The sequence below is a fragment of the Magnolia sinica genome, chromosome 2 (assembly GCF_029962835.1).
Source record: "Magnolia sinica isolate HGM2019 chromosome 2, MsV1, whole genome shotgun sequence".
Lineage (NCBI taxonomy): Eukaryota > Viridiplantae > Streptophyta > Magnoliopsida > Magnoliales > Magnoliaceae > Magnolia > Magnolia sinica.
This window is the reverse complement of record NC_080574.1, coordinates 24,682,048-24,743,479: the sequence shown is the minus strand read 5'-3', so window position 1 is coordinate 24,743,479 and position 61,432 is coordinate 24,682,048. Positions and strand designations below refer to the sequence as shown.

At 38.0% G+C, this 61,432-nt stretch overlaps 2 protein-coding genes and 1 long non-coding RNA gene across 14 annotated transcripts; all 3 read left to right on the top strand.

The window, feature by feature from the left end:
- Positions 1-1,278: 1,278 nt before the first annotated feature.
- On the top strand, positions 1,279-6,363 carry LOC131227674 (endoglucanase 9-like). Of its 5 annotated transcripts, XM_058223496.1 has the most exons (6): positions 1,279-1,446; positions 2,816-3,109; positions 3,881-4,034; positions 4,195-4,236; positions 4,417-4,649; positions 5,700-6,363. In XM_058223496.1, exons 1-6 carry the CDS (start codon positions 1,294-1,296, stop codon positions 6,027-6,029), a joined length of 1,206 nt encoding a protein of 401 aa, XP_058079479.1. In that variant the 5' UTR covers positions 1,279-1,293; the 3' UTR covers positions 6,030-6,363. The 5 variants fall into 5 exon arrangements, with proteins under 5 accessions (XP_058079479.1, XP_058079455.1, XP_058079463.1 ...); XM_058223472.1 differs by lacking the exon at positions 4,195-4,236 and having other exon boundaries at positions 3,881-4,052; positions 4,396-4,649; XM_058223480.1 differs by lacking the exon at positions 4,195-4,236 and having other exon boundaries at positions 3,881-4,055; positions 4,399-4,649.
- Positions 6,364-19,997: 13,634 nt separating this feature from the next.
- On the top strand, positions 19,998-51,073 carry LOC131236701 (zinc finger CCCH domain-containing protein 19-like). Of its 8 annotated transcripts, none has more exons than XM_058234063.1 (17): positions 20,000-20,733; positions 26,343-26,422; positions 30,283-30,470; positions 33,087-33,969; positions 34,057-34,178; positions 35,851-35,910; positions 38,180-38,230; positions 39,231-39,302; positions 46,621-46,771; positions 47,097-47,144; positions 47,235-47,288; positions 47,621-47,668; positions 47,758-47,808; positions 48,660-48,785; positions 49,153-49,200; positions 49,297-49,344; positions 50,476-51,073. In XM_058234063.1, the coding sequence occupies exons 1-17, from the start codon at positions 20,630-20,632 to the stop codon at positions 50,721-50,723; spliced, it is 2,382 nt and encodes a 793-aa protein (XP_058090046.1). In that variant the 5' UTR covers positions 20,000-20,629; the 3' UTR covers positions 50,724-51,073. The 8 variants fall into 8 exon arrangements, with proteins under 8 accessions (XP_058090050.1, XP_058090048.1, XP_058090046.1 ...); XM_058234062.1 differs by having other exon boundaries at positions 47,097-47,159; XM_058234067.1 differs by lacking the exon at positions 48,660-48,785 and having other exon boundaries at positions 19,998-20,733; positions 47,097-47,159.
- Positions 21,223-23,416, top strand: LOC131236703 (uncharacterized). The gene is made up of 2 exons (XR_009166843.1): positions 21,223-21,615; positions 22,407-23,416. It is a non-coding gene; the product is annotated as an uncharacterized LOC131236703 (long non-coding RNA).
- Positions 51,074-61,432: the final 10,359 nt, after the last annotated feature.

The window sequence follows — 61,432 nt, the reverse complement described above, 5'->3', positions numbered from 1 at the left end:
TCTTGCGAGTACCTATACACATATACCCACGCGAGTACACTCACTCCGCACCCGCACCCGCACCCGCACGGATACGGACTCGACACGGCATGACACAACTTGGCTCAGCGCGCGCGCGAGTGGTCAATGGCATAGATTAGAGCTATTGGCATAGCCTCTCCACAGGACCAAATTCACATGTCCCCTGAATGAGGCTCAAGCCTAAAGTAAAAAGCCTATCTTATATACAAGAAAATTTACTTTGTTAAATCCAATGTGGTACAAAACCCACAATCCAAAAACACTAAAATTTTCAAATGTGGAGGGAAATTGAAAATTTGAAAAATTAAATTTTAATAATTATTTTGAAATAAAATACAACAGGAAGTGCCGAACCCGAATTAACTCGGACGAGTCTTAAAACCATGGATCTGAATCATATACTGCACCTATTTTAGGCGCGGAAAACATGCAAGTACATGTGCATTCTATTGGGGAAGTGCGGAAGCATACAGATATAAATCAAGCAAAGTATTCCAATCGCACTATCAAGCCCAGTCACAAAGACTTTGACTTTAAAATGGAAAAACCCTTACAGGAAAAAATCACTGCAAAAAACGACATATATCACTATGAAAGTAGATATTACAAGAGAGAGAGAATACCCAATTTGAACAAGCATCAAATCTCTTATTATAAGCTCTTGAAATCTCTAAAAATGAATTAAAAAGCTCTAAGATACTCCACTCTCTCAATTACACTCCTATATATAGCCTTAGGAAGAATCACGATCAAAATTAGAAATAAATCCCGTGGATATATAAACCTGCATAATTCTACGCAATCCGTTCAATGGCATTGACAGACAAACAATAGCATCAAACCCACTTTGATGGCATCAAACTAAAACCAAAATATTTCAGCGACTAAACATTTAAATTCTGAATTTTTCCAATGTCATTGAAACTAACTTTGATGGCATCGATCAACCTTCTATAGCATCAAGTAGGATGCTAAAGTGTCTAGCAACCAGCATGAGAATATCCAAATATAATTGATGGCATCGAAGTCTACTCGATGTCATTGAGCCTATCATCAGAAGATTCGGTTGATTTATAGAGATTTAAGGCAACAATTAACACATGCATGCATGATCTTGCATATCTACAACATCTACATGTGTATGGATGCACGTGCAGGAACTACACGTCAATCCTCCATCATCACATCGATCGTTGTTGTCATGGCATTTCGCAGGTAGATCTAACCGGCGGATACTACGACGCTGGCGACAACATTAAGTTCGGCCTACCCATGGCTTTCACCATCACCATGCTTTCTTGGAGTGCACTGGAGTTCCCCGGACGCATGCCTGATGAGCTGGATCGTGTTCGTGAAGCGGTGCGGTGGGGCACTGACTACCTCCTCAAAGCCTCTACCTCCCTCCCGGATGCGCTCTACGTGCAGGTGTGTGTGCCAGATTATTAGCTTTTTTTCTCAACTAATCTTATTCATGTATTTTAGGCCCAGTCAGGGATTATGAATGAATCCATCAGCGGGTCCCATCGGCCTATGAAACAAGTCATTTTGGACCGTTTATATATAATTCATGGGGTATTATAATTGGGTTCCCCAGCTGAATGGATCCAGGTATCTTTCTTGACCCAACAGCTTTATTAGTGGACCCCACTTTATGTGATCCTGGCCATTCAACCAAGTGAGCCATGTGGTCAGTTATTGGTGGGACATGCAAGAGATTTCTCCATCTTGAGAGTAGGCCAATTTTATAAATCTAGGACTGTGAATGGAACGGGTTAGTCCTGGCCGAAGTCTGTCCTCAAATTAAAACCTAGGCTTGAGTTTGGTCCATGCCTATGATGGCCCAAAACAAGCAGGCCCGAGTCTGGCCTGAGATAATTATGGATATGGCCCCGCCAAGCCTGGCCACCCATATACCTGTGCCGGTGCTGTGTGGGGTCCATAGATATGTTCGTGACAAATCTACTCCGTCTGTCTGTTTTGAAATTTCACAATATGACAGTTATCTAAAATTCAGGCAGATCCAAAACTCAGGTGGGCCACACCAAATGAAACAGTGGGAACGGAAACGTCCACCATTGAAACCTTCTTGGAGCTGGAGCTGACCATGATGTTTATATGCCATCCAAACCGATCATAGGGTTATTACCACTCAGATAAACTATAAACAAAAATATCAGCCGGATATGAAACTTCTGTCACTGCAGGCATTCAATCCCTACTATTTCATGTGTATGGGCTATATGAGTCCTGGATCTTCCCGAGTATTAGACTCCTGTCCTATTGTGGTCTTGACAGAAATATCTCTATGCCCAGATCACAGGCAATCTGCTTCTTGACGAACAGCCTAGATATGAAAAGTAAGCCCGCTCATACACTAGTGAGCCTTACCATCTCGTCTGTTTCCTCATATGTAGGAGAAACGGACTGTATCCAACAATGTTCTCACGCACTCCATTCAGTGGCAATGAAAAAGCATCAGAACTATAAGATCAACATTAAGAAGCACCAGTAAAATTGACATTTTATGTAGAAAATGTTTACCTTTCCACGTTAGGTTCCCAGCATGATGGACATATAAAACTCTTTTTCATTAGCTTTGGATGGAGTACATATTAATAATTCGAATCCTCTTCTTGCTATAAACAGGTTTTTTCTGTTTTCCTATACTGTTATAGGCCCACATCATCGCTGACGTTGTCATCACTGTTGCATTGAATGCAGTCTACCATGATGTAGCCCAACTATATTGCAATAAACAGATTTTTACCATTTGAGGAAATCTATTTGAGTGTAGGTTGGTGACTCAATAGTAGACCACAAGTGTTGGCAGCGTCCAGAGGACATGGATACACCACGGACAGCCTACAAGGTCACCCCTTCAAACCCTGGCTCGGAGGTAGCAGCTGAGACGGCCGCTGCCTTTGCAGCTGCCTCCCTCGTTTTCAAGAAGATTGATCGCGACTACTCCAAGACTCTCTTGAGAACAGCCAAGATGGCTTTTACATTCGCCAATGAAAATCGAGGAAATTACAATGACTCCCTCCCATCCGTCGTCTGTCCATTTTACTGTTCACATTCCGGTTACCACGTAAGTTGTCATTTCTTCAAATTCAATATATTTTCTTCTCTTACTTCAACTTAGTATCTCGTCTACTATGAGTGTGCTCAAACACAAAACACGTGCACAATTTTACGGACTTTTTCATCATAAATACTGCCAAATCTCCATCTTGAGGGCCGCATAAGCTAAAATTTGTGTTTTCCTTTCAACCATGTCTACGTGATCTTATGAACAGGTTGATAACAAATAAACATTATTGTAGGCTCTAAGAAGGTTTCAACGATGGAAATCATTATTCTCACTGTTTCTTACGATTCGGTAATCTTAACCTTTGGATTTACTTCAATTTTGGGCTCAACCTCTAAAATAATTACACTGCAAAAATGGACGGATGGCATGTATAAACCGCATACATTCTAGGTGGGTTCCAACAGAGTTTTCTCAGTACTCTAAAAGCAAATCCAATCCGATTTCATAAATGAAATTCTAACATTTTGTTGAAAAATAAAAAAGAAGATAAAAAACTATAAATAATTTATAGGCATAAATTAGCATTCAAACACAACTAACAAATAATTTTCCTATAAATCATTTACAAGCATCCAAACAATTCTTTATATTGCTTTGAAAGTAATGTATCATTTTCTTTAGTAATGGAATTTTCTTTTAACTTCATGAAACTATTATTTAAAATTTCCCAAAATTGTAAGTTAATGATCTTGGGTGCCCTACAATAATTAAATTGCATAATATTACCATTACAAATATGAATAATTATTTTTTAAATGAAATTTTTAGGATGAACTTCTTTGGGGATCTGCATGGCTTTATAAGGCCACACGTAATTCTTCCTATCTCGACTTTGCCCGGTCCGTTCTCATTGACGATGATTGCGATACGTTCAGCTGGGATAACAAGCTTCCTGGTGCTAGAGTGCTCCTTTCTCGGGTAAGCATCCAAACTTCTGATATTTGAGCATTTCATTGCGTTTAAAAAAAAATGGTACATGTGGGGCCCACTTAACAATAGCCGTTCACAAGATTCATATTAGAAGTTGTGGAGGAAGAATATAATACCAGCTGCCAATCTAATGCAACCCTCCTTTTATCTAGGCTTGGGATTGGTGGTGAGAGTGCAAAACTTCCACTGGTGGAGTTCTGTTGGTGGCAAATACCCATCAAATGATCTAACCATCCAGCAATCTGACCTTATTTGTTCAAAGAACCATGCATTTTTTAATGTTGCACCACCCATGACGTATGTTTATGCATGTATACCATTTTCACAGGTCAGTCATGGCGACGGAGACAGCGATGCTATCTCTAGATTCCGAGAGGGAGCGGAGAGGTTTGCATGCAGTATCTTACCAGAATCGCCGACTGTGTCAGTGAAGTATACACCGGGTGGGCTCATGTACAAGATGAAAGGTAGCAATCTGCAGTACGTGACGTCCTCAACGTTTCTGTTATCAACCTATGCAAGATACTTGAAGTTTTCTGATAGAACCTTCAAGTGTGGTAGTTTGGTTGTTACTCCCATCCTTTTGAGGAAACAAGCTAAAAAACAGGTATTGCTCTCCCTAACCAATGTGACAAAATCATTAATTAGACCACTTAGGTGATCTATCTAGACCATTTGATTTTTTTTTTTTTTTAGTGGACCACATCGTAGATGAACCAGATCCTTGAAGTTATGCTTAATAAAAGTTTTAACTGATTGATTAGATTGATAGAAAAAAAGTTAATAATAATGGTGCTAAAATAACACATGGGTAGAATGGTTAGGAGGTGGTCCATTAGTTGCTTGGTCCACATTGATTGACACATTTTTCAATTGCATCAGTTATTAGTGACCCTAATATTTACTAAGTGGTATTGGATGCAAATTAAATCCAATCTCATCCCTTAAATGTCCAATGGTGGACCAATCTAGATGCATGTATCTACTTTGTCCATGATATCCTCTTTAACCACCTAAATACTAACACTAGAAGATTAGTAATCAAGGATTCAAGAACCTGGTTATTCAGACAGGCTCGGTTGTGATTTGGCCAAGTTGGGCTGACTAGTAAGAGAATCAGTTCTCATGGAAACTTGGTAAGAACTTTTGACATGTGATGTAGGCATAAAATCTGAACAATCAACTAAATGAGTCACCTTATGAAACCCTAGGGTTATTTTTTCAGCCTAATTAAACAAATCTGATAAACTATAGCAAAGTGAGATGCAAATCAAGGGCTTAGGGATTTCCAACTTACCATGGCCCACTAAATTTTTGTCTCTAGCCAAAAAGTTAGTAAAGGGGATTTCATGAGGTGACTCATGCATCTAATAGGCGGTCTAGATTTTATGCCCACATCATGTGTCAAAAGTTCTCATGAAGTTCCCATGAGAGCATTTTCATATATAATATTACTACTAATATTAACTAGGCCGGGACCAAGGATTTGTCTGGGTTTAAGATGATGCACTTTTGTAACCAAGTCCAAATTGGCAGACCCGAACCCGACCGTTTTCTAAGTGCATCTCCGATATTGGACCCGGACCGTTAAAATCTTGTGTACCAGCGGGTCCAGCTACCCATTGACAGCCCTGACTTTTCTGTTTGTATTCTTCAGGTGGATTATATTTTGGGAGAAAATCCAAAGCGAATGTCATACATGGTGGGCTTTGGAGACCGATTTCCCCGACATATCCACCATAGAGCTTCTTCCCTCCCTAGTATCCAGCAGACTTCAGCACCCATCGGTTGCAATGAGGGTTTCACCTCCTTGAACAGCCCCGACCCGAACCCGAACATATTGACTGGAGCGATCGTTGGTGGGCCAGATCTATCAGATGAGTTCGAAGACAACCGCCATAACTTTGCCCAATCAGAGCCCGCAACTTACATCAATGCCGCATTGATAGGCCCACTCTCTTACTTAGCTGTTAAATTCCCTTCGTAGATTTATTTGCTATCGTAAAGAGCTGAATGTTTGATTGTATCAGAGAAGCGTTGGATTGATATTTTGAATTGGTAGATGGGCTGGCGTTTTTTTTCATTTTCGGACCATTGTGATGAAAATTTTGTAGGTTGATAATGGTCTGGGATAGTCTGAAGATGCACACACGTGAGAAAACAATCCATTCAGGTGGGCCGAAATTTGCATGTAAAGACTATTCTCACGGTGTTATCTACTATGTGGGCTCCACATGAATGAGGAATGAAGAAATGAGAATTGATCAATGGGCACCCATGATCATTAGGAACGAGAATTAAGGTCCACTGATCAGGTGGGCCATCTGTGTTTATTGAGTATAGACAATTGGTCAATCTTTTTTTCACCCTCAACCTGACTCGGTACTTATGACTGGGTTGGACTCGGTCCAGATTAATCCAGGGTAGACCTGAACTTGGATTGGGTCAAGCATGCTAGACTCGGTACTGAGTCAGTCAAGTTCAGGTCAAGCATATTTTAAAACGGATTAAGTCGATCGGGTTAGCCATAACTCGGTCCGACTCAACTTGGACACCTGAGGCTACAACCTTACTTCCTCTTACGTTTAAAAAGAAAAGAGAGAAAAATAAAATAAAAATGTGCAAATGATACAGTAGGTCATGACCCACCGTAATAGAGTAGATATCCAATAGCAAGATGACAGGTCATGAACTTTGTATTATTTCCCTTGTGATCTTTTTCCATGAACCAAGCAATCTATATGATGGACGACCACGCATTGAAAGATTTCAATCCTTTGATTATTCAAAAGGACTAAAGGGTTGAAATGTTTCAATCCAAGAACTTCTGTTTTTTGGGTGTCCCCATCAAGGCGAAACCCATCTTATGAACGGTTTGGATCAATGAAAAGTGCTCATGCAAATGGAAGGTACCCTACTGAGATGTATCTTACCAAATCTCCTTACAAATCAGCATTCGCTAGTTTTGGGACCTATGGTTCGGTGTTTCAAGCCGTTGATACCCTGTGAGTTCATATGGTCGGTGGATGGCTCAGAAATCTCCCCCACTGACAATGTTTATATTCCTTACCCATGTGTATCATGCATGTTTTATTTTTTATTTTCAGATCTTAAGCATTTAATTTTAGGCCACCATATTTAAGAGTAAAAATCTAATGCTACTCTTACAACTTGCATGATTTACTGTGTTAATAATTTAAGTCATGAAAAATTGCAATGATTGATTTATAAAATACATTTCTTTCTTTATTATTGAAATAATAAATAAGTTCACATCAAAGGAAAACTTCTTATTCTTTTTATTGTTTGGCATTGAATCCATTGTATAAAATCAGACCCTAAGAGATTATTTAGCTATTAGGAATTTATTGTTGTGCACATGTAAGAAGGAATTTTATTTGGGTCCCAAAAACGGATGGTAAATGATATCGTAGTAGAATTTTATTTTCAAAATCTACCTTATTTTTTAGGAAATGGATATCCGTCTGATGATTTTATTTTAAAAAAAATTATAAGAAGTCATTTTCCTCTTTCGTTTTACATATCCGGACGCGCTCACACTCAAAATCTTAGGAATAGTTTTCCCAATACTACCCAAATAAAATAGATAAAATTATCTTTATTAGGAATCTATTGCTGTGCACATGTAAGAAGGAATTAGAATAAATTGACAATAATTGGAACCCTAAACTTGTTTGGATGGAAACAGATCTTCATCAAAACGGGAAATAGAAAAAAAAATGCATTAACAACCAATTTAAGTTTTGAATTTGAATTAAAAAATAATATTTAAAAAGTAAAATTATTATTTTTAAATACTTCAACATCTATTTCCCACGACAAAAAAAAAAAAAAGAAGAAAAAAAGAAGGTCACAATCACTTTTACGATTTTAGGGAGCCAAACAATTCCTAAAGGCTTGCTTGGTAGGAGTAAAGCACGATCCTAAATGGCCTGGAATGACAAGTGACTTATTCCTTGTTTGTTTATGCTATCCTTGTACAAATTTCAAAATATGAGAATGCCTATTCACAAGGGATTGACAATGAATGCACAGGTGCCCATACACATGTTCGAATATCTCACTTGTGCTACACATTTCACTATTAATCTTCTGGCGCCACACATATGCCATGTAGCAAGTTACTAATGTACAATCCATTCGTATTAAAGAGAGTTGTAGAAGGGGTTGTTTGGCACCATGGATTTGAGGGGATTTTAAATCCCTTGATTGTTTGGCATCATAAAGTAAATAGGGTTTTAAGGGGTTTCAAATCCTCTCAAAGAGGGTTTGAAATTTTCAGTGAATGCTTGAATTACATCTAAAATCCTTTCAAGAGTTGCATGTGTAATATGTGTGTCACTAGACTATTAAATTATTGGACACATGGCCCACTAATGATATCCCAAAACAAGTAGATTATCAATTTCATTACTATAATTACTTTAATATAATAATCAATGTCAACCAAACATTGTCTATTTAAATCAATGGTTAAAAATCATTGATTAGTCACTAGGACATGATCTTGTCCTTGTGGCCAACCGAGACTAGAATTTCATCATTTTCGGGCAAAGTAAATATTTCAGCGGGCTTATTACAACCATTATGTCAAAACATTACATACATTCACTAATTAAAAAGATTAAAGTTAATTTAGTAATTAAATTCAAATCCTATAAATATACCATAAATATACCGTGCATAGCTACTTTTGGATTAAAGTTGATTCCCAATCTAGAGCGCCAAACACAATAGGAGGATTTCGAATCTAAGGGGCTCTGAATCCACGCTCCTAAATGGGCCCTAAGAGTAAAAAATAGGCCATCCCTAATAAAAACACATGTAGGAATATTTTCATCACAAACAACCTAGGTCAAATATTTTACATTCATGAGTATCTATGTTCAAACATCTGGAAAGCTTGAAATGTGCCACATATGTTTGTGTTTGTGTGTGCCATGTGTTGCAAAATTTTGATTTTTAAAAATATATTTTAATAAAATAAAAAATAATATATAATATATAAAAAGTGTTTGAAAAAAATACCTTTTTGTGGGTTTTGGGAATAGTCCCACATTGGAAAAAGAGAAGAACTTTTTGTGGTTTAAATGAAAACAGTGGAGTATTATAATAATTGCTTACCTAGTCCAAGGTCTATGGACCTACGCATTGGAACACCCGCACGCACGTACCTGCGCTCGGGCACGGGCTCGAGCTCGGTCTCGGTCTCGAGTACGGGCTCGGTGCGAGGGCGTAGTCATATGAGGCAGTGTGGCTGTAGAAGCGCTAATGGCGCACTTTACACGTTCGTATCGTGTCGCAGAGGGTCACTCTTTCGCGACCTTGAGCGAACCAGAGCGAGACGTATACAAGTCGCGGTGCGACTAAGTGGCTAAGGTGGATGGCTAGATGAAGGGGAAACTAGAGGACTGAATGAGAGTCCTCCAGTATATATAGAGAGCTGAAAAAAGAGTTATTGCAGCAGATCTGTAACAGCTGTGTCATTAGTGCAGGGTCCAGCTGTAACTGCTGCATGATTAGCCCAACAGCTAGAAAACGGCTAGCTATTGTCTCACAACAGTCAGCATACAACAGCTTGATGACCCATGCACAACAATCAGAAAACGACCATAAACGGCTAGTTTTCTCCAACAGCTAGAAAACGGTCATGAGATTTATTTCGCTGGACCATAACTCCCAGCCACCATAGCCTATAAAAGGAGGGTCTGGATGGGTTTCCAAACCATTACTCAACCCACTCCAGCAGACCCATACGAATTGAGACAACCCACTAATCCTCTCCTATACTCCAATTATTCTAGTAAGGTAGCAAGGATTGAACCTTTGCTTGAAGAACAGACCAACGGTGTGGTCTAAAACGGTTCAACTGAACCAATGACTGAAGAATTGACTAGTGCAGTGGTCTAATTTAAATATTCTTCTTCTCTCTTTTCTTCTGGGATTTTCTTTTGTATTTCTGCTAGATTGTGTAACAGAGTTCCATTTAGTGGGCCTTCGTGTTTGCTGAACGCAGACCCAGACCAAGCTCGTCGTATCCTAGAAGCGGTTTGCCTGTAACCTATTAGCATACTCAATTTACTTGAGTATGGGCAAATAAAGCTTTAAGGACAGCGTTTCAAACGTGCTTCAGCCTGTCCATATTTTAAGCTAATTTTTCATTTTTCGGTTTCCACATTATACAGAAATTATATTAATCTGTATAATTTCCAACAATCTTAAAGCGTTTTTTGATGGAAGCCGATAGTGTTTCATACATCAAGTTGATGAATTAAGACTTGATACGTCTTGATCAGTTCAATGGAACCAATTTTACAAGGTGGCAAAACAAGCTAAAAGTTCTTCTGACGGCGCTAAAGATCTACTACATATTATATCCAAATCTGCAAGCATTACCTGAAGCATCCGACATAGACACACCTGAACAGGTGGCTACCCGCATCAAACGAGTTGAAGACGAACTCTTGTGTCGAGGACACATTCTGAACGCGCTCTCCGACCGCCTGTATGATCTATACCAACAGACGTCATCAACAAAGGAGATTTGAGCTGCTCTAGAGTTCAAATACAAGGCTGAAGAAGAAGGTACCAATAAGTTTCTCATCGCCAGGTATTTTGACTTCAACATGGTAGATAATAAACTGCTGCTGCCCCAAATCCAAGAACTACAGCTAATGGTAAACAAAATCAAAGCTATCAAAATTGATCTTCCTGAATCATTCTAAGTTAGGGCTATAATCGCCAAATTGTCACCGATGTGGAAAGACTATAGAAAGAAGTTACTGCATAAAACTGAGGACTACACACTGAAAAAAATCCAAAAACATTTCAGAATTGAGGAAGAATCCCGTAACCGCGACAGAAAGAATGATAACGGGAATGCCTCGTCCTAGGAACATGCAGTAGAGAAAACTAATAACAAGAATCCCGAGAAGGACGATTCCCTGAAACCCAATAAAGGAAAATTCAAGAAAAATGCCCAAAAGAAGAACGGAAAGTTCAAAGGTCCATGCCATGTTTGTGGAAAAACCAGGTACTATGCTCGAGTATAAAGATATCGCAAATCTAAAAAAGAGGCAAGTGCAGTAGAAGAAGGCGATATTGTAGCTATGATCACTGAGGTGAATACCATCTAAGACAAAGTTCCAAGTTGGTGGTTTGATACTGCTGCTACAATACATATGTGCTACGACAAATCAATATGCAAAACTTATGAGGAATTGACCGATGGTCAAGAAGTTCAAATGGGTAATGAAGTCTGATCGAAGGTCGTCGGCAAAAGAACTGTCGAACTGATATTCACCTCTGTGAAGAAAGTAATTTTAACTAATGTACTGCATGTCCTAGACATGAGGCGGAACTTAGTTTTTGGGATCTTCTAGGAAAACCAGGTATAAAGGTGGTGTACGAGTCAGGTAAACTGTTCTATCCAAGAATGAGAATTTTGTCAGAAAGGGATATGCTTGTAACAGGATGGTTAAGTTTTCTCTGAATGAAAGTAGCACTTCTGCGTATATGGTTAAATCCGTTGGACTGTGGCATGATAGACTAACCCATATAGGGTATAGTACCTTGAAGTTCATGGCTAAGAATGGCTTAATCTCATACACAGATAATGAAACCGATAAATGTGAAGTGTACATACGATCCAAAATGACGAAAACCTTTTCCAAGTGTTGAAAGATCGTCTCAAATATTGGATCTTGTGCACAGTGACATCTGTGAGTTAAATGACATTCTTACTCGTGGAGATAAACGGTACTTCATAACATTTATATATGATTGTTCTAGATATGTGTATGTTTATCTGTTAAATAGCAAAGATGAAGCATTGAACATGTTTAAAATATATAAAGCAGAAGTAAAGAATCAACTAAATAAGAAGATAAAAAATCTTCGTAGCGATAGAGGAGGAGAATACTTCTTCAATAAATTCGATAACTTCTATGAAGAACATGAACTGATACATCAATGTACAATGCCATACACACCTCAACAAAACGGAATAGCTGAAAGAAAAAATAGAACATTAGTAGATATGGTCAACTCAATGCTGATAAGAGTAAAATCGTCACTAAGTCTATGGGGTGAGGCACTGTTTGGAGCGTATCATATACTAAACAAAATTCCATCTATAAAATATAAAATATCTCCATACGAAACATGGAGAGTTAGAAAACCTAACCTACGATATTTAAAAGTGTGGGGGTGTCTTGCATACAGTAGAATTTCTGATCTAAAAAGAACTAAGTTAGGACCAATAACTATTAAATGCGTCGTCGTAGGGTATGCACAAAATAGTAAATCTTATAAACTTTTAGATAAAGAGTCTAGTACAATAATATAATCAAGAGACGTTGAGTTCTTTAAGAACTCACTATCTTTGGAGTCAAAGGATAATGAAATCCAAACTCCTAATAGAGAACCAGATAACGGAAGTTCCTATTGAACCCCGTATGAGTCTAAGGACAATAATAGATAAGAGTCTAGGAGATGACTACATAGATTCACAACATGTCATTTTCCATCTTGTAGAAGGAGATAGAGAAAATGTTATAAGAAAAATACCTAAAATGATGACTATAGAAGATGATCCTAAAACATATAAAGATGTTGTATCCTTCAGAGGCTCAGCTTTTTGGAAAGAAGCTATAAACGATGAAATGGAATCCATATTATCAAATCAAACATAAGAACTAGTAAACTTACCTCCAGGTTCTAAACCCATAGGTTGTAAGTGGGTATTTAGGAAGAAATATCACACTGATGGGACTATCCAAACCTTTAAAGCTCGACTGATAGCTAAGGATTTTAGACAAAAATAATGGATAGATTACTTTGACACATACTCTCCTATAACTAAGATAACATCCATTAGGATATTATTTGTGCTAACGTCCATACATCATCTTCACATCCACCAAATGGATGCAAAGATCGCATTCTTGAATGATGACTTTAATAGGAAGATATACATGGAACAACCTAAAGGTTTTGTTCTATCAGGAAATGAAAACAAAGTATGTAGATTAGTCAAATCTTTTTATAGATTAAAACAAGCACCAAAACAATGACATAAGAAGTTTGATTCTAAAATACTATCTCATAGTTATGCATAATGTAGCTGACAAATGCATATATTCTAAAGTAGATGGTAGTTATATCGTTATTATTTGTCTGTATGTTGATGACATGTTAATAATAAGTAATAAAATGAAAGGTGTAACTGAAACAAAGAGGTTTCTATCTTCTATATTCAAAATGAAGGATCTTGGACAAGTTGATACCATCCTAAGTATCAAAGTTCAAAAATATTGTGGTGGTTATGCTTTGCGTCAATCTCACTATATTGAGAAGATACTACACAAGTTTAACCATTTAAATATAAAAAAAGCAAAGACCTCATTTGATCTAAGTATCAAGTTAAAAGAGAATAACGGAAGAACAGTTGCACAATTAGAATATGCGAGTGCTATAAGGAGTCTTATGTATGCTATGCAATGCACTAGACTTGATATCGCATATGCTGTGAGTAAACTTAACAAGTTTACTAGTAACCCCAGTACTGAACACTGGAATGCAATCAGTAGAGTCCTTGGTTACTTTAAAGCAACTAAAGACTTAAGACTATTTTATTCGGAGTTTCCTGCCGTATTGGAAGGATATACCGATGCGAGCTGGATATCGAGTGCAAGGGACAACAAGTCTACTAAATGGTTGATATTCATCCTAGGAGGTGCAGTTGTATCTTGGGGATCCAAGAAATAGATTTACATAACGCACTCGACTACAGAGTCTGAATTCATAGCCCTGGCCGCAATAGACAAAGAGGCTGAGTGGCCAATGGATCTTCTATTAGAAATTTCTTTGTGTAAAGCCTATATCGACCGTGTCACTATATTGTGATAGTAAAGCTACATTAGCTAGAGCCTATAACGGCACATATAATGGTAAGTCTAGACATATCAGTCTTCGACATGATTATATCAGACAATTGATTCGATATGAAATCATTCCTATTTCCTATGTGAAATCAAACAATAACTTTACAGATCCTTTCACTAAACCTCTACCGAGAGAGGTAGTAAAGGCTACATCTAGAGGGATGGGGTTGAAACTCTTCAACTAAAGTTTCACCAGTGATGGTAACCCAACCTAAAGTTAGAAAATTTCTAATTTTGGGTTCAATGAGTAAGAATAAGTCACTGATATGTAGAAAGTTTTCAGCATTAAATTATAAAACCTCAACCATAATAGATAAGTGCTGAACGTTACGAAAGAGGGTTGAGTCTTAGAACTCTTAATAAAATCCAGTCTATAGGACAAGTGTCTTATAGTAATGGAGACACTGGAAGGATTTCACCTATATGAACGTAGAAATGGTGTCGTCTCTCATGAGAGTTAAGAGTTTTCTCTTGGGATCGTTCACGAATTAGGATAAGCACATGATCATTAATTGTACTGAGCAATATTGTGGGAATTCTAACAAACACATAGTAAATATGTGTGTGGTTTCTCCAACTCTGTTATTTAGGAATAACTGGTTCAACGCTACGACTATCAGTCATTTCGATAGAGTTTTGAGATACTTACACTAATGGAAGATTAAAATCGAAAGATATCATTCTTTATGCATATAAGCTGATTATTCTGGCAGAAATGTTTAATCGAGAAAAAATATTTTTAAAATCAAGTGGGGGATTGTTGCAAAATATTAATTTTTAAAAATATATTTTAATAAAATAAAAAATAATATATAATAATAAAAATTGTTTGAAAAAAATACTTTTTTATGGGTTTTGGGAATAGTTCCACATTGAAAAAAGAGAAGAGTTTTTTGTAGTTTAAACGAAAACAATGGAGTATTATAATAATTGCTTACCTAGTCCAAGGACTATGGACCTTGCGTGTTTCAGTGGGTAGCACTGGAACACTCACGTGCGCTCACTTGCGCTCGGGCTCGTTCTTGGTCTCGGTCTCGGGCACGGGCTCGGGCTCGGTGCGAGGGCGTGGGCATGTGAGGCAGTGTGACTGTAGAGGTGCTAGTGGTGCACTTCGCACGTCCGTATTGTGTCGTAGAGGGTCACTTTTTCGTGACCTTGAGCGAACTGGAGCGAGACATGTGCGAGTCGCGGTGCGACTAAGTGGCTAAGGCGGATGGCTGGATGAAGGGGAGACTAGAGGACTGAATGAGAGTCCTCCAGTATATATAAAGAGTTGGAAAAAGATCTATTGCAGTAGATTTGTAACAGTTGTGCCATTAGTGAAGGGTCCAGCTGTAACTTCTGCATGGTTAGCCCAATAGCTAGAAAACGGCTAGTTGTTGTCTCACAACAGTTAGCATGCAGCAGCTGAATGGCTCATGTACAACAGTCAGAAAATGACTATAAAACGGCTAGTTTTCTCCAACAGCTAGAAAACAGCCATGAGATTTATTTCCTTGGACCATAATTTTCAGCCACCATAGCCTATAAAAAGAGGACCTAGATGAGTTTCCAAACCATTACTTAACCCATTCCAGTAGACCCATAAGAATTGAGACAGCCCACCATTCCTCTCCTATACTCCAGTTATTCCAGAAGATAGAAAGGATTAAACCTTTGCTTAAAGAACAGACCAACGGTGTGGTCTAGAACGGTTCAACTGAACTAGTGGCTGAAGAACTGACCAGTGTAGTGGTCTAATTTAAATATTCTTCTTCTTTCTTTTCTTCTGGGATTTTTCTTTTATATTTCTGCCAGAATATGTAATAGAGTTTCATTTGGTGGGCCTTTATGTTTACTGAACGCAGACCCACACCAGGCTCGTCGTATCCTAGAAGCGGTTTGCCTGTAACCTATCAGCATACTCAATTTACTTGAGTAGGGGTAAATAACACTTTAAGGACAGCATTTCAGATGTGCTTTAGCCTGTCCATATTTTAAGCTAATTTTTTATTTTTCAGTTTTGACATTATATAGAAATTATATTAATCTATATAATTTCCAACAATATGTTCCACTACACGGTGCATTAGGTGCTTGTCAAATAAAAATAATACAATTATTCAAGACAACGTGCTTCCCTGGCTTATTTTAAAGCTAATGGGTGCCTTTGAGCAAGAAAACAGTCCAGCAACTCCTACCTAAAGCAGTCCTGACATAATGAACTAATTCTGTTTTCATGTTGGGATTGCAGCTGTTGGACTAAGGCTATGTTGCTATGATCTAAACCCTTCACATCATGGGATTTGAGGTGGAGGGGGAAAAGATTGAAATATTTAACTATATTATCATTTTTCTTATAAAAAAATATGGCCAATCTCATCTTTTGACTATTGATTGAATCAAGATTGGGCCATGCAACTGACTGATAATTATTGAAAAACTTCTCGTGGGCCACACAAGTTTTGATTAAGCTGATGGTTGTGTGGAGATTAAAAACAGATGGACAATGGAGATTAAAGCCAAATATATCAGGGTGGTCCCCTCAGTAAGGGGATCCACCCACCTTGGTAGATCCACTGAAACCACGTCCCTTCCAATCTCGGGAGCGGATTAGGTGAGACCCCGGATCCAGCGGGCGCGGATTAGATACTGACAGGTTGAGTAGCGAGACTGCTACCGAAGTGACGTCACCACATTCTATGGGCCTCACCATGATGTATGTTTTGTATCCATGCCGTCCATCCATTTGGAAAGATCATATTAGGGCATGATCCAAAGAATGAGTCAAATACAAACCTCAAGTGGACCCCACCACAGAAAACAGTGGGGAGAGTGACGCCCACCTTTAAAAAGCTGTAAGAGCTGCAAAAGTTTTCGATCAAGCGTATATTCATGTTTTCCTTTCTTTTATGTCAGCATTAACGCATGAAAAGGTTGGATCTCAAATAAACATCACGGTGGACCTTTGTAAGGTTTTAACGGTGAGCGTCACTCTCCCCATTATTTTCTGTGGTGGGTCCACTCCAGCCTCGGATCTGTCTCATTCTTTGAATCATTCCCTAAAATGATCTCTCCAAATGTATGGATCATGCCTAAGATAAGCTTTTCAATGCGGATTGAGGGCGTGGATGTAGCCCCATAGTCAGGGATCCCACCCACCTACCAGATTCCAATTCTCACCTATTCCTCTGTATGTTTTTCGATTGTCGCCCGTCCACAGCAGTGTCCATCGTGTACAAATGGTCTAGATCATTGACAATCACCAGACGCTAAAGGCCAGAGGGCCGGATTGGGTACTACCCCACCAGACAGCTAGAGACGGACGGTCCTGCAGGCTGATCATGATTATGTGTTTAATCCAAGCCGTCCGTACATTCTGAAAAGGTCATTTCAGAGTATGAATCTAAGGCTCGAGTGACCACCATAAATATCGGCTTGTTCCAAAACTTATGTGGCCATCAAGAGGTTTTCAGCGGTAGATATTCATTCCCCACTGTTTCCATCGGTGTAGTCCACTTGAGCATTCCATCTATCTCATTTTTGTGCTCATCAATTAAAATGATTTTTCAAGATGGATGGACGGACTAGACAATATACACACATAACGGTGGGCCCCACAGAGGCCCTTGCAGGACCGTCCCTCTCTATCTACGTCTGGCGGGAAGCGGATTGCTGGTGTACCACACCACCAACCTATCTGATGTGGTAGGTGTCGTGCGAAGACGAGCGCGGACGCTCCTCGAGCTCCGCTGTACAAACGGTTCAAAGGAGATGAAAGTTACATGGGTCCCACTGATTAGATCCACATGGTTCATCCATTTGGAGAGATCATTTTATATCTTGTGCCCAAAAATCCAAAGCTAAAGTGGACCACACCACAAATAAAAGTGGGAACAATGATTCTCATCGTTAAAAAAATTCATAATGCCCACCGTAACGTTGATATTCCATCCAATCCGCAAAGACCTAGATGAAGAGGGAAAAAAATATCATATTGATCCCAAGCTTCTGTTACCCCAAAAAGGGTTTCAACGGTAGAAGTTAAATCCCTCACTGTTTTTTGCAGTATGGTCCACTTGAACTTTAGATATGTCTTATTTTTCAGCTCAAGCCTTATGAAAAGCTCGCCAAATGAACGTATGGTCTGGATATAACACATACCTCATTATGGGACCCACAGAGCTTGGTGACGTCAACACATCAGCCAAGTCGGTAGTGTGTGGTATACCAACTAATCCGCTTCCGTCCTGGTGGGGGTAGTACCCAATCCCCGCTCCAATCCGGATGTAACGTAACGTAACGGGCGCGGATTTGCTACTGTTAGCGAGACTGCTACTGAAGTGACGTCACTAAGTTCTGTGGGCCCACCATGATGTATGTTTTGTATCCACGCCGTCTATACATCTGAAGAGATCATTTTAGAGTAAGATCCAAAGAATGACTCACATCCAAAGCTTCAGTTGACCCCACCACAGAAACCAGTGGGGAGAGTGATGACACCTTAGAAACTTCTAAAGGCCACAAAAGTTTCCGATCAAGCTGATATTTGTGTTTTCCCTTATTAAATGTTTTTGTTAACTTTTGAACAGGTTAGATTTCGAAAAAAAAAAACACATCATGGTAGCCTTAGGAAGGTTTCCATAGCGGGATCAACCTTCCCCTTATTTTCTGTGGTGGGGTCCACTAAAACATTGGATCTGACTTTTTCTCTACGTCATGTCTTAAAATAATATCTCCAAATGAATGGATGCTGTGGATACAGCACATACATCATAGTAGGGTCCACGGGACTTGGTGACGTCACTTCAGTAGTGAGTCTCGCTGCTCACCCTCTCGGTATCTAATCGGCGCCCGTAACGGACTATCATGGGTGGGGATGTATTGCATTACCACTTGACTTGAGATAACTGATCGCTATGTGAAAGAAAATTACATTCGATCCACTCCGTCCATCATATTTAAAGTAGTGTATTTACCATGGATTATAAAATTAATTTAAATATAAAACTTTTGTGGGCCACAAAATAGGGAACAGTGTAAAATATTGCCTAAAACTCTAAATTCACATGGCGTGGTCCGGTTGAAATGTGTTGAAAGTCTTTATTTTTTTATTCCATTATTGATGGTGTGTTATGTCAGATTAGTGGATTAGATTCCTTGTAAAATCTACAGTAGATCCCACATACAGTTTAGACTTTTTAAAATCTACCGTGGATCCAAATTTTTCCCATGGTGTAGCCAGTTTAAGTGTTGAATCGTCCTGATTTTTGGAATCCAGTACAAAATAATGATTCTGAACCAGATGAACGGTTTAGATCTCACCTATATAAATAGTTCTGTCCGCGTCAGCGAAAGTCACGCACCCGTATCCGCGTGCTAAAGGCCTGCTTTTTTTTTTTTTTTTTTAATTTAAATTTCTTTTGAATATATCTGTCGTCCCCAATCCGGAAGCGGATTGCGTGGTGTCAACACACCACTGACCTCCGAGGTGTGTTGACGTCACCACGTTATGTAGGCCCCACTATTACGTATGTCACATATCCCAGCCATTCGTTCATTTGGTGAGATCGGTTTAGGGCTTGAGCCCAAAAATAGGACAGGTCCAAAGCTCAAGCGACCGGATCAAAGAAAGCAGTGAGGATTGAATGTCTGGCATTGAAAACTTATTGGGGTCGTAGAAGTGATCAATATGATATTTGTTTTTTTTCCCTTCATCCAGGTCCGCGTGACCTAATAAACATATTGGATGGCAAATAAAAACCAACGTGGGACTTAAGAAGGTTTTAACGGTGAGAATCATTGTCCCCACTGATTTTTGTGGTGTGGTCCACCTGAGGTTTAGATCTGCCTCCTATTTAGCTAGATATCTTAAAATGGATGGACGGTGTGGATATAACAGATGTATGGTGGGCCCACAGAAATTGGTGACGTCAACACACCACGGAGGTCGGTGGTGTGTGGCACACCGCGGAATCCTCTTCCAATCCGAACTCCAATGTTTCCTTGTATTGGGGGACAGATTTTTACTTGAATTCTGTAGAAATAGATTTTCTAGTATGTAATTTTTACTGAGATGGGTATTTACGGAAATCCATTTGTTTCAGTGCCCCAATCTCCCCATGCCTGCAATTTGGCAGAAATTCTAGCTAAAAATCAGGGGCTTGTTTGGGTTTTTTCATGAGATGGTTCTTTTAAAGAACCATTCAATCCAAGCATTTTCTACTGCTTTCTGTCTGCATTCTGGTAGAGAAGTTCCTGTCTAGAGTAGAAATCAACTTCTTCTCCTTCTTCTTTGACATTTTTGCCCTTTCTGGTATGGGTTTTGAGCAGCCTTCAGTCCATGTCTTCTTCTACTCTTTTTTCTGTATTTCTGTATCACATTAATTCAAAACCAGTGATTAAAATGGGTTTTTTGCGTTTATGCTGAGATGGGTTTTTGAGAATACTTCAATCCGACCTTTCCTCTGCTCTTAGACTGCATAATGATTGCTCAGTTCTTCAAAACCAGGGCTGAAAATGGTTTTTGGCTTGTCTTGTGAGGTGGGTTTTTGGTAATTGGAGCTTTTCATCATCAGAGCTTGAAGAAGACTTGTAGGAATTTTTTTTTTTAAATTTTATTTCGGAGTAGAGAAGTTCTCTGATGAAGAGGGCTAGGAAGAGGCGTAGGAGAAGGAAGGAAGAGGTTGCAGAGGATTATTGCTTCACCTGCAAAGATGGTGGATTGCTGGTCGTCTGTGAATACCAGTGAGTTTCAATGCTTCTGATTTTGCAGAACACCTGTAGTTATTATTATTTTTTTTATTTTTTCATGCTTTGGTGCTTTGTTTGCTTGCATTATTTTTGCTCTTTCTGTGAATGAGCTTTTGCAGAATTGGTGTGAGAAGTCGTTTGATATTGAATACGTTTTTCATGCAAATGCTCTAAATGGCTTCTTGATTTGCATGTTGTTGTTGTTTTCCATTTAGAATATGAGAGGCTTCTCTAGTTTAAGTTTTCTTGGATTTATTAGGAAGCTGGCTCTTTCTTTTCTGGGAAAATTGGAGTTTTGAAGCTCTTTCCTTGGGTCTTGTTCTAATGACATTTACCATGCTTGGCCTAGACAAGTGGCTTTTTGCTCGGGGCAGCATTCTATGTAGGTCGGACTGCTGTTTGAACTGATCATTCTGGTAGGGCCCATCTTCAGGTGATCCAGAGTTCTCATCTAGTGGTTCCCAATAGGGATGGGCGATGGGCAGGGGCGGCTCTGAGGGGTAGGCAGGTGAGGCAATCGCCTAAGGCCCCCTAATTATGAAGGCCCTATATTATAGCAAAATTAAAATTTCTTAATTATGAAGGTCCTATATTATAGCAAAATTAAAATTAAGAAGAAGAAAAAAAGCCTAAATTTTTTGAAATAAAACTTATTGAAAGGCCTACAAAATAGGAACATCTAAAAATTAGTTTACAAATTTGAAATTGAAAATAAAAAACAAATCCTAGAAACTAGCACTATCAATAATAACAGTCTAACTCTATCGTCTCTTTTCAAAATAATAGCATCATTCCCAATAAATTCTTCTCCTAAAACCTAGGACCACAACTACCTACTTTATTGCTAATTAAGTTCTCAAAAAATTAAATTCTAACGTCATTTTTCTAAATTAAATTCTAACTTCATTTTTCTAACGGTACAATGGCACACCAATGTCTAATTAGATTATTAGTAGTGGATTGTTCTTTTTGCTAAACAGCAAAACAATCGCACAACACAACCGACTTTTTTGCTAAGCAAAGCAGCTTCTCAATCTCAAAGTATTTCCTACTTTTTTGCTAAACAATATCTGCAAAACAACTTCTCAAATAATCGGCAAATCAGCTTCTTAGAGTCTTGATCCGTCGGTTGTTGTTGCTTCAACAAATCTAGGATTCGTCAGGTTGTATCGTTCAAGAATTTATTTTTCAATTTATTATTTATATCAATTAGCTTTTGTTTATCTATTATTATTATTCCTTATTTGTGTCAACTTGTTAATCTTTAAATTGACTGGTAGAAAATATGCTTCTGGATATGAAAAACTCAAGAAAAAAAGGAGAATAGAAAGTTTAGTACAATCTCAAAATACTTAATCTAATAAAAGAAGTAGATTGTTTTCCAAATTGTTTTATTGCATATAGAATACTGCTTACCATACCTGTTACAGTTGCATCTGCAGAAAGAAGTTTTTCAAAACTGAAGATTATAAAAAATTATTTACGAACAATTATGTCTCAAGATAGATTAAACGGTTTAGCAATTTTATCTATCGAAACTGATTTATTGGGTAAACTTGAATACAAAAGTTTAATTAGTAATTTTGCATCTAAAAAGGCAAGAGGCAAATTTATGGTTTAATTTTGAATTTATTAATTTTTTTTTTAAAAAAAAAAAAACTAAAAAGCCTCATTTTTATGACTTGCCTAAGGCCCCCAAAAATGTTGAGCCGCCCCTGGCGATGGGCCAAGAATATCCACCATTGGACATTCCAGCCATCAGTTGGTGGACTTTTTTCCATTTCATTTTGTTGGTTGTGTCGTAGTTTAACCATCCATTTTCAGAACAACAATTTGATGTTGAGAATTGTCCACCAGAGGAGCTTTCGGAGCATTGCCTATCCATGATGGGGCTCACTAGATTGATGGTCTGGATCAATGAAAGGTGGGCCTCTGCACAAAGTTCTGGCATGACTAAAGTTCTGTAAGTTCGGTCCGAGCATTCTATCCTCCCCTTGTTCCTATGCTTGGAGTCTTCAGTAATGAAGCTCGAATTGCATCCCCTGCATGACTTCACTTGTTTCATTTGCTTGTGACTCACTTCAACTCCAACTCCTTTTCAATTTTTTTTTGAGTCATGAAAGCGGTAAAAGAAAGAGTGAATGGGCTATGTGTCGTTAGATTTACACTATGGCAAACCCCATCATAGGTTGTCCATCACTGAGGGTTTTTTAATCCTTGTGAGCACCAAACAGGCCCTCAGTCCCATTCAAAAGAAATTTGGAACTGAATCATTAAGTCAGGTAGGTTCATAAAAAAGACAACTCCAGGTCCTGATGTGTCAGGCCACGAATGGTTTGCGGCCTATAATTCAGTGATCCAAACCATTGTTCTGGCAGCCCTGCCGCATATAGTAAGATTCTAACCCCTTAGACCATTGGATTACAGATATAGTAAGATTCTGAACAAGCATACTTTGAACCTTGGAAGTAGCTGCAACCACCCACAACTTTGAATCTAGAGAGGTTATATTATTGCATATCAGTCCCTCAGTCCTTGTGCAGTACATGCATATCTTGGCATCAATGTCTTTAAGATACACAGAATAATTGCTATGGACAATGTTACCAAAGTCCTACAACTTCATAATTCATCCTGTAATTCATTTGGATCTCATTAGAAACATAAATACCACACACAATAAAAAATTAGAAAAAAGAAAAAAGAAAGAAAGAAAGAAAAGGAAGTGGGATTGTTTCAAGATTGTTGATGCTTTTAGATTTAGTCTTCTCTTGTGGATTGAAGGGAGATGGAAAGGATAGTAGGTGACATATATTCACAGACTTCTTTCCAACGTTTAATTGGTACAAATGCTCAATCAGTTAATCGTTGTGTACATATGCCAAGAAATGTGATAAAGTCACCAAAATTTGATGTGGAATGTTAGTATATAGATGTTGTGCCCATTCTTATTTATTTTTCATGTTTCAATTTCTTTTATTAATGTCCAGATTTTTCTCTTGAATGATAGCTACAAATTTATTATTATTCGATAGCGAAACAAAAGCGAAACTACAACAGAGGGAAGACAGCCTGTTGGTGTGGTGCAAATCATGTAGTGTAAGCATTTCGATTTGTGTGCCTAGGGGTGTTAACCTGCTGGCTGTAGGGTTACCCATACCCATACCCACTAATGCATACTACACCTATACCCATACTCATACCCACTAATGCATACTGCACCTATACCCATACTCATACCCATACCCCCTAATGCATATTGCACCCATACCCATATCCATACCCATGACAAGTCTGAAATGGGCAACCACACCTGTACCCATTAGGGAATTGGGTACCCATCTATGATTTCAGATTTAAAAAACAATCACACCATGAGTTTATGGATGTTACAGTCACTGAGAAATTGTACATGTGGCATTCAAGTAACTCACATCCAAGTTGTAGGTCCCAATCAAGATATATCATAAACCAACAACAACTTGATCACTTAACTATCCCATTGTTGGATATTTATTGAACAATTGAAATGAAAATAATCGAATGGTCCTATTCCTGCATAATGTATCTACAAACGAGAGGTGAAGATTGCTCAAAAAATAAATCTGACTTCAGGATTGCGACTTATTTATAGTGTATTCCACGATTTCAGCAGTTTAATTTTCAGTTAGTGTATATCACATGTAGAATTTCTCACTTCTCAGTTTCTGATAAAATCTGATCATTAGTAGGTCTGATTTAGACCATCCATTATTTTAAATATATGAAGCGACATGATGGTTGGATGGTTGGGATTATTTGACAAGATTTACAAATACACGTACACACAGAGAGCATATAAATGGGTTTAGGTTGGATTGGGGTATACCAACACCTGGCCCAATTATTAATCGAGCTCAAAAAAATACCAAACCCCCACCAATTTGGCTACAAGCATATCCGGCCTGTGTCGGGCCGGGCTCGGGTACCCATTGGGTGCACCTGACCCATTGAAACCCCTCCCTATCTGTGCAGCTACTACAATGATCTGAGAATCAAACCACAATGCAAAGCTAAAATGGTGGAGTGTTCCAATGATTCACCATCTGACCACAATGGGAAGGAGAGATGATCTCCACCCCTCAAATCTGATGGCATATATGGCAATTGGATGAAAAATGGCCGTGATAAATGGATGAGATTGCTAGTAAGCAGGTCACACTTTCTCTCTCTCTCTTGTTTCTCTTGCTCTCTCACTTTTCTCTCTCATAGAGATGGCTTTTAGGGTTGCATAGAGTGCCATGAACCTCCTTGTGAATACATATAGGTAGGGAAGGAAGACAGAGAGATAGAGTTGGCTTAGGAGACTTTTCCAAAGAGGAAATAGCTCCTGAAGGAGGCCATACAAAGTCGGACAAAAAAGGAAAGGTCTATAGCTCCCTATGGCAGCCTAGCAAAGCAAGTAACATAGGGGCTCACCTACTAGGGGTCGAACAATGTGGGCCTGCGATGACCCACATCCAACACTACCAAGGCATGGCGCAATGAGTGCCCCCTAGTCACCCACACAGGCCGCTTTGGATAGCTAACCCAAAAAACCAAAAGGAAAGAAAGAACAAAGAGAAGACAATAAAGAAGAAGCTTGAGGAGAAAGAGAAGGCTATATGGAAGCCCTTCCATCCAATGTTTTAAATAGCCATGCTATGTAGCGTAGCTTAGCTTAACGCTATGTAGCTCATGAAAATAGCTTAAGTCTCATGTTGCCTACGCTACATGATAATTTGCACATGTTACACACTACGTGCTACATAGCTCATATTACAAGTTATTTTCATGACAACATTAAAAGCAATTAATGTTTTCAATGATTTGTTACATTTTTCTATTATCAATAAAAATTAGTTAATCTTTCCAATGCTTATAGTAAAAAGTAATACAAGTAACAATATTAAATAAGTTTTGTAGCTCTTTCTTTACCTTTATTTTTAATTAATGCTCTTTCGTATTATTACTTTAAGGTTGCGTTTGGTTGCACCAAATATCATGAAATTTTGGTAAATTTCATAATATGTATAATGTGGTGCAAAATGTCATGAAATTGGTGCTACCAAGCCCAACCTTGATTAAAAATCTAGAAGTAGCGTGTAGCTTATGCTACATGCTATGTAGCTTACGCTTCACGCTTCGGAGGGATGAACACTATGGTCCATGCTATTCGCTATTTAAAACACTGCTTCCAATTACTATAGTTTGCCACTCCAATAGAATCTCTGCTCCTAGGATGCCTTTACATTCTGGTGAGATCGGATTTAATGTTCAGATTTTTTATATAAAAAAAGTCATGTGATGTATTGTTTAATCAATCTAGTCCTCGTAGTACATTTTGATATGAATTCGATTGTATTATTTTTGACGTTATAGTGGGATGATAAATGTTAAATTGACACAAGTTGCCCATTATCCATGCCAATTCTTATATTCTTTAACATTTATTTGTTATCTTCTCAATCGCTGAGGAATGAGTTTCATGTCATTGACCTTCCTGTTGAAGTATAATTAGCATTGGATGGTGTTGCTTTTTAGATTATGCTCATATCTTACTATCATACCATAACTGTTGTCAGGAATTGTCTTAAAGCTTATCATCATGAATGTGTGGACATGGATCCTATGAAACCAGAGACAAATGATCGATGGATTTGTAGTAAGCCTCTTCCCTTCTTTGTTCAGTTGCTTTCTTTGTCTGAAGTTAATTCATTTAAGTTCCCTTTGAACATATTTAAGGAGTCTCCTCCCTTGCTTCTTGAAACATGTTTATTTTCTTGGTAGAACTATAATAGGATATGCTGAATCAAATTAAATGGTGTTTTTTCCTTTCAAGCCAGGGATTACATAGTTGATTCCCACCTTTCAGTAACCTAATTGTTGATTTGGTGGACCCTATCATGGTATGGACCATGCCCTAAGATCTCTTTTTCATATGATTTTTTGCACCAAACTTTCTTTTTTCGGTAGAGCATGCACCAAATACCCGCAGTAAGACTCGATCTCGGGTCTATGCCTAGTCAAGAGAGTGATACACAACCAGCTATCCAATGAAAATGGACAATTACAACCTATAGTCAACACGTAACCTCGTCCTAGTCAAACGTTTAGGATCATCCAACGGGGAATTCTTTTTGGCATTTCCACATCCACCACGAGGGCCACCATATAAACAATTTGATGACCAAAAGGGGACCTTGCTTATATAGTTTATTATGTTGATAACCAATCCGATGCTCCATAAAACTTTCTATATATCCTCTTTGTCGTGGAATTTTCAAGTAGCAATGGTAGCATGAAGGTTCTAAAAAAATGCACATTTTAAAAATAACCTACTTAATATTCTCGTCTAGATATTATTCAAGTTTTAAAAAACATAAAACCATAATTACAATCATACCTTTGATTTATGCCGTTTGGTCACTGCAATAGGCTAATGACGCTCTTATAAGTAGGAAGTGTCCGCTGGATCTATCTTGGAGAAGAGGTGAGTAAAGAGTTGCTACACGCTTAGGGTAGGGCTAGATGTGGGCTCCTAAGAGATGCCTAATCAAGGGTGCACATGTGTGGAACGTTTGACAGAAGGAGGGTGAAGTCTCTCTCTCTCTCTCTCTCTCTCTCTCTCCCCACTTCTCTTCTCCTTTTCTCTTCTCTTCTTCCTCTTTTCTTTTGCTCCTCTCCCTCTCACACTAGATGTCCCTAAGGGGGTGTCTGTTTTTCAATTTCCCCATGTGAAAATGTATGTAAATGATGCAGGGACATGTGATGACCTAACCCTAGATGCATGTATAATTAGGTTAAAGAATATTCAAATAAATACACCAATTAACTAACCGTTTTCAATTAAAGGGATTAGGTAAATCTCAACACAAAGATGAGGTTATTTCGTTAGGATCATGCCCCTTAACATAAGATCACGCAAACAATAAAAAGGGAGGACCTAGGGATATGAAGATATCACAGATCTAGCATAAGTCAGTCCACGGTCAAGTTTGGATTTGATCCTAGTCACTAACCATCCCTCTTTTCCGTTCAAACTAGAAAGGGGGTATCTAGAGAGGAATGAAAGGGGTGAAGAACGAAGGGTTCGAGATGAAGAAAATACGGGTCTTTTTGTCGTCAAAAGAAAAGAAGGAAGATGATTCTTACCTTTTCCTGTACCTCGAAGATCTAGAAAGAAGGAAACCTAAAATCAGGGTAGAATCCTCAATACCCAAGGGTCAATCCTGAAACCCTAATCTCTTTAATAAAGAGGAAGAAAAGAGACGAATTTCTATTCATTCAATAATAATCAAAATAGGGTTTCTTACAACGTATATATAAGCAATGGAAAAGGTAAAAGTGCACTAAAGCCCCTAGAAACAAGAAAAATACCAAAAAGAAGAAAAATAAAGAAAGTTACAATAAAGCCCCTGAAACAAGAAAAAGAACAAAAAAAGTTTAAAACTAAAACACCCGTCTGGTAGGTTGTGAAATCCGACCCATGGATCTATGGTCGGGGTGCGGTTATGCCGCTCCTGCACTTGTAGCGCGTCAAAAAGTGGGTCTGATGGACCCATCATCCATCCACATCAACTCCTCCACTCTAGTACTCTGTCGGCAACGCCTCCTCATCTGGTACACTCTAAAGGGTGCACCACTGATGTCCGCATCAATAAAGGGGTAATGATTAATTACAATGTAATTCCTGCACTTTTTTCTATGCTGACAATGACATTTTTTACACTCAAACTGAGGGTGCGAATTTCATGTGGGGCCCATTGTGATATATGTGGCTTATCCACGTCGTCCATCCATTTTGCGGGATGATTTTAGTGCATGAATCCAAAATTGAGGTAGATCCAAAGCTCAAGTGGACCACACCACACGAAATAGTGGGTTGAACACCTACCGTTAAAAACCTTTTACGATCACGATGTCCTATGGTGTGGACCACTTGAGCTTTGGATCTGCCTCATTTTTGGGCTCATGCCTGAAAATGTTCAGGTAGAATGGATGGACGGCGCGGATATGTTATGTACATCATGGTAGACCCCACAGATTTAAATCAGCCATTTCTGGGCCTAGTTTCAAGGTAGAAATACCCCTTCCCTTGGCTTTCAGACGGACATAAATAACAATAATGAGCTATTTACTGGTATTTACTAAGGAATTGAAAAAATAAACACCCCGTAGGGGTGGAAGCCAAGTCTCTCTCTTGCTCTGCCTCCTTGGGATAGGATTTGTTTATAAGTTGGAGCCAGGGTTTCAAAGTGAACACGTGTTATAGTGCACCTCACCCTCACAGACTTTGTTATATGCTACCAAAGCTCTGCACCATTAAAAGTTTGCATGCCTACCTTATCCATGCACCAAATTGACCAAATCCCTCCACTATCAAATGGCAGCTACTCTTCACCAACATCCTATGTCCACCTAAGACATGGACCGTAAGATCTCAACCATCAAATGTCCATCAAGTATGATAAAACAATTTTAATGGTTAAAAGCCTTCGATTAAACATTAAAATCTTTCTAAGCGCCAAGCCCAACTAGAAAACCTCAAATAACTAAGATCTAAGCCCCAAATTAGTTCCTCGAAGTAACCAGTGGATCTTGGATTGGAGCTTATGGGCTTCTTATATTGTATCCTAAATGCACCCAACTATACATGTATGTTGATCACTAATGTAGCCTCACAGGGTGAGCCAAAGCACACAACACTGGGACCATGAAGTCCTAAGAAAACGTTAAGTCTAAGGATAACTCAAAGCTAGTACATGATCAAATTAATATGATCCGGTCATGACGGATCTCTCAAATTGGAGACTTGATGCGATCTTCCAATGCAAGTGCTCAGCCAGGCTTGAGACATGAGAACCCACATTTGTGAACACTCACACTCTTATGTGGGTAGGGCCTAGGCATTAGCTCAATGGTGGAGACCTTCCATCCCAACTTGTCATTGGTTTCCACACATAGAATGACCAATCCGCCCTTTACTCGTCATTGCCTACTTCCACTACTATGCTCATGGATTTTGGGTTGCGAGTCCATAAAAGAAAACTTACCCTTGGTCAATGGCCGTTGTGTCCAAACTCACCTTCCCTTAGGACAACCAGAGGAAACCCTCCCTTTAACCCATAAAATCTTGGATAGTTGGGGTTTCCCACACATTTAATCACAGCATCCATAGAAAAACCATGCACATGTGGTCATCAATATACATGATTATAACAATCATCATTGGCTTTTTAGGACACACAATGCCAACACTCTTCTTAGCGTGTCTCCTTTTCCAGTGTGGCTGAGCATGGACATGCTGAGTTGAAAAAGTAATGCTCATTTATTTATTTTCCTAGATTGACTAGTCTACTCTTAGTTTCCATAAATGGCAACTAGAGAAGGTTTACACTGCTTTTTTTATGATGATCCACTGTTGGTCTATTATTACTTGATTCAATATAGATTTTTTTTTTTTTTTTTTTTTTTTAAATGCTTGTGAAAAAAGGGACTACAATGGATCTTCTTATGTGATAGGTCGGCATTCATGCTTCATCTGCAATAAAAGCTCAAATTTCCGATGCTTTTGCTGTCCGAACTCTGTATGCAAAGCGTGTATCAGATCTGCTGAATTTGTGCATTTCAAAGAGGACAAGAGCTTCTGTAGTGATTGCTTAAAGCTTGTGATGCTGATAGAAGAAGACATCGATGTCGATTCTGATGGGGTATGCTTTATAATGAGCTCTCTCTCTCTCTTTTTTTTTGAATTCTTAAATGTGTTGGGCTACATTTCTATAATAAATTTCCTTCCAGAAATGAATCTTTTATGTTTTTCTTGTTGTTGTTGTTGTTCTTCTTCTTCTTCTTCTTCTTCTTCTTCTTCTTTTTCTTCTTTATTGCCTTGCGTGAACCAAATCAGCATCAAATTATGTATGAGTTTATTTCAAGAGGAATTATAGGATCCTTGAGCCAAGCATATGTGTGTTGTACATGGGTTTGTAGTAGGTACAAGTGGCGCCCGTGGTCCATTGATCCAAGTTGTTGACATGAATCGCCCAACATGCTGCAAACATCTCCTTGATACAATCCTAAAAAATCTCCCTAATTGAAGGAAGACTCAAGATTGGAAGCTAGGATTTTGATGCGGACACAAGCGCATTCAAGGTGTACCAACGAAGAAAGCGCCAACTACAACTGTCGTCTTTGTGGATAGGCGACTATTGAGGAGCTGAAGACCTTTCATATGTGATTGGACATATAGAAGACCCCACTCAGGGAAGACACATGTGAAGGAAGATTGGAGAAAGAAGACCGAGCGCCCAAACTTTCCCGTACTTATGTTATTTGCGTGTTTTTGACTTAGTTAGGGGTCTTTTAGTAATTTTATGTCTTTATTTGCTTATTCTAGGGGTATTTTAGTAATTTTATGTCTTTATTTGCTTATTTAAGTGGGCTAAAGCCCTAAACTCGAATTTTAACTATTGATTAATGAAAAACAAACCCTTTGGTTGCCTCCTTCCTCTCTTCTCTCTAATGGTGCTTCTTCTCTCCCCTTGATCTTCTTCTTCTAATTTCTTCTTGTGCCCCTCCAACTTCTTCAAGGTAATAATTTTCTTCCTTTTATTTTCCAGTTTTGGCTAATCCTTCTTCGATCAAAATCTTGAGAACCGATCTAAACCCTAAACCCCAAATTCTCAAATCCCTAATCCGAGAAACTTCTTAGTTCTTCGAACTAGTGATCTTCATTGATCGATTGGGTGTGACCATGCAGGATCGGGAGGTCTCATCCCTCGCCGGATCCAACCTAAGTAGTAATTGAATTCCACAATCCATGGTTGTAGTGATGGCCCGCTCCATTGCATGTTTCCTTTATGATTTTCTCAGTTATGATGATTACTGTTAGAATTTTAGATCATTTATTCCTTTTATTTCCGCTGTTTAATTATCTCCATGAGCATGCATCATAATTAGGGCAGTCCTGCGTCAGATTGTGTTTTTATTATGGGCATGAGCCATCCACCATGGGTCTCATCAAATCAATGGTCTGGATCAAGCCATTTTATCCGACAGTTCATTCTCGTCCCCTAATTGGAAATTATTGTGCATAGTTTTTTTATTTCGTTTAATTTTTTGGGTTCTAAGTATTGATTTGAATATCAATATTGTATCAGCCAATATGGTCTTATCGTATCTGGTATTAGCTGGATATGTGAAATGGGGCCAAATTGATCACTCCAAATTTTTTGGTCCACATAGGCTGATATGGGGCATATGTCACTGATGCAGCCGTAAAAGCCCATTTTGTTTTTTTCCCCCCTGATTTCTCTCTCATTTTCCTCTTCTATTTTCATTTCAACCATGGAGTAAGCTTAGAAAGTCATTTTAAATTAGATCTAGACCCATATTGAAGATCAAAACAAAAGATTGGAGCAAGATTCAATGAATCGAAATAGAATGACCATTTTGGGAGAAAATGGAAAAAAGTGTAAACTAAACCATCACATTGTTTTTTCATGTTTTCATCTTCCTTTTGTTGCATTTCAATTTAATAGACCCCTGTTCACCATTTTCTTGAGAAATTCCCTTGTTCACCAAATCATGCTTGATTTGTGTCCAATTAGGGCTCATTTGGTTGAGTTTCAACAGCTCAAGTGGGCACATATCATTCTTATCATAGCATGGCCTGATTCACCATTATGTGCATGTCTAAAATACAGATAATGATAGAATATTGAATAACTATTTTTTTCCTTCTTCCTTTGGCTTAAAAAACCAACCGATGCGTGACATCGCATTGCATGCTGATATGCCGATATTCAGAACCATGGTTCTTACCGTGCAATGATGTCTTTTAACATCTTCTGAATGAAAAATTCCACCATTTTCCTAAAGTTGTCCCAATGTTTCCCTCATATTGTGATGCATTACCCAATATATGGGATACTTCCTGATCTTTCCCACAACATTTCTGTATCCTAGGGGTGTGATACATAGCACAATACATAGCGTGATTCGATACTTCAAACACACATTTGTACAAAACTAAAAACCCAAGAACATATTGTGTATATCCTAAGGTTGGGGAATCATATAGTTCCTATTATTTACATACTGCCAGGTATGCAATAATTCATGTACATGGCTGCCTGTGCATACTTTGCATGGTTGAAAATTAAATGTGGTAGCATTGTATGATCTGCAAGATGGATTAGTTTTATAAACTAAAAGAGAAATATAGATAAACTGATTTGGCTATTGTGTTGAGGCACGGTGGGGAATCTCTTGTTTCTCATGCCATCTCCTACCTTCAATATTCACTGGCTTCATCTTGCATTTTGCAGGAAAGAGTAGATTTCAAAGATAGAGAAACTTATGAATGTTTATTCAAGGAGTACTGGGAGATAATAAAGCAGGGTGAAAATATATCACTGGAAGATCTTCGTACCGCAGATGCACTATTGAAGAATGGTGAGAACAATGCAGATGGATACAATTCAGACAAACTATCCGAAAGGGAATACATATCTGATGTTGATGATATTGACTACAAAAGCAATGATGGGACACCATTGGTACATGCAACCAATGGAAAAGATGTTTGGATGGAGTCGGTGAGAAAATTGTGCAAACCAAGAAAAAGTACATTTGTTGGTTGGGGATCCAAAAAACTCATAGATTTTCTTACTTCTATTGGTAAAAATATAGATAAACCCATCCCCCAATTCGAAGTGTCTGAAATAATAAGGGATTATATCCAAGAGAACAAACTTATTCATCCAGAGAGAAAAAAGAAGGTTATATGTGATGCAAGGTTGCACACCCTTTTTGGGAGAAAATCAGTGAACCGCCTGAAAATATCTCATTTGTTGGATGCCCACTTTGTTGAAAACCAGGAATTGGAGGACAAATATCGATACAAGTCAGAAGACGAGAATGTCTCGGTGGTTTGTAAGAGGCAGCAAAGGTCAAGTGCTAATACAAAACCTTACAAGGTGGTGCCAAATGATTTCAAGGAAAAGGTTCCAAAAGTACCCATTATCTGTCACGCTTCTATTACAACAAAAAATATTAAGTTAGTTTACCTTAGGCGGAGTTTGATTGAGGAATTCCTGAAGAATCCGGAGACATTCGAAAGTAAAGTTATGGACTCTTTTCTGAGGGTCAAATGTGACCCCAAAGATGGCTTCTCGGCGAGAAGTTCTTTCCAGCTTGTGCAAGTTACAGGTTTGTTATGTAACAACCATGCATTTGATGAGATTTCGTTGGAATTGGCTTTGGATGTGTTACTTGTGATATATGTTCTATTATCAGGTGTTAAAAGGATTTCAGAAGCTTACAAGAGTGGAGGGACTAGTACGGATGCTGTCTTGCAGGTTTCCAATATAGTGAAGGATATTCGCATTTGCATGGTGTCAGATGGTGATTTCTCTGAGGTACATGTGTTCAACATTCATCTTGTTTTATAGTTATTGAGGCAAGTATAACTGACAGCTGATGCCAATGTTTATAAACTCCCACATTCACTTGGAACTCTGCCAAATGGATCTATTTTGCTCGGCTTTTGGTTATTGACTACATATGCAGGTTTATAGAATGTCCAGTCACTTAATAGAGCTGTCATGAGATCACAACCTTTTGCATTGATTTGTCCGACTTAGAACTTGGAAACTGAACAACTGGATTATGAGTCAAGTTAATGCAGGGCCATTTTCACACCGGGCTCGAGTGGGGTGGCCTATGGGATGCAGGGGCACACTCGGGGTGGGCGGCTCGTGTGAGGCGGTACTCATGTGATGTGGGGCCTACAAGAGGAGTTCGTCTGAGGTCCTAACACATGGGATGTGGGGCCTAGGTTATGAGATAAAGAGATTGATTCACCATGCTCTATCAGTCAGAGCTTTTAGAGCAAGTGATTAATTGTCCTACATCAAAGTGGTATCAGAGCAGGGGGGTCTCATGTTCGAGACTCCTTACTGGGGGTGATTAATGCAGGGACATTTTCACACCGGGCTCGAGTGGGGTGGCATGTGGGATGCAGGGGCACATTCGGGGTGGGCGGCCAATGTGAGGCGGGTGGCTTCATTACTATGAATGGAGAACTTCATTACTATGAATGGAGTGTGGCGCCCATGATATAGTTGCTTCAAGCGATGATGGCCTTATCATGGATGGACCATGCGGCAAAAATCTCCTTAATTGGACAATCCTGACCTTTCGATTGTTAGCCTGCAATAGATGGTTAGAGAGAAATACATCAACAGTCCACATTCAAAAGATAAAAGGTCAAAGATTGACTGGCTAGGATGTTCCAATATGGGAGAATTTTGGCAATGCTCTGTTGATGACAGGAACCATCTAGTTATTGGCTTGGATAAGCCAACCATGGGCTCACGAGTACTAACTATGGCGCTCAATAGGGAAGCTTAGTAACCAATAGGGAACTTTTCTCCATTCTCTGTATATGTATGTTTGTGTGTGTATTTTGCATCCATGGGCACCGAGTTCCTAAAAATTGGAGCCATGGTTCAGAGATAACAGCTGATCCAGTGGGCCCCATGAGGATGGACCATGCATGAAAGTTCTTGGATTACAAGATCCTAGCCATCTAATCTTTCGCTATTCTCCATTGAATTCAAATCTTTCCTTTATTTTTCTCTCAACCTGTCTATTTGTACACTGCTGAGTGAAAGGTTAGGATTATCTCATTAGGGAGATTATTTGGACGTGGTCAATCAGTCTGTTCTGATCAGATCAACAGTTTGGATCATCAAATGATGGGTTCTGCTTACAAGAATATAGTGCTGTGGGAATCTTGAGTAATAATATTTTAGTACGGTCATTTACCAGAGACAGCTAATGGAAGCTCCATTTTTCTGCTCGCAATTCCCAGATGTGTTTTCCGTTCACTATGGTGTGGTTTCTGGATAAGTATCATGTTATGTTGGAATTTCCTTTCTAGGGTTCCTGTATCACAGAAATCTGTTTGATGAGATAATTGTTTAGGATCTGTTTGTATGTTGAAATTTCAAGTACTTTATCATTATCACCTGCCATGCAAGCATGGCCACTTGGAAATGCTCTTTATTGCATAAATCTTGGTGGCAGGAAGAATGCGAGGATCTGTATCAGAGAATGAAAGATGGCCTCCTCAAAAGGCCTACCTTGGTAAGTTCTCTTCCATAAACAATTGCTTTTTTTAAAAAAAAAAAAAAAAAAAACAAAAAAAACAGAGAGGATGGTTTGCAGCCACTGACCTTACAAGTTATACTGTTCTTTACCTCAAATGACCATAAAAACTTATTTTGTTTTCATGTCCCGTGGAAATAAACCTTCATACTTCCTCAGAGAATTGCCTAATCTGCTGATTATATTCAGAACTAATAGTAGCTTTAATATAAAACTCTTTTGATATTTGCAAGACTCATGTGTGTACAGCATCTAGAGAACTAGGGTTTTCTGTTGCCTTTTAAACTATTTTACATGATCCCTTACAAAAAGGACAGATCCCCTTGAATCGTGTTAACAATTAAGAACTGCCTTTATGGTCTCTCACTTGTAGGCATCTCCAACTTGTACCCCAAATTAATATCCGGTAAAATTATTATTTTTCTATGATTCTAGTAATCTTAAACATTTGTAAATTGATTACATATAACTATTGAAAACCAACTAAAAATTACCTAATATATTAACAAATTTGTCCATACCCGCAAACATTCTTTATGACGATCAAAGTAGCACACACCTGGTAAACATAGTTTTAAATATTGGCCTATATGTAACGTGTATCGGTTGTCACTGATATGATAAATAGATACTCATCATGCATAAAAGGAAAATCATGAGAAAAAATAAAAAAATATATATCTTGTTATTTACTTAATCCTTGAATAAAATATTAACCTCATTTGTCAATACATATAAGGTAATTGATACACACACACACAAAGATATGATGCACAATATTTTTTCAGTATTTTTTACCTTTAAAAGATTCATACCAACACACCCGATAAATTGGTTGCATCGGTTGATATATAATATGTATCATGTCATGTGTTGGTGATCACTGATACGGATACGATACACAACAATTTGAACCAGTGGTAAATGACACCTGTATGCTTAACCAATGTTTTCAGTATCGGTATGTATTGTACCCTTGAGATACGGAAACATATCGGGTACCACATGGAAAATATTGGATGTATTGCATTATGCATCATTGTTTTTGGGAAAAATTAGGGAATTGGTCGAATATTTCAACGAAACTTTAGGGAATGTTAAAAAAGACATCATTATACACTTAAAACTCAGAAGATTACAAAAATCAAGTATACACAATCAGTTTTCTTTATATAGAGTACTAAATTATGCGCTATCACACCTTATGTCTTCAAAAAACAAAAAAATAATAAATAAAATTATGAGCTATCAGATAGAAGTGATGCAACTGTATTAAAAATCGGTTCATATAAAATAATAAATAAAGAAATCACTAATATTTTTATAATTCATGTAACTTATTAGCATATTCGGTGTAATAAATATTGACACTAGATTTGTTCTACAATATATGGTGCATTTATTTAAAAATATATTTTTTTAAAAATAACTTATTATCTAAAAATAAATAAACAAGTGTGGTTGATGTTAAGATCAGTATACACTTGTAAATACGAAATATTTTCAAAGAAAATATCTAGTCAATCTAATTGTTTTCAAATAAAATTATATTTAATTAATTTTCAACATAATTAAGAATATTTTTAAAATTTTCAAAAAGTTTTGTCAATCTGTAGATCAGCCTCTGAACACTCTAATTTGATTTTTTTTCAACCTCTAATTGCATGTTAACTGGGTGAAATAGAGGAAATTCCAAATTTCCCCTAATTTTTCCAAATTCAGAAAATAAAGGTCAAAACCCTTGATTGAGCACCAAAACATGCAAAATCATGAATTATGAACTTCATTCCATTGATTTCAAGGAATTTAAAACTAAAAAATAAAAATAAATAAATAAATAAAAACTTCAAATTCTAATAACTCACTAATTTGGGTTCCGGTATTGCACGCTCTCCGATTTTGATTTCTACCACCAAATCCTCTTTCCTTTCCAAAAAATTGAAAATGAGTAGTCGAAATTTCCTTGGGAATGTAATGGAAGCAAAAACAAATCCAGGAAAATCATATTTTTTGGGATTTGTGGGACTTTTTTCAATATTTTCACAAAGGGGACTGATGCGCTTACTTATTGTGTGATATCGATATATCGGCTTATATTGCAGATATTATCAACACTGCAGTCATTGTGTGTAACTGGATGTGATTGCATGTATACACTAACTACACAATTATTTCTTCATCTTTTCGCTCAAACCTCAAATTGCTAACTTTCTGATGCTCATCTACTAATGTTCTTCTCCTTTGGCAGGCGGAGCTTGAAAAAAAGGCCGGAAGCCTACATGAGGACATAACTAATCACGTAGGTAGAGAGAGTTTTTACGGATATATATATATATATATATATATATATATATATATATATATATATATATATATATATAGACACACACAGAGAGAGAGAGAGAGAGAGAGAGAGAGAGAGAGAGAGAGAGAGAGAGAGAGAGAGTCCAACCGGTTGGACTATAAGTTATAGTTCACTGAGTAGATAACTTCCAACCTTTTACTAATGTTTGACATCCAACCTGTCCAATAGGTTAGCCCCATCTTGGCTAACTGGCTATACATTTACATTGTTTTCTATGGTGTGGTCTACCTGATGTGTGTATAGAGCTGATTTTTGCTATCGGTGATCCTCTTTTTGAGGCCAGCTTATTGGAAGGGTTGGATTTCATGTTCACTTAATAGGTTGGAAGTTATCTGCGCACGCATGCACACACATATTACGGTCCACCCAGCCAATAACTCCCAACCTTTCAAGCATGTGTGGCATCCAACCTGTCCAATATGTTGGCCTTATCATGGGATCGCCTTGTAAATATATATATATATATATATATATATATACTCATTGAGTGCACCACAGTTCTTTTTTGCTATTTATTAATGGCTATAAATTGTTTTATAGAGTGTGGCCCACCTGATAAGTGTTTAAGGATGGTTTTTGTGTTAGATGATCCTCATGGTGGGACCAACATGTTGGATGGGTTGGATGTCACATGCACTTAATAGGTTAGATGTTATGCTCTGGTGGACTTGAGACCTACATATATTTTAAAGTTACTTACAGAGTTTTATATTTCTTTATTTATTTGGGGAGGAGCAATACTTTGAAAGAGCCAATTCTTCTGGTTGATAGCTTTATTGCAGATCACTGTATATAAGGAAATCATATTACTGCCAATTGAGTTGTTGCCAGGGAACATCATTTGGTTGCCATTTGCATATTCCGTTCTCTGATAACCCCACTTTTTCTGCCTGTTCTGGTTCTTTTGACATTGTGGAAACTGTTTTATTGTCAGTGGATCGATAGAGAGATCGTGTTGTTACAGAACCTGATTGATCGAGCCAATGAAAAGGGATGGCGGAGAGAATATCCTGCTTTATTAGTGAAATGTTCAAGTTTGACTTTTTATTCATTTTGTGTAAACCTTATCAAAAGCTCATAAAGCATATACAGTATTCTAATGTTCTTCTGAGTCACTGTTAGAAAACACAGTCATTTGATTTCTGTTAGACTAGGTTGAGCCAATGAAAGATCTTGCAAAAAAAAAAAAAAAAGAAGTCATATGATATCAGAATTTAGAATCTGTACTCGGACCACAGCCAAAAATGTGAGCTGGCTCAGCTAAGTTTGGAGTTATCAGATATTTTGAATGGTTCTAAATTTGTATTTAGAACTGTTCTATATCTTAACTTGAAAAATAAGAGAAAGTTCCGGAGTTCTTTACTTCAAAGTTTAGGACCAATTCGGGTCTCTTAAAATTCTAAATTATTTGAAGGTAGTGCTCAAAGTATCTGTATTATTACATGTATTAAAGACTGAGGATACGGAAGCATGTATTGATTTCGCCGATACCTGGAAATATATGCTTACTGAGGGACACGTTGGGAAAAGGTGGAATTTTTCAGTGGAACTTCTGGAGATGTTACACCTTTAGGGATTAAAATATTGCAAAATACAACTATACACAATAAGTTTCCATTTAATAGGATAGGCTCTTTTTGTTTTTTTAATGCTTGTTATGCTTTTTTCTTAATAATATTCATTGCTTTTCAAGGGGAGGGGGCTGTCGGGGACAAAAAAACTAGTGTCATTATAACCAAAATGAACTTATATCATTCAAAGACCACACAATGCAAGTAATAAAATATAAACAAAAAGGAGTGGTTAAAATCACCGAAAGAACAAATTCCCCCCAAAAAATATCCTTAAAAAATGATGAAAAATTCAATTTTTTGGAAAATTTGGGGAATTTCTCATGAATTTCAGGGTGTTTCCCTGGTGTTGGCGATAATATCACTGGTATTGCCAATAGCAAGGAATATATATATATATATATATATAGATATATATATATATATATATATATATATATATATATATATATATATATATTGTACACACACACACACACACACAAGGCTCAGGTGAAAATATTGGTGATATCAATATTATTGCTAGATATTGCCTGTTATTAGGCGATATCTGGAAATTTTCTATTTACTTGTAGTTTTAGTATCACTGACCCAGTGATACATATATTGTTAGTGATATTATCAATAATAGTCCTGATAATTAGACACTGGTTGAAACGACACTCATTTTCTCAAAATTGCCTTGTTGAACACATGGCAACGTTGCTGTCAGGTAAAAACTTCAAATTTTCATTTTCCTTGTTTTATGATACCATTCATATGCTGTTTGCATTGTCCTATTGTATTTCTATCAATCTAATACTGGATACATTTTCCTATGAAAATGCTTTTCTAACCTAATTTTAACTGATAGTATTAGGTTGCTTTGTCTGACATCTAATGCCCATGACAACAGTGTCTCTATCTCTAAGTTAAGCTGAGCCTATCTTAGACATTTACTCCCAACATGTATCAGCTAGTTAGACTAACCAGTGCATGTGTCTATTTTTGAAAGGGTGCAAGTACTCAAAGCCCCTCTTTAAATGGCGCTTGCATTGTGCAATGGGCTTCTGATTGGAAAGCCTGGAAAGCCCATTTTTGTATCGAGCATAGTGGAGGGTGTCTGTCTGTCAAACTGCATGGTGGAACTGAGCAGAATGACCATTTGATCAATGGTTATTCTGCTTTCCAAAAACACCACAAGTTATGGAAGTCCCAGATGTTGAATCCTGATATTTGAACAGATTCATGTGAGTGGTATGTTGTATTTTGTTTCAAAATTAACATTAAAAACACAACAAGTCCCGATTGCTGATTGGGCCGAGTTCGGGCGGGACATGTTGGCCTGGTGACCGGGCCGGGTTGAGCCCGGTTCGACTCGGTTCGGCCCGATGTACACCCCTAACTATGGCCACCGTAACAGTAAATGCTTCTGCCGAGTTAGCCAAAATCGAATCGTTCGCTAGACAATGCTTTAAACGGTGGAAACAGAAACTTATGTTCACACTAACCATCCTTAAAGTTTCATACATTCCGTCTGAATCATTTACTATAGATCTAGCAAATCAAACCGAAGTAGTAGATAAAAATAATTGTAAAAATTATATTCTGAACTCTTTGTCCAACGAACTATATGATGTGTATGTTTCTTACGAGTCTGCTAAAGATATATGGACTTCTTTAGAAAAGAAGTACGTTCTGGAAGATGCAAGCACTACGAAACATGCAATCATTAATTTCCTTCATAATAAAATGATAGCCGATAAACCTATCACAAATCAGATTCATAATTTTCAAAATCTAGCTCATGAACCGTCGACAGAAGGAATTAAGTTGGATGAAGCGTTTCTGTCAGGAGCACTGATAGAAAAGCTACCGCCCTCCTGGAAAGAATATAAGAATAAAATGAAACATAAAAAGAGCGGTGTTTCTTTGGAAACTACTATCGTACACATACGAATAGAGGAGGCCAATAGAATAGAATTAAGGACCAAAAAGAAAATGGAAATGAGGTAGATTCAAAGGCGAATCTTGTGGAATCAAGTTGGGAAAACATTAAGAAAATAGGCAAATGTCTTAACTGTGGCAAACCTAGACATTATGTAAATGAATGGAGGCTCAAAAAGAAGAATGCAAACAATCAATTCAAGAAAAAGGGAAGTTGCTACAACTGTGAAAAGCCTGGGCATCACATTAAAACTTGCAGGCTTAAGAAAAACAAATATAAGCCGTAGACTAATCTTACAGAAACATGCAATGAGTCTGACATGGTAGTAGATGTGGTATCAGAAGTTTTTCTTATGAACAATTTGGAGTGGGTACTAGACATTAGTGCAACTAGGCATGTATACAAGGATCGTAGCAAGTTTACTTCCTATCAAGTATCAGGAGATGATGAACAGGTGTTCATGGGCAATACTAGAACATCTCCAGTTGTAGGGAAAGGGAAAGTACTTCTGAAACTCACTTCTGGAAAGACTCTGCTATTGAATGATGTCTTACATGTGCCTGACATTAGAAAAAACTTTGTCTTTGGTTCGCTCCTCAATAAGGCTGGTGTCAAGTTAATATTTGATTCAGATAAGCTTGTAATGACTAAGAATGAAATTTTTGTTGGTAAGGGACACTGTAGTGATAGTTTATTCATTGTAAATGTATCCAATGATAATAATAAGAAGACATTCAGTTCTGTTTATATCGTTGAATCCTTTTATCTATGACATAGTAGATTAGGTTATGTGAATGTAGTGTCTTTAAAGAAAATGAAAATATTAGGTTTATTACCTAATACATCAAATGAAGAATTCGATAAATGTGAAACATGTGTAGAATCAAAATTCATTAGAAAACCCTTTAAAAGAATAGAACGATCCTCTGTTCTATTAGAGTCGATATACAGTGACTTAGGTGATTTTAGAAATTACATGTCTAGAGGTGGAAAAAGGTATTACATAACTTTCATAGATGACTACTCTAGGTTCACTAGAGTCTATCTGTTAAGGAGCAAAGACGAAGCTTTAAATGTTTTTTCTAAGTACAAAACTGAAGTTGAAAATCAGTTTAATATAAAACTTAAAAGACTTAGAACAGATAGAGGAGGTGAGTATGAATCTTCTCAATTTAGAGAATTATGTGAAAAGAGTGGAATAGTTCACGAAACTACATCTCTTTGTACACCAGAACAGAATGGAATAATAGAACGTAAGAATAGAACTTTTAAGGAGATGATGAATGTTATGTTAAATAGTTTAGGCTTACCCTCAAATATGTGGGGAGAAACAATTCCATCTGCTTGTTATATCCTAAATGGGATTCCTTTTAAATTTTTTGAACAAACCCTTTACGAACTTTGGAAGAACCATGTTCCTAGTTATAAATATATTAAAGTGTGGGGGTGTCTTGCTAAAGTAGGATTACCAGAAACTAAGAAAAGAAAATTAGGCTCTAAAATGACCGATTGTGTATTTATAGGGTATGCACAAAACAGTGCAGCGTATAGGTTTCTAGTTTTAAAGACTAAGGATAATATTCTAGATCCTAATACAATTATAGAAGCTAGGGATGTAGAGTTCTTTGAGAACGTATTCCCTATGAAATCTAAATCTATAGGAATAGAGGAAGTTAATGAATCAGATATCACGTGTAGTAGTAAAAGTGCTTGCGAGCGAGTAGTAGAAGAGATACAACCAAGAAAAAGTAATAGGATTAGAAGAGAAACTAATTTAGGAGATGGTTTTTTCACCTTCTTAGTAGAAGATGATCGTACAACTTATACAGAAGTGATTAACTCTCCAGATGCAACCTTTTGGAAGGAAGCAATAAATGATGAGTTGGAATTTATTATATCTAATAACACTTGGGAACTTGTAGACCTACCACCTAGAAACAAACCAATATGCTGTAAATGGGTGTTTAGAAAGAAACTAAAACCAGATGGAACTATTGATAAGTTTAAGGCTAGGCTGGTAGCAAAAGGCTTTAAACAAAATGAAGGAATAAATTATTTTAATACATATTCCCTTGTAACTAGGATTACAACTATTAGGGTCTTAATAGCGATAGCTTCCATATATAAACTGGTAGTACATCAGATGGACGTTAAGACGGCTTTTCTAAATGGAGACTTAGAAAAAGAAATATATATGGAGCAACTTGAGGGTTATAAGATATCAGGTAAAGAAAATAAAGTATGTAGACTAATTAAATCACAATATAGTCTAAAAAAGGCTCTTAAACAATGGGATGAAAATTTTGATGGTGTTTTAAAATCAAATGGTTATCATATAAATGATGTAGATAGATGTGTATATAGTAAAATTTCTAGGGATGATTATGTTATTATATGCCTTTATGCTGATGATATGCTTATTTTTGGAACTAATATTAAATTAGTTATTGAGACTAAGAAATTCTTGTCATCTAAATTTGACATGAAAGACTTAGGAGAGGCTAGTGTAATCTTGGGTATTGAAGTAACTAGGAAAGATGGTGTTATTGTATTATCACAATCTCATTACATTGAGAATTTACTGAGAAAGTTTAACCATTTTGACTATTTACCCGTCATTACACCTTATGATTATAGTGTGACTCTCATGAAGAATACATGAAATAGTATGTCTCAATTGAAGTATTCCAGAATAATTGGTAGCCTCATGTATCTAACAAACTGCACTAGACCAGATATAGCTTTTGCAGTAGGAAGGCCAGGTAGATATAACATAACCCTGGAAAAGAGCATTGGAATGCTTTGTCTAGGATTTTGAAATATCTAAAAGGCTGTATGGCTTATGGTTTACATTATAATGGTTATCTTGCTGTATTAGAAGGATACAGTGATGCTAACTAGATCAGTGATTTAGATGAGACAAAATCCACTAGTGAATATGTCTTCACTTTGAGTGGAGGAGTAGTCTCTTGAAAGTCTACCAAGCAAACATGTATCGCTCGGTCAATTATGAAATCTGAGTTTATTACCTTAGAAAAGGCTGGATCAGAAGCCGAGTGACTTAGAAATCTCTTAGCTGATATACCATTGTGGCCAAAGCCTGTATCGGCCGTATCTATTTATTGTGATTGTCAAGCAGCTATAGCAAAAGCAAAGAGTAAAATATATAATGGGAAGAACAGACAAATTAGTCTCAGACACAACATAGTGAAACACATGTTGCGTGATGGAGTCATATCTATTGACTTTGTAAGGTCAGAAAAGAATCTGACAGATTTTCTGACCAAAGGACTATCTAAAAGATTAGTCAATGATATATCGAAGGGAATGGGGCTAAGCCTAATATATGAGTTGCCAATGTCGGCAACCCAACCTATACAAGTGGAGATCCCATGAGATAGGTTCAATGGGTAAACAATAAGACACGAGTTAGACGATTGCACTGATATATATGAGCCCCTTCTATGGTGTATAGTACGAGCAGCAACGCAAAAGGATGAGTTGTTTAGAACTTTTAATGAATCCATAGCCATATATTTGGTGGTGTATATAGTTGTTGCATACACTTGATGAAATTCACCTATATGAGTGTGGAAGTGGAGGCCGTTTCCTATGAGAATCTAGGCGAATTCTTTACAGCACTCATGAAATCCAGGTAATGGTGTATGGCCGAAAAGCACTGAACCGCAGAATCACTTGCAGAGGAAGAGTTGTGTGAGTAGCATGTACTTGCAATTTATACTAAAAGGATTCAGGTTCAAGACTATAGTGTCATCTGATTCCTGTAGACCTGTCTTGCTTACTCTAATGTCGGTTTAAGACTATGGTGACGCCGACACCATTGCACAACGATTGCGCTTTAACTCGAAAAACTTTTTTATTTTGAAACATGTGGGGGATTGCTATATTTTGTTTCAAAATTAACATTAAAATTTGATTTTCAAATTTTTCGGCTTTCCTCCGCATTTAAAATTTTGGTGCTTTTGAATTATGGGTTTTGTCCCACATTGGATTTTCCAAAGAAAATCATCTTGTATATAAGATAGGTTTTTTGCCTTGGGGCTTAAGCCCTATTCAGAGGGCATGTAAATTTGGTCTTGTGGGAGGGCTATGCCAATAGTTTTAATCTATGCCACTGACCACACGCGCGCGCGCCGAGCCGAGCCAAGTCCGTGTCCGCGTGAGCGACGGGACGGGCTGGGCGCGGGTGCGAGTGCGAGTGTACTCGCGTGGGTATGTGTGTATGGGTACTCGCGGGACTTTATTTGCGAGAGTGTACTCGCACTTGTGCCTTTTTGTTTTAAACCAGAGAGATGTGTCCGTTCCGGTTGGTCGCACCTATTGGGTTTAAACCCAACGGACCTAACTCTTTCGAAAGGGTGCTTAATGCAACACTTCGGAGTCTATAAAAGGAATTTTGTTCCTATTTCTAAAGTACAAAAAATCATTTCTCCTCTCCTCTTATAAACTTCTCTCTGTATGTTGGTTTAAGAATTTTTGTTGAGTTTGTTGCTGAGTCAACTCAGCACTTTCGGGTTAAACTGCAAGTGGTTCGAGCTCGCGTATGGTGAGTGCACCACTGGGACCAGGTCATAGTTGTTGTATCCTGGATGTCGATTGTTCTAGAAACCTGTTGCACTTGGGACGCTGTCCAAGGGGAGCAAATTCGATTTCAAGCCGAGTGACTCACGTCACGCCTCGCCTCAATTCAATAAGCCCTCTTTCTCAAATTTCATTTTCCTTTTTTGGTTCTCGATTTTTAATAGTCTATCTAATTCAACCAAATATTCCAACGTGGTAGCCCTTGACTTGTTTTGAGATCCACACTATTTGAATACATAGAGAGAAGACAGCTACTTCAGACACCATCAGAGCGATTGCGGCTGTTGAATGAGCTTCCTAAAGTAGTTGCAGATGCAGAAGTAGACCTTGAAGCTGCTCCAGATTCTCCAAAAGATGCCGAGAGTCTCAGTGAAGGTTCGATAAACTCAAGTAGTTGGCTTCTTGTCAAAACTGATTTAGGAACTTCTGCCGTAGAACTGAAAATTTTATTCTTGATTTAGCAGTGAGGTTTAAAATCTTGAAACTCAACTTGTTGCGGTTTGAAACTCAACTCTATCGGTTTCAATAGCTTCCATGGAAGTTTGGTTTTTCAAATCTGTCAAGCACCTGGTCGAGTTTTTATTTTTATTTTTTCTTCTTTTTTTTCTTTTTAAATAAATTTGACCGCTTTTAACTTGGCCTGGGTTGTTTCCATGAGTTGTTTTACTGCTTCATTGAGGTTTTAAGCATTATTTATCAGGGAATGGAGCTTCCTACAATCATATGGATGCAGAAAGGGAAAATGAAGGTTCCCTAAGCCCGAGTTGTGCCGTAACCTCTGTTGAATGGAAGTTTTTGCTTAGAAATTCCTGAAGCTAATTGTGTTTGATTTTGGCAGGAGGAAGTACAGCCGCGTATCATTGGAAAGCTGGAAAGAGAGGAAAAATTAACGGTTTGAAATGCTCAATTCTATCCTTTATTTTTCTGTATTATTCTCTCCTCGTAAACCCCTTAAAATATGAGGTTTGCTAATTCCACGTGTATAGTCGTACACATCCACACCTGGCCACACGTGTAAATATGAAACACGTGTGTAAGATCTGAGCTTTCCATGAGGTTGGAAAATGCTTAGATATCTGCCTAAAAAATTAGACAATTTTACTATTCAGGTGGGCCACTACCTATGAAGTAAATTGACTTTTTTTTTCTCTCCCTTTTTTCTGGCTATTCATTGTCTTGATACTCTTTTACTACTACATTGAGATTGTAAACGTTAATTATCAGGGAATGGAGCTTCCTACAATCAGATGGATGCAGACAAGGAAAATGAAGGTTCGCCAAGCCTGAGTTGCACCTTAGCCTCTGTTGAATGGAAGTTTTTACTTTGAAATTCTGAAACTAATTGTGTTTGATTTTGGCAGGAAGAAGTACGGCTGTTTACCATCGGAAAGCTAGAAAGAGAGAAACTAACGGTTTGATTTCATCAATGTTCATTCATTCAAATTGTAAAAAAAAAAATGTTCATTCATTTAATCCCTCAAAAAAATTTATTTATTTATTTTTGTATTATTCTTTCCTCGTAAACTGCTTAAAATATGAGGTTTGATGTGTAGAGCCATACACAACCACACATGGGCACATGTGCAAATATGAAACATGTGTGTGAGACCTGAGATTTCCATAAGACCGGAAAAAATGCTTAGATCTTCTGCCTAAAAAATCAGAAATTTTACTTTTCATGTGGGCTTTTAAACCTACAAAGTAGATTGATGATTCAAATTTCTTGTTCTAGCCATTCATTTGTCTTAGCTGTTACGGAATACCATGGTCTACATTCAGTTGAAAGGGAACCTAAGATTGGTGGGTAGGATCATCCAATCTGGGAGATTTCTTGGGTGTGGTTTGTGCACAAAGCATCAGACCAACCATCTGGATCACCTAACCATGGAGCCGTATGCAAAATGAAAGATCGAGTCTACTGTGCATGAATCATGGGCATCAAATATTGATACTTGGTCATGTGACTGGTCACTCATTTTGACTGCCAGTGTCATAAGGGTGACAGTCGTAGCTGTTACGGAATACCATGGTCTACAATCAGTTGAAAGGGAACCTAAGATTGGTGGGTAGGATCATCTAATCTGGGAGATTTCTTGGGTGTGGTTTGTGCACAAAGCATCAGACCAACCATCTGGATCACCTAACCATGGAGCCATATGCAAAATGAAAGATCGAGTCTACTATGCATGAATCATAGGCATCAAATATTGATACTTGGTCATGTGACTGGTCACTCACTTTGGGCAATGCTGTTTGACAACAGATACAAGAGAGCCACTTCAGACACCGCCAGAGCAGTTGTTGTCCAATGATCTTCCAGAAGTGGCTACAGATGCAGAAATAGGACCTGAAGTCACCGAGGATTCTCTGAAAGATTCAGTAAATGAAGGTCTGGAATTGGCTCTCGTCGGAATTGGTTTCTAAAATTGTTTTCCAACTTTCAAATCTTAATCCATGATTTAGCTGCAAGGTTTAAGAAATCAAATCTCAGCTTTTATGCAGGCCCAAGTTTGAGTCGAGTTGAAACTTAGTTGAATAACCTGTATAATCATATGAGTTAGAACAAAGTTTAAAGAGCTTGTATTTTAGTTTTATTTATTTATTTATTATTATTATTTTTAAATCTTTTGAACAACCCAACCTAAGTTTTTGGGCTTTAAAACTAGGAGCTGTGTTACCACTTTAACATGAGTATGGGTCAAGTTGACTAAACTCAGTTTTTGAGTAGTTGATTGAATTCTTAAACACCTTTATAGGGAATGAGGCTGCCTTGTATCAGATGGGTGGAAAAGGAGACAATGAAGGTTCATGAAAGCTAAAACTAGCTCTTTCTTTCTGTGGGACATGGTTTTGGAATTCTCACTATAGGGCTTCTGAAGGTGGCATGTTTGATGTAGCAGGAAATGGAGCTATTATCCCTCAGAAAGCTGGAAAGCCAGAAACTGAAGGTATGACAAGTTCAACTTATTCTTGTTTTTCAATTTTTACGTTTGTTTTCAAATATCATTCTTTTCTGGTGAAGTTTACAGAAAGACAAGCAATATTTTTCTTGCCTTCAATGAGGTAAACTTTCTGAGCCATGCCTTTAATACGGGCAAGAAATTGATTGATTTATCCGAAGAAATTTATTAAGCTCCTCAAAATGATGTTGTGCCACACTGGCACCACGTGCTGCAAACTGCCTGGTGAGCCTACCTTTACACGAGCTGTAGCATTTCTCTCATGTCCTTGATGTATTGGGGGGGGGGGGGTGGGGGGGGGGAGGGGACCGTCAGCCTTGATATTGGTTCCAGACCAACTGTTTGATATTTGGGTTAGGACTTGATTGGGCCTAAGTTGAAATACACTGGGTCAGGTCAGTGTTTAGGTATCCAGACCTAACCCATTAATCCATGAGTAGGGTCTACGTCAGGTTTAAGTAAAGTTTTCCTAATCTCTATATCCTTGTTTAATTTTAGACCTACCATGCATAGTAAGCACCATAAAACATGTTTTCTTCAAATTTGTTTTTAGGTTTTACTTAAAGATGGTAGGAATTGGAAGTCCATTGGGAATCTAAAGGTTCAATTCCAAACTAGATGCAGGTTGGGTGGGTGGTCCAAATCTGACCCATTTAGAACTCCGACCAGGTTAGGTCTTGTCAGGCTGAGTCAACTTTGAAAGTTCCAAAGCTTAACCATATGATATCAGGTTGGTGTTTTGGACCCAGATCCAATCCAACAGGTTCAAATTCATTTCTAGACCAGTTTATCATTGGATCGGGTTCAATGATCCATCAAGTCACTCTCTCCTATTTGCACCCCTATGTATGGGTTGTTGGTATGATAAGGATGCCCATGATATTTAGGTGCCTTCTGGGGGCTGCCTGGTCATTTCAAAAAGTTCATATGGGTGGAGCTAGAACACCAAATTTTCATGGTGCAACTTATTTCATTTGGCCCAAACATTAAATACCATGACTTGAGAACATGAAAATTCAGGCTACATTGAGGGAAATATGAAGTTGGAAAAGGAGTAAAATTCCATGCCAATTCTGATTTCAAATTATTCAGTTGCACTATCATTCGCCTTTGTTGCAGAAAAACAACAGCCGAGCCTATTGATGGGGATCGAAACATGCAGCAGACAGAAAGACATCATTGATCTCAATGATGCCGGAGACCTGGCCGAAGTTACGAGGGAAGTAAGTACAGTACTACCAACCATTGATTTGGATGACATCAATGAAGACCCAAGTGGAGTAATCAGAATAGAAACTTCTGAAACTGCTGACAAAACAAACTCAATGACAGAAAATAACCTGCCAGCAGATACTACTAGGAGATAAAACAAGCACAGAAGACCGTGAATTGTAACACTTAAAAGTGGACCGCAATGAAAAACAAGGGCTGTTTGCCATGTCATCTCTGAATGAATATGGTTATTTTGATGCCAGATTTCAAGGTGTGGAAAGCAGGCCACCCTCAAGAAGATTGTTGACAGATACGCTTCCAGCGATGGATTATGGAACATAGCTGTTTCAACTTCAACTACAAAATCTGTATAGCAACTGAATGAAGTTTTTGTACATAATCCGAACATTATATTGCCGTTAGACTATTTAAGTTTGCACTCTCAGGTTTCTGACCTTTTCGAACATGAGTTTATTATAAAAATAGTGAGGTATTAGCCATGCTATTCGGGGTTCTTCTCTGCAGTTGCTTTTCTGTAAGCTTGTAGTCTTTCCTTTGAACTTCTTAGATGTATGCGTCTTATCCATTCTTTTTTAAAGATAATTTTGGTGCATGAACCCAAAATTGAAGCTCTGTGGGGCCCACCGTCCATTTATTTTTAAAGATCGTTTTAGGGCATGAGCCAGAGATTGAAGTATATCCAAAGATCAATGGACCGCAACACAGGAAACAGTGGGGATAATGACTTCCACCGTTGAAAACTTCCCAGGGAAACAGTGATATTTATTTATCATCAGGGTCACATAGATATGTGGATGAAGGGAAAATACAAATATCAGCTTGTTTCAAAACCTCTGTGGCCCTCAACAGGTTTTCCACGGTAATAGTTCCATTAACACCTTTTTTCTTGTGGTGTGGTCCACTTGAGCTTTGGATATGCTTCAATTTTGGGTTCATGCACCAGGAGCTGGTAAAGCAAATAAATAGACGGTGTGGATAAGACATAAATCATGGTGGGCCCACAGTTTATTCGGAGCAATACACTTCCTAGGCTAGCTATGGTGCTATGGTCCACCTTCGTGGGTGTTACCCTTACCGGGGGCCCACATTGATGATGTACTATATATCCACGTCATCTATTCGTTTTTACAGCACCTTTTAAGACGTGGTCCAAGAAATTAAGAAAATATAAATCTCAAATGGCCCACACCACAAGAAACAGTGGCGATTGAAGACCCACCATTAAAAACTTCATAGGGCCCAAATTAATGTTTATTTTCCATCCAACCTGTTGATATGAGATTTGGAGCTAATTGATTTTTAGAATGACGTCCTAAACTAAGTTGGAAAAAAGGATGGACGATGTGGATATACAAAACAATCATCCAGGTGGGCTCCACATGGTTAGGATCACAGCTTAATCCGCTCCCGAGAAACTAGCCGAGTTCCGTCCAAAACTCAAAGTGGGTTATACCAAGGGAGGGTAGGATATTCTGACGTGGACTAAGCAGGAAATCTTTTATACGCACGTGTTCATTCTACGAAGTGGCGCTGGACCGCACGTGGGTGAGGTAAGAAACGACCACCAAGGTATTGTGGTTTATTGGGTATTAAACAGTAGGTAGCGGATTAGTTGTGACACTCAACGGTTCAGCCCTTACCGTGGGACCCACCTTGATGCACGTACTCTGTACGTGTACCATAACATAGGAAATAGTGGTGATTGAATGTTCTACCGTTAAAACTTTTGGGGCGCACCTTTATGCTTTCGTAGTGTTTGAGTGACCGTTCTCTGTTGCTTATAGCGCTACTACAGCCACACTATCCACACCCTCGCTCATGCGTATCTCGATCGTGCGCGTAGAACTGGATCATGCAACCAATCGTCTCAGTCCTTTAAGCTCCAAATAAGAATACCATACACATTCATATATGAACCCTAAATCTTCTCTATCATTTTTGACGTGGGACAAAAGCACACATCGAACGTTTTTCACTTGAAATTCTCGCAAATTGTTTTGATCCAAAAATTCTGAAATTTTGAAATATCATTTTTTTGGGAAGAATGGAAAAACTTGGAATTAGATTAGATGGAATTGCATTGGGTCCTGTGCCAATTCCATTCAATGTTAGCAAGTTGTGTAGGTCCTACCCTGATGTGTGGGCCATATCCACATTGTCCACCCATTTGTCGAGGCTCAAGTGAACCCCAGCATAGAAAGCAGCTGGGATTGAATACCTACTGTTGAAAACTTCTTTAGGGTCATATAAGTTTTGGATTTGCCTCATTTTTAGGCCCATGCCATAAAATGAGGTTACAAAAGAGATGAACGGTTTCGATATAATAAATATGTGTTATTATCAATAGTTTCAAATGATGGTGGCTATATCCATTCAATGTACCATCGTATTACAAACATAGCATGGAACTAAGCTTATCGCATGTTGGCAGGGGTCAATCCCTGCCCTGTAATAATTATGTTTTTCGAATCACATCCCTCCTAATCCTTCCCAATACCATGCGCCGAACATTCACCGCTATTTCCGGTTAGATTTAGATCTGCTTAATTTGGCCCGGAACAACTTTTAATGGTTATTCTCCACTGTTTTTCAGTTGTATGGTCCACCTGATATTTGGATCCGTGGGGCCCACTGTGATGCATGTGACTTACATCCACACCTTCCATCCATTTTAAAAAAGCTCATTTAAATGCAAGATCAAAAAAATAAGTAGATCCAAAACTTAGGTGGACCATACCACAAGAGCGGTCGTGATTAAATCCCCACCATTAAAAACTTCATGGGAGCTAAAGGAATATTTATTTGCAATCCAACCTGTTGATAAGGTCATAAAGACCGGGGTGAAGAGACCAAAAAATATCATCTTGATCCAAAAAAATTGTAGCCCACGAAAATTTTTTAATGGTCGAGTACCACTATTTCCTGTATTATGGTCCACCTGAGATTTTGATCTTTTTAATTTTTTTAAAGCATAACTTAAAATGATTTTTCAAAACGGATGGATGGCATGGATTTAATGCACATATATCAAGGTGGGCCCCACGGTCAGGCATCCCAACCTTTTTGGTGCCGTGCCCCCTAGTGACACCCAACCCGCTCCTATCAATCCAGGATTTTTTTTCCATTTTTTATTTCATGGTATATCCACTGCATATTCCAAATCCGACTGCTATATTGGCGACGTATCATGTTGCAGTACGTCTAGCTTTTAAAACTTGGGCCTCTCATCAGCCGTTCACGTCGACGCATACGCCATTGGAAGTTGGGGCATCGAAAATGGTGGGCACACGTTGTGGATCGAGCCTGTTCCATTTATTTGCGTGTTTAATCTGATCTACGGTGGATAAAATCACAAAGTAGAAAGTGGTGGTAAACTATCAACGTAATCTTGAATATGGTGTTGACTTGTCAAACGGTTGAGATTGACCGGAGTAAGTTGTGGTACTTTTTATGCTGCAAACGTGGTAGTGTTTGTATCAATCGGGGCCGTCCATCTTTTAGATCGTCTCAAGAGTGTTGTACAACGTTCAAATACGTACCTTCAAAACAATTCTAGGGGTCCTTTTTTCTGCAGTGAATGTACACTGCCAACCTTTTCTTTCTTTCTTCCACATGTTTTTGTAGGCCACTGATTGGATGGGTAGGATCATCCATTGATACGTCATCTTTCCACGTGTGCTATGTAGAAAATGATCTAGCTACCGTATACTGTTTTACCGGCTTCACGGATGCGTGCTATTGTAAAAATCCGGATGGTCCACCTAATTTTACGTTGATATGGACCGCTTGTTATCCTGTTTATAACTGTTCAGTTCTTCAGATAACTGTGGACCGCTGGATGTGTGGACTTGATCGTTCTCATGGCTAAGAAACGTTCAGTTGCACTTTCAGTGCTCACCCGATGATCCGGAATTGATGGGCCTATCAGAGTCGGCCTATCATGATTGGAACTGAACCAAAAATCGATTGATTGATGTTCTTTCTCAACATATATTTTTTAGACTATAGTTGCAAGGCTGAGAGTATTTCTGTTTGGGTGAGGGACATTACATTATTTGTATTATTTGTGGTTGATCTCGAATGATGAATTCTAAAATGGATCAGGGAACATATGAGGAGCCACCACATCGGGGCTCATGATTTGGGTAGACAATTGTGATACAATGATAGTATTTTGGCTTAATCAAATTAATGCTTCATCTGAGATTATTAATTATTTGGCTAATCATTATTTTATTGCATTTGCTAGGATATATAGTTTGTAAAAGGTGTTAGAGTCGCATAACGAGGGAGTATTGGACTGTGAGTATCATGCATCATCACATTATAACATTTATATATCTAGAGGGACTAAATATAAAATTACTTATTTATTATACTATTATTATCCGCACTTGATTGTGTTAATACATGTGTAACTTAGATATCACTGAGTTAGCTGCTCACTCCCACTTATGACGGAGTTTTAAAACACTAACAAAATGATATTGTTGATGTATGTACCACCGAGATCTCAAACTGGCTTGGACCACTGACGTGATATTTTGGAGCGTTGGGCGAAAATAGAATATTTTACATTTTTTTTAAAAAGTAAAATTTTGGACATGTATAATGTGTCTTATGTAGTCCCCATCTGGGCGGACGTAACTTTTGGAGTGTATATTTTGAGTATTAGATATATATTTCTGGATTGAGTTATCTTTGCTTAACTTTTGATACCATTGATTTAAAACTACTTCGATAATTGATCATGGATGAATGTTAACTGGACTGCACGGGTGATGTAGGGCTCAATTGGTTGAACTGTCATACTATCGGTCTAACAGACAGAGTACGAGCTTTCTCAGATGCAGAACAGTGTTCTAGAGGTCCACTTTGGTCTGACCGAGGGGGGGCTGAAGGTCCGACTGACGATGCGGTCGATTCAACCAACGAACTTCGGTTCATTTACACAGTTTTGCTGAAATCGATATATTTAAGCCTAATTGCAATTAGGACTTATATTACAAGTGTTTTCTTTTTAAGGGCAATGAATTTGCGAGGTGAGAGGGTTCTCTACACTTGTTAGGGCTTGAGAATGAATTTTTTCAAGAGGATAAGGCTTTCCTAGGTGTGTATCGCAAGGGGAGACCGGGTGATTCTTTAATTAAATAATGTAAGTGGTGTAAACTCTAAGGCTTTTGATTATAGTGGAGATAAATGTTGCTTTGTGCCGTAATTTTTTCCCGTAAGGGTTTTTCACGTAAAATCGGTATGTTCTGTATTTGCTTGCTTAATTGTTTTGATTATTCTAGTTATTTTTATTGTTTTATCTTTGTTGAACATGCTTCTGCAAAAAGTCACAAATTAATAGTGATATTAGATCCGAATTTCTAATATGTAGGGTCGATTTATGTTTGTTGTAGGCTTGGAATTACATCAAAGTGATGTTAGAGACGAGCCGGTTAACTCCAACAATTTCTTATGCTGTGGTTCACTTGAGATTTGGTTGTGGTTCATTATTGGTCTCATGTCCTAAAATGAATTGGCAAAATGAATGGACAACTTGCTTGTAAAAAATACATACACCGCCATCACTAAGTTTGTTGTTCCCGAGTCCACTAAATTCATGTCCCTTATGAACAAGCTGGATGCCGAGCCTCCGTAAATTTAAATATTGAGCATACTTATCCCACTTTTCCCTGTGGTATGGCCCACTTGGATTTTAGAGATGCTAGGCTTGATTTTTTCGTTTAATGTGGGGGTTATTTGGCAATATAGATTAGGAGTTATTATTTGCAATCTCTTCCTTTTACTAACATTGACAATCCTCATTTTTTTGCTCTTTTTAAAGGCAAGGGAGTCACACACGTAACATATGGGTTGCTAGGCTAGCTCCTCATCCATTGCACACATGGCCTGCAAAGGAAATCCCAAACAATTAGATTATCGCTTGCTTTACTAAAATTCCATTAATAGAATGATCTAAGTAGCCTAAACATTAGCCATATAAATCAATCGTTAAAAAAGTTAGTTGCTTGATTATGATCCTATGGTTATAGGCGTATGGCCCATTCAAGGCTTGAAATTTCATCATTTTTTACTAAAATGTATAGTTTAATGGGCTTATTACAATCATGGTATTAAACATTACATATGTATACTAATCAAGGATATTAAAATTGATTTATTAATCAAATTCAAACTCATGTAAATATACTACATAAATTCAATACATTATTATTTTAAAATTTCGATGCATTCCAAATACAAGCCGTCAAACACAACTAGAGGTTTCTCAATTACCATTGACTCAAAATCTGACTCAAAATCTAAAGTATTTGAATTACATGCTCTCAAATGGGACATGAGCTGGCACGATGCTAGAGAAACACTACCAGACCCATAGAGCTTAGCGTAGGATGGGCTCCCCGCCACAACTCTATAGAATATTTGGGTCCAACGTAGGCAAGCACAGGCATAGCAAAAAATCTAATACCCGATAGTTTTCAAGCCGTGAAATTTCTTAATAGATTTTCATATTTTTAAAGGTTTTTTTTTTCTCAAACATTTAATATTAGAAAAATCATCATGCTGAAGGAGTCATTTTATTATTTTGGACCAACTTTTTTACTTATACGAGTCTAGCATGATAGGGAACTTTGCCTATTTCTGATAGCAATTGGACATCATTGCAGCGAGCCGGATAGCTTTCTTAGAGATGCTCTAGCGCCAATCCTTGTCTTTTTCTCGTCACATTTGAGTTCTAATGTAGTGTGTTGCCTATAAGAACACGCTACATGAGTTTCAAAAGTCATATCATTTGGAATTATGCTTAGCTAGCTGCCAACCTATGCAACCTCCATTATATGGGCGAAGGACCATCACAGGCACAATGTAATAAATTATTATATAGGTTGATTACTGTCAATATTTAAAAGTCAATTAGTAAGTTAGATTATAATAAACAAGTTGATTACAATTAATAAGTTAAATTCTGAAAAAAATTTACTGAAATATTGATTATAAATGAATAATAATTTAAATATATTTATCAGATGAGTTGTTCAAGGTTTCAGCCGCTTGCCCCGACCAACTCTTGCAACGGTAATGTCTGTGTAAAATCCATCATCCATCAGTTTTGTCAGCTCATCTTAGAAATGGATCCTCCAATGAGGCAGATGCAAGATCCAAGTGGGCCACAGCATTAAAATAAAAAATTAAAAAATTAATTAATTAATTTTTTTTAAAAAAAAAAAGAAAGTGGGGGAAGGAAATGTTCACTACTAAAATTTGTGGCTTTGATTCTCACCAGGATAAATGGAAGACACAAATATCAGCCAGATTTAATACTTCTTTGAGCCCTAATAAAAGTAAAATGATGGGTGTTGAGTCGGACGAGGATGGCATGTGAAAGCATTTACCGGAAGCCAGGTGTCGCCCACCATAATGTTTGTGGCCCCATGAATATTTCAATGGTAGATGTCTAATCTTCTATATTATATATCGTGTAGCTCACTTGATTTTTAGATTTGCTTTATTCTTGGGCTCATGTCCGAACACATTACAAAAAATCACTTAAATAGGATAGATCTCTCACAAACATCACCCTAGGCTTTAATTGATGTTACCTTTACTGTGGGGTCCGCCTTGATGATGATTTGTACAATGACACTGTCTATCCGTGTTTTCAGCCCAGTTTAAGAAGTGGTCCCAAAAATCAAGCAGATCCAAATGTCAGGTGGACCACATCACCTGAAACAGTGGTGATTGAGTGTGTCACCAAGATTTTAATGGTCCTTAGTCACTGTTTTTAGTGATGTGGTCCATATGAGATTCGGATCTTCCGAGTGTTTGGGATCACGTCCTAAAATAAGATGAAAAAAATAAATATACAGCATGGATATACAAAAAATACAGAAAGGTTAGCCGCATACGGTTAGCGTAACGGCTGATCCGCTCCCTTGACTGTGGCCTGTGTACAGAGATATAACTGTGCTTGCTATGTGTGCGGCCAAGATGTCCGCGACAAATCCACTTCATCCATCTGTTTTGACCCCAATAGGACAGCAGTCTAAAAGTCAATCCAAAACTCAAGCGGGCCATGCTAAACTAAACAGTTGTAACAGAAACGTCGACTGTTGAAACCTTATTAAAGCAGAACATGACGTTTATATGCCATCCAAACCGTTCACAGAGTTATTACCACTAAGATAAACCGTGGGGACAAATATCATCCTACTACAAAACTTCTAGCGTCACAAAGCGTTCAATCCCTACTGTTTCGTATGGTATGACTCACGTGATCTATGGATCTACCTGATTTTTAAAATCATATACTATTGTTATCTTGCAAAATGGATGGACAGAGTGGATTTGTCAAGAACATCTCTTCAGTGCCTGCATATCCCCTATAACGGAATATCTCTGTTCAGGTCACTGGCAATCCTCTCCCCTATAATCCCCGGGCGCGGTAGATCCGGGGGCCACCGTGATATGTGTTCATCCGTTTTGATAGCTTATTTTAGGTTAGATTGAGTGGAAGATTCCTCGTTTCAAGTCTTGGTATTGATTTCCTAGTGGGGGTGGCTAACAGTGATGTGTGAACCGAAGAAAAAAAAAAGAAGAGAGGCTATGATTCCAAAAACCAAGGTAATCCAAATCTCACGTGGACTGCACCATAAGAAACGGTGATGATTGACCATTAAAAAGTTACTGTGGGCCACAAAGGTTTTGGATCAAGATATCTTTGTGGTCCTTTGTTCAGGTCTCTGTGAGCTTATCAATGGCAAATAAACATTCGGTTGGCCTCAAGAGCTTTTTAGTTGTGGGTTCCGTTGGTAATAAATGATTGGATACACTGAAAATATTAAAAAATAAATCAAAAATAAAATATTTCACTAAGCTGAATCACATATAAAATACGCTAGTCTTAAAGCGTAATTCCCCCCCTTGTCAACTGCTGATGGGTTACAGGCAAATTACTTTCAGGATAAGACAAGCCTTATCTAGATCCAGCGTGCAGCAATCACAATAGGTCCATTGTGGAATAATTTTAACGCAATTGATTTCTTCTGGCAGACTCAGATGGTGGAGATGTTCAAAGTATTTTAGAATAGAGCTATGGATTGTATCTGATTTGATAGGAGAGCTGGTGTGTTGAGACGATGAAATTGGACTGGAATGGTCCAGTTTATATAGGTATCAGGTAGTGGACCGTTGCTAGACTGTTATCAATTGTTCGGAACGTTTGGATTACATTTCTGACCGTTGATCATTAACTCCAGCCGTTTCTGGTCATCGGACAAAGGATCTAACCGTTAGATCATCATGGTCCGTCCGTTTTCAAAACGTTTGGATTTCAAGGCAGAGAGTCGTTTTTAGAAACTGCTGAACGTTTCGGATTTATGATCCAACCGTTCTCAGTCTTCTATAAAACTCAGACCATTTCAAACCCACTGCACATAGACCAGACCGGACCCATCGCACACGATGCGCACGTGCGAAGTGCAAAGTGCGCCATCTAGCGCCACTACAGCCAAATTGCCTCACTGCCCACGCCCATGCCCACGCCCGTGCCCGTGCCCGAGCCCGAGCGCGCGTGCATGCGTGTGTTCCAGTGCTACGCACTGGAACACGCAACCCGAGCATCACCTCCTCCAAAAACTCCAAGTAAGAATACTCTTCATAAGTCCACATATAAACCACAAAATTTTTCTTCTCATTTCCAATGTGGGACAAAGCACACACACCGCACTTTTTAATTCAAAAATTCAAAAAGCATTTTGGCAAAAAAATCCCAAAATTTTGAAAATTTTGAATTTTCATTTTTATTATTTTAAAAACCATTTATAATCAACAGGTACTCAATCACATCTTTCTTGTGGTATGGTCTATTTGAGATTTGGATTTATTTCATTTTTTAGATTATAGAGAGCTGTCAAAATGGATGGACGTAAGGTACACACATGACACATCACATGCTCTACAGTCAGGGATTGGGCCCTTTTAAGTGTACTGAGAAAACTCTCTAAGGCCTACAGTAATTTATTTATTTTTTCCACACTATCCATTTATTTTATTAGAAAATTTTATGGCTTGAGCAGAAAAAAAAAAACAAGCATATTCAAATCTTAATGGGATCACATAGTAAGAAACGGTGTGAATTGAACGTCTAGCATTGGAAAATTTCATGGGCTATATAAGTTTTGAATTAAGCTGATTTTTTTTTCCTGTTTTCCCTTTATTCATGTTTGTATAATCTCTTGAACAAGTTGTATTAAAAATAAACATTACTGTGGGCCCTAAAAAGGTTTGAATGATGAAAATCATCATTCCAACTGTTCTTTGTGTTATGGTCTGTTAGAGATTTGTGCTGCAGAATTACATAGATATAGATCTAGGATAGCAATTCAAGAGCACCAAGCAAACACAAGAGAACACAAAGATTTAACGTGGAAAACTCTTGCGGGAAAAAACCATGGCACAAAACGACAGAATTCCATTATGAAAATAGAAATTATAAAGAGAAAGGACTTACCCGATTCGAACAACCTCGAATATCACCCTTGTTACACCATTTAGAAACTCAAAAACCCTTTTAGGAACCCTTGGAAACCCTTTAGAAAGCCTTAGAATAATTTTAGAATAGCCCTAGGGACTCCTATTTATAGTTTAGGAACCATCCCTTCCGTGCCTTTGGAAAACCACATCAAATTTACGCAATCCGCACAAAATCCAGGCAGAATCTCTGTAACCCTCGACTAGTCGAGCCTGACCCTTGACTAGTCGAATGGCCTGGACAACGCTCGTCGGACTTTGAGTAAAGCGGGCCTCAACCAGTCGAGTGGACCCTCGACTGGTC

Coding starts and splice junctions, on each gene's coding strand:
- LOC131227674 (XM_058223496.1), top strand. CDS start 1,294: ATGGCTTTCACCATCACCATGCTTTCTTGGAGTGCACTGGAGTTCCCC. Junction 3,110..3,880: donor GTTCACATTCCGGTTACCAC/GTAAGTTGTCAT, acceptor TGAAATTTTTAG/GATGAACTTCTTTGGGGATC. Junction 4,237..4,416: donor GCAAAACTTCCACTGGTGGA/GTTCTGTTGGTG, acceptor CTAGATTCCGAG/AGGGAGCGGAGAGGTTTGCA.
- LOC131236701 (XM_058234062.1), top strand. CDS start 20,630: ATGAAGAGGGCTAGGAAGAGGCGTAGGAGAAGGAAGGAAGAGGTTGCA. Junction 26,423..30,282: donor AAATGATCGATGGATTTGTA/GTAAGCCTCTTC, acceptor CTTATGTGATAG/GTCGGCATTCATGCTTCATC. Junction 47,160..47,234: donor TGAAGGTTCCCTAAGCCCGA/GTTGTGCCGTAA, acceptor TGATTTTGGCAG/GAGGAAGTACAGCCGCGTAT.